Below are 67388 nucleotides of genomic sequence, written 5' to 3' on the forward strand. Positions count from 1 at the left end.
AGTTCTTTATAGATTTTGGATACTAGCCCTTTATCTGATATGTCATTTGCAAATATCTTCTCCCATTCTGTCGGTTGTCTTTTGGTTTTGTTGACTGTTTCCTTTGCTTTGCAAAAGCATTTATTTTGATGAAGTCCCAATAGTTCATTTTTGCCCTTGCTTCCCTTGCCTTTGGCAATGTTTCTAGGAAGAAGTTGCTGCGGCTGAGGTCAAAGAGGTTGCTGCCTGTGTTCTCCTTTAGGATGTTGATGGACTCCTGTCTCACATTGAGGTCTTTCAACCATTTTGAGTCTATTTGTGTGTGTGGTGTAAGGCAATGGTCCAGTTTCATTCTTCTGCATGTGGCTGTCCAATTTTCCCAACACCATTTGTTGAAGAGACTGTCTTTTTTCCGTTGGACATTCTTTCCTGCTTTGTCGAAGATTAGTTGACCATAGAGTTGAGGGTCCATTTCTGGGCTCTCTATTCTGTTCCATTGATCTATGTGTCTGTTTTTGTGCCAGTACCATACTGTCTTGATGATGACAGCTTTGTAATAAGCTGGAAGTCCGGAATTGTGATGCCGCCGGCTTTGCTTTTCTTTTTCAACATGCCTCTGGCTATTCGCGGTCTTTTCTGGTTCCATACAAATTTTAGGATTATTTATTCCATTTCTTTGAAAAAAGTGGATGGTATTTTGACGGGGATTGCATTGAATGTGTAGATTGCTCTAGGTAGCATTGACATCTTCACAATATTTGTTCTTCCAATCCATGAGCATGGAACGTTTTTCCATTTCTTTCTGTCTTCCTCAATTTCTTTCATAAGTATTTTATAGTTTTCTGAGTACAGATCCTTTGTCTCTTTGGTTAGATTTATTCTTAGGTATCTTATGGTTTTGGGTTCAATTGTAAATGGGATCAACTCCTTAATTTCTCTTTCTTCTGTCTTGTTGTTGGTGTATAGGAATGCCACTGATTTCTGTGCATTGATTTTATATCCTGCCACTTCACTGAATTCCTGTATGAGTTCTAGCAGTTTGGGGGTGGAGTCTTTTGGGTTTTCCACATAAAGTATCATATAATCTGCAAAGAGTGAGAGTTTGACTTCTTCTTTGCCGATTCAGATGCCTTTTATTTCTTTTTGTTGTCTGATTGCTGTGGCTAGGACTTGCAATACTATGTTGAGTAGCAATGGTGATAGTGGGCATCCCTGCAGTGTTCCTGACCTTAGGGGGAAAGCTCTCCGTTTTTCCCCATTGAGAATGATATTTGCTGTGGGTTTTTCATAGATGGCATTTATGATATTGAGGTATGTACCCTCTATGCCTATACTCTGAAGAGTTTTGATCCAGAAAGGATGCTGTACTTTGTCAAATGCTTTTTCTGCATCTATTGAGAGGATCATATGGTTCTTATTCTTTCTTTTATTGATGTATTTTATCACATTGATTGATCTGCAGATGTTGAACCAACCTTGCAGCCCAAGGATAAATCACACTTGGTTGTGGTGAAAAATCCTTTTGATGTACTGTTGGATCCTATTGGCTAGTATTTTGGTGAGAATTTTTGCATCCATGTTCATCAAGGATATTGGTCTGTAATTCTCCTTTTTGATGGGGTCTTTGTCTGGTTTTGGGATCAAGGTAATGGTGGCCTCATAAAACGAGTTTGGAAGTTGTCCTTCCATTTCTATTTTTTGGAACAGTTTCAGAAGAATAGGTATTAATTCTTCTTGAAATGTTTGGTAGAATTCCCCTGGGAAGCCATCTCGCCCTGGGCTTTTGTTTGTTGGGAGATTTTTGATGACTGCTTCAATTTCCTTAGTGGTTATAGGTCTGTTCAGGTTTTCTATTTCTTCCTGGTTCAGTTTTGGTAGTTGATACATCTCTAGGAATGCATCCATTCCCTCCAGATTATCTAATTTGCTGGCATAGAGTTGCTCATAATATGTTCTTATAACTGTTTGTATTTCTTTGGTGTTGGTTGTGATCTCTCCTCTTTCATTCATGATTTTATTTATTTGGGTCATTTCTCTTTTCTTTTTGATAAGTCTGGCCAGGGGTTTATCAATCTTGTTAATTCTTTCAAAGAACCAGCTCCTAGTTTAGAACACTACTGTTCTTTTGGTTTTTATTTCATTGATTTCTGCTCTGATTTTTTTTTTTTAAAGATTTTATTTATTTATTTGAGAGAGAGAATGAGATAGAGAATGAGATAGAGAGAGAGAGCACAAGGGGGGGAGTGGGAGAGGGAGAAGCAGACTCCCCGCTGAGCAGGGGAGCCCGATGTGGGACTCAATCCCAGGACTGTAGGATCATGACCTGAGCCGAAGGCAGTCGCCTAACCAACTGAGCCACCCAGGCGCCCTCTGCTCTGATCTTTATTATTTCTCTTCTCCTGCTGGGTTTAGGCTTTCTTTGCTGTTCTTTCTCCAGCTCCTTTAGGTGTAGCGTTAGGTTGTGTATTTGAAACCTTTCTTGTTTCTTGAGAAAGGCTTGTATTGCTATATACTTGCCTCTTAGGACCGCCTTTGCTGCATCCCAAAGATTTTGAACAGTTGTGTTTTCATTTTCATTGGTTTCCATGAATTTTTAAAATTCTTCTTTAATTTCCTGGTTGACCCATTCATTCTTTAGTAAGATGCTCTTTAGCCTCCATGTATTTGAGTTCTTTCTGACTTTCCGCTTGTAATTGAGTTCTAGTTTCAAAGCATTGTGGTCTGAAAATATGCAGGGAATGGTCCCAATCTTGTGGTACCAGTTGAGACCTGATTTGTGACCTAGGATGTGATCGATTCTGGAGAATGTTCCATGGGCACTAGAGAAGAATGTGTATTCCGTTGCTTTGGGATGGAATGTTCTGAATATGTCTGTGAAGTCTATCTGGTCCAGTGTGTCATTTAAAGTCTTTATTTCCTTGTTGATCTTTTGCTTAGACGATCTGTCCATTTCAGTGAGGGGGGTGTTAAAGTCCCCCACTATTATTGTATTGTTGTCGATGTGTTTCTTTGCTTTTGTTATTAATTGCCTTATATAATTGGCTGCTCCCATGTTAGGGGCATAGATATTTACAATTGTTAGATCTTCATGTTGGATAGACCCTTTAAGTAGGATATAGTGTCCTTCCTCATCTTTTATTACAGTCTTTGGTTTAAAATCTAATTTGTCTGCTATAAGGATTGCCACCCCAGCTTTCTTTTCGTGTCCATTAGCATGGTAAATTATTTTCCACCCCCTCACTCTCAATCTGGAGGTGTCTTTGGGTCTAAAATGAGTCTCTTGCAGACAGCATATTGATGGGTCTTGTTTTTTAATCCAGTCTGATAGCCTGTGTCTTTTGATTGGGGCACTTGGCCCATTTACATTCAGGGTAACTATTGAGACATATGAATTTAGTGCCATTGTATTGCCTGTAAGGTGACTGTTACTGTATATTGTCTGTGTTCCTTTCTGGTCTATGTTACTTTTAGGCTTTCTCTTTGCTTAGAGGACCCCTTTCAAGATTTCTTGTAGGGCTGGTTTCGTGTTTGCAAATTCCTTTAGTTTTTGTTTGTCCTGGAAGCTTTTTATCTCTCCTTCTATTTTCAATGACAGCCTAGCTGGATATAGTATTCTTGGCTGCATGCTGCATATTTTTCTCATTTAGTGCTCTGAATATATCCTGCCAGTCCTTTCTGGCCTGCCAGGTCTCTGTGGATAGGTCTGTTGCCAATCTAATGTTTCTACCATTGTAGGTTGCAGATCTCTTCTCCCGAGCTGCTTTTTCTCTTTCTTGCTGAAACTCGTAAGTACTATTAGATGTCGGGGTGTTGACCTATTTTTATTGGTTTTGAGGGGGGTTCTCTGTGCCTCCTGGATTTTGATGCCTGTTTCCTTCCCCAAATTCAGGAAGTTCTCTGCTATAATTTGCTCCAATATACCTTCTGCCCCTCTCTCTCTTTCTTCTTCTCCTGGGATCCCAATTACTGAATATTGTTTTGTCTTATGGTATCACTTATCTCTCAAATTCTACCCTCGTGATCCAGTAGTTGTTTATCTCTCTTTTTCTCAGCTTCTTTATTTTCCATCATTTGGTCTTCTCAATGACTAATTCTCTCTTCTGCCTCATTTATCCGAGCAGTTAGAGCCTCCATTTTTTATTGCACATCATTAATAGCCTTTTTTCTACTTGGTTAGATTTTAGTTCTTTTATTTCTCCAGAAAGGGTTTCTCTAATAACTTCCATGCTTTTTTCAAGCCCAGCTAGTATCTTTATAATCATCATTCTGAACTCTAGTTCCGACATCTTACTAACGTCCATATTGATTAGGTCCCTGGCAGTCAGTACTGCCTCTTGTTCTTTTTTTTGAGGTGAATTTTTTCCATCTTGTCATTTTGTCCCAGAGGAGAATAGATGAATGAGAGAGCAAAATGCTAACAGGGTAACAACGACCCCAGAAAAATATACGCTAAACAAATCAGAAGAGACCTGAAACCAGGAGAAAAGAAAGGGAAAGAAAGAAAAAAGAAAAGAATATGATCAGATATGATCAGACTGGTGAATAGATCAGTGCCACACACTAGATTTTGGGTGTATTTTGGTCTGTTAGAAAAAACTACCTCCCAAAGTTTAAATAAAGAAAAGCTTATATATGTCCAAAAATAAGGGCAAATACAATTAAGGGATGGAATATTACTGTAAAGATGAAAATTATAAAATATTTTATAAAAGGAATTGATAAGACAAGAAGTTGGTTGAAAAAAGAAAGAAGAGAAATTTTTTTTTAAAAAAAGGGGGAGAGAATGTGATCAGGCAGGAGACTAGAACAAAGCCATACACTAGAGATTTAGGGTATATTTTGATCTGTTAGAAGAAACTGTATCCCAAAATTTTCAAGCGAAAGCAACTTATATATACACCAAAAATAAGGTTAACTACTATGAAGGGATAGACTATGACTCTAAAAATGAAAAATAAAAAATATTTTTTAAAAAGGGACTGATAAGATGTTGGTTGAAAAAGGGAAAAAGAAAAAATTTTTAAAAAAGAAAAAGAAAATTAAAAAAATTAACTTTGAAAGACTAAAGAATCATGGGAAATAAGCCATGAATTCTATGTGCAGTATTCCCCTAGAGCTGGAGTTCTGCCATTCTCATTGATCGGTAAACTTGGTCTTGGCTGGCTGTTCTTGCTGATCTTCTGGGGGAGGGGCCTGTTGCCGTGGTTCCCAAATGTCTTTGCCGGAGGTGGAATTGCCCCACCCTTGCCCGGTCTGGGCTAAGTAATCTGCTCGGGTTTGCTCTTGGGAGCTTTTGTTCCCTGCAAGCTTTCCCTACCGCTTTGGAGGACAAGAGTGAAAATGGCGGCCTTTCAATCTCCGCCCTGGAGGAGCTGAGAACTCAGGGCCCCACTCCTCAGTGAGCCCCCAGAGAAAAGCAGTCAGTCACTCCCTTCTCCCTGGTCTCTGGCTGCACTCTATGCTCACCCGGCCTCTGAGCGTTTCTATCTCTGTCACCTGACCCCGTATGGAGTCTCCAAACCCAGCAGATCCCTGTGGTGTGCTCCCGCACTGCTCCTCCCAGGGGAGGAAGGGGAATCTCCCTGGATCTGCTGCTTTTTGGGTCCCTCCTGGAGGAGCAGTGGCCCAACTGTGCTGCGGATCACAGTTTATGGCAACCCTGAGCTGAGAGCACACTCCTCCACTCCATCTCTGCTGCCAGCTTTCCTGCTCCAATACCTGGGAGCTCTGCCGCACTCAGGCACCCCTGGTCTTTCTGTGACCCTGAGGGTCCTGAGACCACACTGTCCCAGCGAGGGTTCCACCCCCCACTTAGCCACTGGAGCCACATCCCTCATCGGAGCAGACTTCTAAAAGATCTGATTTTGTGCTCTGCTGCTCTATCACTTGCCAGTAGCAGCTGACGGAGGCTCCCTTCCCCCCACTGTCTATCTTCCCTAATACACCTCGGATTCACTTCTCCACACATCTTACCTTGAGTGGTAAACCAAGATTGCATTCTTGGGATAAGTTCCACATTGTCATAATGAGTTATGATTTTTCTATATTTTTGTAATTGATTTGCAAAAATTTCCTTATGAATGTTTGCATCTATGTTCATGGAGATATTGATCTACAGTCCTTTTTTTTTATTGTAATGTCTTTATCTGGTTTGGTAAGTGGTAATGTAGGCCTCATAGAATGAGTTTCCTTTTCATCAATTTTCTGCAAGAGTTTGTGGAGAATGGATGATAAAGAAATTCTGTGTTCTAAGATGGCCGACTGAGCCAAGGAGAGTCCCAGTCCTTGCCCAAGGGCTCTTCCGAGTTCTTCTCCCTGCCCCTGCTTCGCGAACAAGCTGAAAGTGCCAAGTATGTGGAAGTAGAAGTGTATAAATTGTCCCCTTTGTTTGTGCTCAGGGCTCAGACCTTTGGAGACCACTCTCCTCTGAGCATGCCAGCGTTAAATAAACCTCCTATCCTCCAAGACCTCTGAGTGCCACTTGGTTCTTCCATCTGGCAATCCAGTCCAGGTTCTGTAACATGGATATTATATCTTCTTTAAATATTTAATAGAATTTACCAGTGAAACCCTCTGGGTCTGAAGATTTCTTCTTGGGAAATTTTTAACTATAAATTTCAGGTTATATTTTTAGGACTATTCAGGTTATTATTTATTTGGGCAGGGGATTATTTATTTCTACTTGAGTGAGCTTTAGTAACCTGGATCTTCCAAGGAATAGATCCATTTCAGTGAACTTACCAAATCTATTGTCATAAAGTTGGTCATAATACTTCTTTTTTATTCTTTCGATACCTGTAGAATCTGAAGGAATGTCACTTCTCTCATTCCCAATATTGAAATTTTCCTCTTCTCTATTTTTTTCCTGATCAGTCTGGCTAGAGGTCATTAATTTTATTGATCTTTAAAAATTCAATTTTTAGGGGCACCTGGGTGGCTCAGTTGGTTGAGCATCTGACTCTTGATTTTGGTTCAGGTCATGATCTCAAGGTCATGGGATCTAGCTCTGTATCAGGTTCCATGCTCAGTGGGGAGTCTGATTGTCCCTCTTCCTCTCCCTCTCCCCTTCCCCCCACTTGGGCACACGCTGTCTCTCAAATAAATAAAATCTTTTTTAAAAATTCAACTCTTAGTTGTATTAATTTTCTCTTTTTCCCCATTTTTTATTTTATTGATCTTTCTAATCTTTATTATTTCCTTTATTCTCACTTTAGATTTAATTTACTCTTTTTTTTCTAGTTTCTTAAAGTCAAAGTTGAGGTCATTGATTTGAGATTTTTCTTCTTTTGCTAATATAGACATTTAGTGCTATAAATTTTCCTCTGAATACCACTATAGTGGCAGTCCACAAAGTTTTTTAAGTTGTATTATCATACATTTTCATTTAGTTCAAAATACTTTTTAATTTCCCTTTAGATTTCTTCTGTTACCTGTGGATTATTTAGAAGTAGGTTATTTAGTTTTCAAACATTTGAAGATTTTCCAGATATTTTCTGTTATTGATTTCTAATTCTATTGTTGTCAAAAAAACATACTTTATATGACTTGAATCCAATCAATATTTGTTTTTGGCCCATAGTATAATCTGTCTTGATAAATGTACCATGTGCCCTTGAAAATAATAGGTATTTTACTATTTTTGAATAGAGAGTTTTATAAATGTCATCCGGGTCAGGTTGGTTGATAGTGTTGCTCAGGTCTTCTCTTCTATCCTTACTTATTTTCAGTCTCCTTGTTTTATGAATTGTTGACAGAAGGTATTGAAATCTCTGACTGTAATTGTGGATTTATCTATTGCTCTTTGTGGTTATATCAGGTTTTTTTTCATGTTTTCTGAAATTCTAATATCAAATGTATACTTATTTATGACTATAATTTATGACTTAATTGTCCCTTCTTCATTATGAAATGAACTTTTAATAATTTTTATACTATTCTTTGATAAATCTATTTTGACTAATGTTAATATAGACATTTCAGCTTTATTTTACTTTATTTTTAATATATTTACATCTGTACATTTATAATGGTTTTATTCTAGGCAGCATACATTGGGTCTTTTTTTTTTTTTTTTTTTTTTGTCTGTTGTGACACACTTTCTTTGCTAATTTATATTTTTAGACTATTTATATTGTAATATATAGTAATTATTGACAAAATTGGGTTTTAAATCTAGCATCTTGCTATTTATTTTCATTGCTCTCTTGTTCTTTTTCTGCCTTCCTTTGGGTTAGTTATGCATTGTAGGGGATTCTATTTTAACTCATTTGTTAACTTACTAGCTATAACTCTTGTTATTTTTTTAGTGGTTGGTTTAGGGTTTATAGAGTACATTTTTTATGTAATACACTCTACCTTAAAGTGATATTATACTACTTTGTGTATAACATACGGATCTATAGCATTTCCTCCGAGACTTTCTGCTATTGTCATATATTTTATTTCTACATATATTATAAACTCTACACTATATTGTTATTATTACTTTAATCCATCAGTCATCTTTAAAGAGATTTAAATGTTAAGTTTTAGAATTTTCTATATTTACCAACATACTTACCATTTCTGATGCTCTTTAGGTAGATCCATACTTCCATCTGGTATCATTTTTACTCTCCTGAAAGGACTTCCTTTAACATTTCTTGTAGTATGAGTCTGCTAGCGATAAATTCTTTCAGCTTTTGTTGGCTGAAAATGGCATTATTTTGCCTATTAAAAAAGATATTTTGGGGCACCTGGGTGGCTCAGGCAGTTAAGCATCCAACTCTTGATTTCAGCTCAGGTAATGATCTCAGGGTTGTGAGATTGAGCCCTGAAGCAGGGTTTCTGCTCAGTGCAGAGTGTGCTTAAGATTCTCTCTCTCTCTTCCTCTGCCCCTCCCCTGCTCACATGCACACATACTCTAAGTATTTAAACTCTAAAATTTTAACAATAAATAAATAAATATTTTGCTGAATATAGGATTCTACATTGATAAGAGTTTTCTTTCAGTATTTTAAAGATGTTCATTCACCACCTTCTCATTTGCAATATTTCCTGCAAAAAAAAAAAAAAAAAATCTGCTGTTATCCTTACCTTTGTTTCTCTGTACATAATAAGTGTTTTTTCTCTGGTTGCTTTTAAAACTTTTTGTTTGCCACTGATTTTTATAATTTGATTATGATTGCCTTAGAGTTTTCTTTATATTTCTTGTGCTTGTGGTTTATTGACCTTCTTGAATCTATGAATTTATAGTTCTCAAAGTGGGACATTTTTTAGCCATTATTTCCTCAAAATTTTTTTGTCTCTTCCCCTACATCAGAGACTCCAATTACATATATACTAGGTTGCTTGAATGATGCTCTGTTCACTTTTTGAATTACTTTTTCTCTCCATGATCAGTTTGGATAGTTTCTATTGTTATGTCTTTGATTTTACTAATGTGTTCTTCTGCAGTGTCTAATCTGTCATTAATCCCATCAAGTCTGTTTTCCATTTCAGGCACTATGGTTTTCATCTCTAGAAGTTCCATTTGGGTCATTTTTATATCATCTGTGATTCTACTTACCATGTTTAATCTTTCCTCTAGCTTTTTGAGCACATAAAATACAATGATAATAACTATGTTAATGTCCTTGTCTAATAATGCTAACATTTGGGTCAGTCATGGGTTGGTTTCTACTTTTTAAGGTTTTCTCCTTCTTATGACTCATATCATCCTGCTTCTCTGTGTGACTGGTCATGTTTTATTGCATGCCAGACATTTGAAGTTTACCTTGTTGGAGTCTGCATGTTTTTTTTATTTCTATGAAAATTCCTGGAGTGAATTTAAGTTACTTGAAAATAGATTGATTCTTTTGAGTTTTTCTTTTAGTATTTGTTAGGTGGCACCAGAGCAGCATTTGGTCTGAGGATAATTATGCCCCACTATTAAGGGAAGACCCTTGTAAATATTCAAACTAATGTCCCATGAATTACTATATTTTTCCATCTGTCTGGTAGTAACAAGCACTGTCTCCAGCCCTCTGTGAGCTCCAAGTACTATTCTCTCTAATCCTTTTGGGTAACTCTCTCCCCAGATTCAGGATGCTTACACGTGTGCTAATCTGTACCCTGCTGACCACTGCAGGGGATTGCCCCTCTGCACATCTCTGAGTTCTCTCTTACATAGCTGTCTCCTGTCTGGTACTCTGCCCTGAAAACTCTGCCTTCATCTCCCTCAGTCAACTTTGTTTCCTCAATTCAAAGTGTTTCCCAGGATCCACCTACGTTTCTTCTCCCTGAGCTGTGCCTGAGAATTATCTTAAGACAGTAAACTAGACAACTGTATCATTCACTTTGTTAATTTCTCATTTCTCAGAGATCATTGCCCTTTGTGTCCTGATATCTAATGTCTGAAAAACTGTTGTGTGATACATCTTTTCCAGTTTTTTAGTTGTTTTGAACAGATGAGTAAATCCAGTTCCTGTTATTGTACCTGAGCCAGAAGTAGAAGTCTTTAAAATGTTGAGGAGAGGGCCCAGAGACTTAGTCCAAGGCCTAATTATCACTATTACTAAGGTATTCCTCTTCTGCGGTCTCTGCTGAATGCTCTCTATTGAGAAAATCTAGTTCTCTCCACTCTGGCTGGTCTAAACACAAACAACCCTGTGAGCTCTGGAAATTGCCCACCTTCCAGTGTTCTGATAGTGCTTATCCTGTTCTCATGGAGTTCACCCTATATTTGTGTGGTTGGGTATTGAGCAACAGACTTAAGGGCAAGTACATCCAGATTTCTGGAGCTCTTTCTCTACATATGCCTTCTTCTTTGGTGTTCTACCCTGCAAGTTCTTGCTTCCTCAGTCTCCTTCAAACACTGGTCTCTGTATCATCTCACTGTGACCTCTGGGCTGTGCTTGGGTTCTGCTCTCCTGCTCTGTGGTCTGGGAGAGTGTCTCCAGGCAGAAGGAAAAGGTGATGCTAGAATCCATCTCATTTGTCTCCTTTCTTCCAGAGACCACAGTCCTGTGCTGCCCATTAACAATGTCTAAAAACAATTGTTCCATCTGTCAGTGTTCTTGCTGTCTGCAGTGGAGGCAGCAAATCCAGTGCAAGTTTCCCCATCATGGTGGAAGCAGAAGTCTCCAATAGAAATTTTTTTTTTCATGACAAAATGAAAATCAGAAGATTGAAAATGTTGTGTGTATTTTTTTAATGAATATGCCCCACCCCCACCAAAATGCTGACCACTCCTTCACAGAGGGTTGGGCCCTTGTCTGAGAATCCCTTGCCTAGTGAAATCCATAGATTCAAAGCCTTTAATTCAACAATAGCTGTTCAGACATTTTATCAGCTTTATTATGTGGCAGGCACTGTGCTGGGTTCTGAATATACAGAGATCAGTAAGACACCATTGCTTGCCTCAAGGATCCCACTCTCAGAGTGATACCTAGTCAAATTATTATAATATAACCTGGTAAGGGCAGTGATAAAGATATGTGCAAAGCACTAATGAGGCGAGGATGGGGCGGGCAGTGGAGATGGGGGCACCAAGTTCAGCTTAGAGACCTAGAGACAGGTGGAAGGTTGCCGGGGATTGCTTCCGGAGGTGACATTTAAGCTGAGTCCTTAAAGATGGGAAGCAATTTGCCAGGAAAAGAGGACAGTTAGAGCAAAGACAGGGAGGCAGAAGCAACACAAAGTGTGCCTAAGAACAACAGGCCATGTGGGGTTCCTGAAGCAAAAATCTCCAGAGCTGGAGAGGCCAACAGAGGTCAGGACACCATGGGCCTGTCGTGCCACACTGGGGAGCCTGCCACTAAGGGCTGAGTCTTTTACATAACTCTGCATGGTGGCTGGCAGGGTGCATGCCCTCCTCAGCACGCAGTAGGTATTATTAGATGATGATCATGAAAGGCAAATCTGAGAAACCGCAAAAGTCTGAGCAGAGCCAAAATCCCTTATGTTCTGAGGCTCCAGAAAGTTATCTGACTCCTCTGCCCCTTTGCAAATTCAGCTGAGATGTGCTGCCATGGTGGTAAGTCATCAACCCTGAGGTGCTGCCTCCTTGGCAGTTGGCTAGCCCTCTAGGTTTGTACATATGGTAGAGGATAGTAAGGGGAGAGGATGGGGAGAGAGTAGGGGGAGAGAGCAGGGGAGACAGAGAAGAATGACAGAGCCGGGAGGCAGGAAGACAAACAGCCACAGGAAGATGGGTGCTCAGATTGAAGGATAGATCCAGAAGATGATTTCTGGGGTGGAGGGGAGGACATGCCCTCCTCCCAGCACACTCTGCCAATCCTTAACAACCAGGCCACAAAGCTGAGTGTCCAGGCCACCTTCCCTCCCCAAGGAGGGGCTGCAGGGAGTGGAGCACGGTGTTCCATGTGAACTTAGGTTGGGATTCAGACACATGTGGACAACCGGTGGGCTGGCCCCAGTGGAAGTCTATTTGCTTGAGGGCTGAGGAGCCTCCATCCTGAAGGAAAAGGGAACCGAACCTGATGAGCTTGTCCCATGAACAAAGACTGAATATATGCTACAGGCAGGGAATCTGAAAATAAAATCCCAATGAATAAATCACCAGGGGACAAGTAGTACCGGTCAGACATTCCTTTAACAAGTATAACTATGAGGAAGGGCCTGAGATACGCGTTCCTTCTTTGAAACAGAACACAAAGCAGCTTTCAGTCCTTGAGGTCTTCAGGTCATGAGTTGTGGCGAGAAATGTCATATGCATGGCTGCCAGGGGGAGGCGGCAGGCTGATGGACAGGATGGTCCACACAGATGCCCTGCAGTGATCCCAGGCAGGAGCAGTCACGTACTCACAAACATATGTGAGACATGCTCTGGGAACTCCACAAATAACTTGGGGACAATTTATAGTGGGGTGAGATCCCTCCACATGAGCTGGTAGAGGCAAAAACTGGGGAAATTTGGATCATGACGCTAATGGAGTCCCACTTACACGGCTGAGACCTGGAGGAGTTGAGTTCCACTAGGAAAGAACAAAGTATGGATTCGTCCACAGACCAGCTAGCAAGACAGCACCTGACTTCTCCCGGCAGAACCTTTGTTCTGGTCAAAGTTTCTCTCTTGAATCCTCCCACTTGTAGCAAGTTTTATGAGCCCTCAGTACCTCTTTTGCTCAGCTCGAGGGCAGGGGTTCTTCTTAATCCCTCCCCTCTGCACATGCCCACGTCATACCCATCAAATCTGTCAAGCAAACCCGACCCTGAAACACCGGACGTAGGCACACAGGTGCCTGTCTGAGCAAGAGGAAGGGGGAGGCAAAGGGAGGCGGCCAGACTCCTGTGCCAAAGGAGCTCAAAGAAAGCTGAGACAGAAGATATAAAGACACTAAACACAAATGGTTATTTTATTTTCTACCTTACAGTTTTCTGTATTTTCCAAATTATCTATAGAAAAAGGCAAGTACTACTTTTTTAAAACCAATGTGAAAAATACAAATAAACACAGCTTTTCACAGTCAAGATGAGTTTTATGTGCTTTCCTTTACGGTCACTCTGAGGTGCTTGAGCTTTATTATGTAATAAATAAGAGTCCTAGAAAGCCACCTGCTTGGTATTACAGAAGTGGTTCCACTGTGTAGGTAATGTGCCAAATTCGACCGATCTATACTGGGTGGTACCCCACTCAGGGACAAAGACCCTGTCACGGAAGGAGACAGACATTCACACTGTTTCCCACTCACCTCCACCAACTCTTGGCTCATCCAAAGAGAGTGATTGACAACCCCAAAGGCTGCTGGGCAACTATTTGAAAGAGGGGTCCACAGAGAGGCCTCCTCCACCTGTTACTCTTTTCTCTATCACTTCACATCCATAGGGGTCCCTAAGCCCCAAGAGAAGGGTCAAGTGCAAATCTGGTAAACCAAGAAGCCCTAGCAGTTGTCAACTTAATTAGCCTTCAGGAGAAATATATGGATATATGAGCACAGTGGAGTTGCTATAGAGACAGACCCAGGAGGCGCATTTAGAACAGGGCCTCATCACATCACCCGATAAAAATAAGACTCAGGCTTTTTAATAGAATGAATTACTTAAGTTTTATATTTAACAGGGACGATACCAGGGCTATTACTGGTTTTCAGAATATTTTAGGAATCTAGACTGCCTGCTCCGGCATATGTTTGCAGCCATCACCACATATGCTCTGGTGGCCAGGAATTAAGAACTGGAAGCCCACATGTCTCTCTCCCACCCCTTGAGATGGGAGAGGGTCCTTCTCACTTTGGGCTTGTCCTCCCTTAACTGGGTGAGAGATTTTCAAAGTGTTTAAGATAAAGGACCGGGGGAGAGCTATAGAGTGCTTTGCACAGGGCCATTTGCATATATTATTGCTAATTTCTATCACAGTCTTATGAAATAACGATCTCATTTTGCAGATGAAAATAATGAGGCTCAGAGAGGTTCAAAATTTTTGCAAGGTCACACAGTTCATAAATAGTGGAGTCGGGATTCAAATTCAGGTGTCCTCCATTCAAAAGCCCATTGCCTTATAAGACACCACCCACAATCTCTGCACACAAAAGAATCTGGGATGAGGTGAATCTAAATAGATTTACCATTTTTACTGATGTCTCGTATGGATCTTGTTATAGTTCAATCTCTCCTCTGAGGCAGTCCCAAAGTGGATGGGTCCCAAGAATCATCCCACAGTGATGATGATGAGCACCTCTCCAAGTATCCAAGGCAAGTGTTCATTTCAGACTGACTTCTTACCATCCAGCATGCTTCTGGGATGCCTCTTCCCTATGTCAGCACAACAAGCATAATTAATACAATATTCCAAACTGAACATAATTCAAAGGGCTTCTTCACTGCTCTTGCATACATGAAAACTTAAATATATGAAATCAAGTGAAGGTCATTTTTGTGTCTTTAGATTATTCATGATTCTCCTACTTTGCAGAGATTTTTTTGTACGATTTTCCAACAGAGACCTACACAGTAGACTCAATCTGTGCCCACAGGTGCCATTCATTGTTTTGGGAAACCAGGTTGCTGGTGATGGTAAGGCTGGACATAAGGCAGTGGAGGTGCCAGGGAGGGGCAAGATGGTTGGGAAGCGGCAGGGTGGGGGGAGGGCTGATGATGAGGGAATCCTAAGCAGAAGTACATGTGTCCCTCCCCATTCATTTTACCAGCAGAGGATAATGGCAGAAGAAGTCAGGGCTTCAGGGGATCTGAGAGAACATATCAAGGGCAAAACTAAGATGCATGGCCTCACAGAAATTCTAACCAAAGCATCAGTCCAAATGAACAGGGCAGAAAGGCAGAAGGCAGGTAGAAGTACAGACCAAAGGCTTGACCCAGACCAGGGCAGGAGGCTTGGAAGCAGAGGGGAGGGAATGATGTCTCAGAAGAGTCCCTAAGCAGAGGGACTCCTCCTAGGAGCCTTCTCCAGGCTGCCTGTAACCTCCAGCCTGTGTGGGGAAGTGAGTCATTTTGTGTTATTGAAATAATCCTATGATGAATGAGCTCAATAGATCTGTGGGCCAGCCTGGTCATCTATCTTCTACTATAGGCAATCATGTGGCGGGGCCGGGGAACGGGGGGCGGGGGTCCTGGGGTAAAAGCAAAGGCTTTGGATGGGTCACTTGTTAGCTATGGTAACTCAGACCAGTCACTTAAGTTTTCTACACCTTAGCTTTTGTCTCTATAAAATAGGAATACTATCAGTCAGATACTAAGGATGAGCCCAAGTAGGAAAATGGCCAGTGGGCTATGTCAAGGGCCAGCATGACTCCCCCCTCATTGGTTGGTGAATGCCATGGCCAGAACAGCAAGCAGAAGTCTGACCCTAGCCCTCTCTTCCTCGACAATCCTAAAGCTCCTTGGACCACCTCCGCACCCCCAACCACCAAATCTCTGTTCTCTCCTGTTAAAAGGGCTCAGTCTTGCAGTGTCCCCCAAGCTTACCTTCTCATGAGCTACCATGAGCTCTTTCCATGAAAAAGTCTCCAGGGTAGCTTAAAGGCCACAGTCATCACCTGCCACCAAGCTTTCCCTATCCCTGTCTTTACCCTTTGCCCTCTAAATAAGGAAGCCAGCAGCACTGCCAGGCCAAGAACTTTTGCCCAGTTTGGGTTCTGGGTGGCCTCTTGCCTCCCTCTTCCCCTGGGCCCCCAGCCAAATCCTCCCTCCCTCAGAGATGCTCCCTGCTCACTTCATTCCTGCCTCATAGCTGGAATGACAGTGGCTCCCAGAATCCCTGGGGTGGGGAGGGTGATGGGGGTCTGGGGAGGCAGCCAGGCCCAGGAGCAGGTTAATGTTACAGCCCTGGATAAGTGAGCTGGTCCAGTTGACGTCAGGGTGATGATGGGTGGAGGGGAGGGCCAGGCTGCTGAACTATAAAGATAGGTCAAATCAAATATAATCAACTCGAGACGGAGCAAGCGGACGAGCTAGACACCGTCCCCAAGCCATGGTCCCTACCAGCCACGGCTCAGCCTGGGTCCCTCTGCTCCCAACCCGAGTGCCCAAAGCAGGCTTTGGTTTCATGTCAGCAGCCTTCATCTGCCTTCCAAAAATAAGCCCCTGCCGCCATGCTGAGGGGAGAAAAACAAGAAGGGCGGTATTTTTAGGGCCATTAATTCTGACCACGTGCCTGAGAGGCAAGGTGGATGGCCCTGGGACAGAGGCTGTTCATCACTATGTCCCGGGGAGCAGGACGTCTTCAGGGCACGCTGTGGGCTCTCGTCTTCCTAGGCGTCCTAGTGGGCATGGTGGTGCCCTCACCTGCAGGCACCCGCACCAACAGCACGCTGCTGGACTCCAGGGGCTGGGGCACCCTGCTGTCAAGGTCTCGAGCTGGGCTAGCTGGAGAGATTGCTGGGGTGAATTGGGAGAGTGGCTATTTGGTGGGGATCAAGCGGCAGAGGAGGCTCTACTGCAACGTGGGCATCGGCTTTCACCTCCAGGTGCCCCCCAACGGCCGGATCAGCGGGACCCACGAGGAGAACCCCTACAGTGAGTGCCAGCTGCAGCAGTTGGGAAGCTGGGGGCTTGGGTTCAAGCAGGGCTAAAAGATGATGGGGACTTGCTCTGGTGCATGGGGTCCTATCATAAAGGGGAGAGAAGTGTTATTCCCTACTTGGATGCTCATAAGCATGGCCACCTCCCCCAGACTCACTTGGACCGTGCCTAGTTGCAGGTTTACTACGCTGAGGTCCAAGCATTCTGGTGTCCTTTGCCATCACCCCACAGAGCCCAGGTGGCACTAATTACTTCAGCATTACAGGCACGTCGGTGGCCATTTAAGACCACCGGAACCATCAGCCGGGAAGCCATAAGGCAAGGGTGGTGAGAGTAAGTGAAGGGACTAGGACCAGGTTAGACCCAAGCTGATTTTTACTTAGATTCGCTCTTTGAGAAGGAAAGGCAAGTGATTTGCAAAATTTCCTGTTGAAGCACATCTTTCTTTTTTATTCCAACCTGCCCTCTCTGTCCCCAGGCTCCTTGTCCTACAAGTTGATGGGGTGCTGCCTAGATAGACTCCCCCATCCAAGAGGGGACGGGGGCTGCAGGATCCAAGCAAGCCATCAGCTTCCGTGTGGCTGCAATGTTTGCAAGTTCAGATAAGCTGAGATTTGTTGAAACATGTGGAGTATCTACTTTATTAAAAAACTAATCAACATTCATTTTTCTACCCCAGGCAAAGACCTCATGTGGTTAAGTCAGTGAAAGCTAATCTGTAGCTATGCTGTAAGCTTTGGCTCTGGTGTCAGAACCCCCCCCCCCCCTTGCAGAACTGGATCTTTGACAGTATGGTGGCAGGACTGGCCGAGTACAAAGTGAGATCAGGGATAGAGGTGATAAGGGTCTGGCTTTCTAGGAGCAAGGGACGGGCTTAGATGCCCTTGTGGCGTCATCTCTAGATCGATGTCCCACTCTGCTCTGCACAAGCCTTGGGTAACGTGCCCCCCCATTTCTTTGTCAGGCCTGCTGGAGATTTCCACAGTGGAGCGGGGTGTGGTGAGTCTCTTTGGAGTGAAAAGTGCCCTCTTCGTTGCCATGAACAGTAAAGGGAGATTATACACAACGGTGAGTCCGCTGGGCCGGGGGAGCTCCAGGCTGTGTGAGGGCTTCCGCTTACACAGTTGAAAATACTATAAAAGCTTGAGTAGAGAAGTGCATATCTGTCTAGAGCAGGAAGTGCCCATGCCAGTAACAGGCCTGGAAGTTCACGCTTTGCTTGCTTCACAGTTAATTTGCTTCTGCTCTGGACCATGTTTTTCCTGACCCTTCCGTCCTTTGTAATTAAATAGGAATCATAGCTCAGGAGGCTACTGGTTCTGCAGGAGACCTGGACCCTGGCATAAAGTTGTCATCCAGGCTTACGGTCGGGTTTGATCCCCTGAACTGGAGAGGCCCAGAAAAGCAAGCCTGTCTTTCAGCTTGGGGTGCTGTTCCCTATGAACCTCCCCCACCCCAAGAGGTACCGCCTAGAGTGCAGCATACCTTCAACAGGGTGTTGAAATTTGACATTAAGGTTTTGAGTCCTCTGACCCCTGATCCCAGAGGCTGGAGAAGCATCCTCCTAATCTACCCTCTGGGCTGACACCCCACCTCGAGTGCCCTCCCCCTCACAGATCACCCCTGGGAGGGTGAATACGAGCCCTTTGGTTAACCTAGCCAACTTCTAAGCATATTTGCCAAAATCTCTGCTCTCTTTGACCCTCTCTGTCTTGGGGCTCTCCTCCTATGATTCAGCTTATTCCAAAATATGGGCTGGGAAAACATCCCTATGAAGTTGAAGAAACTGGGAGTTCTTTTGAGAGAAATAAGAAGGCTAAAAAGGTAGATCTCTGAGCAACTGTCAAGGAATACTAGAGTTATTTATGGGAAGGGCGTGGAGTGCTGTTCTACCTCTCCTTGGAGACAGAGTGAGCATCAGGAAGTAAGCAGAGAGATCTGGGATGGGGCCGGGCTCCGGGGAGGTTATCCCAAAGGGGGTGCTCAGGTGGCCTTTTCCCCCATAACCTTTAGTGCTGTTCCTAAGTCTGGGTTGGTTTGCATGGAGACAAGGCATGGATTAAAAGTGGGCGTCTGAAGTAAGAGGAATAGCTGGAGGGTAGGTGGTGCCAGGAGCCAGAACTCGGGCCCCAGTCTGTACACCAAGCATACAGTAAAGTTTGCAAAGTCTGTAAACCTGCGGAGCCCAGAGGCAGGTCCACACACAGCCCTGACTAGATATGAGAACTTGGAAACCCCGTTGTCCTCTCTGTAAAGGGAGGATGAGGATCACATGCACCTCCCAGGGGTTGCGGGGGGGGCGGGTAATGCTTGGAAAGCACTCCACAGGGTGCCCGACAAACACTAGGTGCTCAATATGAGTTGGCTATTATATTAGCTAAGGAGGCGAGGCACCCTGCCATGAGGTTCTGCACCCCTCTTTCCTAGAGGTGAGGCATGTAAGAGGATCTTCTGCATCCACGGCATCTTGGTAACCTGTTCAAAGTAAAGATTTCAGGGACCTGCATCAGAGATGCTTATTCAGCAGGGCTGGGATGCGGGCCTAAAACTCGGTTTGTTTTTTGTTTTTGAATCTTCTCTGGTGTTTCTGAGGCACAGGCAGGCGTGGAGACCACCAGGCTACATGGCCTTGGGAGGGTTGGGCAGTTGAAATCCAGCATGAGGCTTGGAATTCCTGGACAACCTTTTTCTCAGACACCAGTCTGCACAAAGGTGATGGAGAAGAGGGGAGGCCACCTGGGACCAGTGTAGGTTTGGGTGCAGCAGGGCTCCTTCCTGTGGAGTCAGTCATCCCAAAAAGCCCCTTCTGACCAGCCTGCACAGTAGCTGGGACCCCACTGATTGGAGAGCCAGGAACAGGGGTTGTTGGCTGTGACTCTGTCTGCAAGGGACCACTTAGCAGGTAGAGCTCCAGGAAGGAAGCCTAGATGACAGAAACCCTTCTATAGTATTGCTTTCTCCTTACCCAGAAGGATGTTCAACTCTGAGGCAGGGAAAGGGCATAAATACAGGAACATTGATCTATTTCCCACTTGAAATGTGTGGCCCTGGTAAGAGAACTTATATGAGACTCCAAAGTCAGAGCTTTAATCACCATCAGAGAAAGCACTGCAGGGGAGCCTGGGTGGCTTAGTCCGTTAAGTGTCCAACTCTCCATCTCAGCTCAGGTCTTGATCTCAGGGTCGTGGGTTCAAGCCCTGCATTGAAAAAAAGAGAAAAGGAAAGGAAAGAGAGAAAACATTTAGAAAGCAGTGCAAAGGGGTAAAGCATTGAGTAGCGAAAGGGAAGGAGCCACCCCTGAAGTGTGGGCTGACTCTTGATGTAGTAGACACCCCTGGTCCCGCCCCCAGGGCCCATTACTTCAAAAGAGGTCAAGTGGGCCCCATGAGAGGGAGGGTTCACTAAATGAACAAGTCCAGGGGAAGAGGGGGGTCTGTCCTGAGGAAAGACCTGTTCACTACGCACACTCCACCCTCCCTTTCCATACACTAGAAGCATTATGTCCAGGAGCACCTTGTCTGAGATGGGAGCTTGTCCTCCTTGGAGCCCAGGGCCAGGGTACCGAGAGCGGGGCTGGAGGAGGGTGGCTGGCTGAACTGTGCCCCAGGCTTGGACACTGATGCTTTGTGTGGCTGTGCACCAGATTCTGCTGAACCACCTCTACCCCCTCCTGCTGCCCCTCAGGGGCCTGTTATCACAGTCTAAAAAAACAATTGCCAACTGATCCCCGGAGCCAGGAAGACTCCCGCTGGGTGATGATTTCATTCACACTATTTCCCTTAAGCCCCTAGAGCTGCCTCATCTCCCTCCGGCTCAGCTGCTACAGCCTGGAGCTAAATGAAATTTCTCATGGAGGGGGAGGGGACCCATGCTGGGGCTGGGGACAGGGGACGGCTCATGGTCAGATAATAAGAACCCAGAAAAACCACCCAGGAAAAGTGGCCTCCTACATGTCTCACCTCCAGGAAAGAGGGGTGCAGAGCCTCATGGCAGGATGCCCCTCCCCGGCTTAGACAATATAAATAGCCACCCCATATTGAGCACCTACTGTTTGTCAGGCACCCTGTGGAGTGCTTTCAAAGCATTACCCCCAGCATCCCTGGGAGGTGCGTGTGATCTTTATCCTCCCTTTACAGACGGGACATGGGGTCTTTAAGTTAGCACAATCATAGCTGTGTGCAGACCTGCCTCAGGGTTCTGCAGGTAATACACAGAAAGCCCACAGGGGGAGCACCTGGGCTGTAGACTGGGACCCGAGTTCTAGCCTCTGCCTCACCTACCCTCCACTACTCTCTCATCTGGGGCAAAATCACTGACCTTCTCTGGGCCTGGACCTCTGCTTCCTGGGTGTAGCCAGAGGCAGAAATTAGTGAATTCCAATCTCCTTCATCGTTTTAACAGTAAAATTGAAAAAAATCAAGGATCTCCACCTGACAATGTTCTATGAGAATCCTTTGGCCAAGAAAAATGTATACTGACAAGCTAGTAGGAATTGAGTTATGCTTTGAGGTGATTTTAGTTTTACTCATAGTAACTGTGTCTACATCCTTTTCATCAATAGTAGTATGACAAGGTGCAAAACACAGTATTTGTTCCATCCATCAAGGCCTTTGAATATTCTCTCGGGCATTACTCTGGGAGAGGGGAGGACCAAGCCATGCCCTCACTCAGCAGCAAAGCTCAGAGAACAGATTCCTAAGGAGACATGTTAGCTCCGAGGGGAAGGACGGGGGTCGGGGGGTGGGGGGTGGGGGGTAGAACCGAGAGCCCTGCAGACAACTCTCCCCAACTCACTGCCTGCCTGCTACAAAAAGCTACACCCGAATGAGAAGAATGATATGCCTGCTGAAAACCTTTTCAAACACTCTAAATTGACAATGCAATTGTGTATTAGGAAAGGGAGTTGCAATAGACAGACCTCTTCAGAGCTGGAAGTTGTTATTTCTCCATTTCAGCTAAGGACAGAAAAAGAAGTAGTCCGCGGCTGCATAAGGAAGGGTCTTAGGAAAAAGAGCCCCCCCCCCCCGCTTTTTTTTCTCATGTCCCACCTCCTTAAATACCTCCTCCCCCCCGCCCTTCCTGTGCACACTCACAACCAGGAGTAATAGGGGCAGGTGGCCAAGGGCAGCCCTGGGAGGAAGAACTTTAAAGACAAGCATCCACCCCCAGCAGTCCGGGTGACTTAGCTCTGCCTGAAGACAAGAGGATGGATGTCTCGTCCACCCCAGGCTATAAGGGGCATTTCCGTCAGAGGTGACACGCTGAACCAGCCCTCTGCAAAACCCCCTTTCCAAAATGCCCTTCTCCATGGTAAGAGCTGATTGTTTTGGAGTTTGGTTCCACATAAGTCTGATTAGACCTACATGGAATTTAAGACGTTGTCACGCTGGGGCCTGAGGCCCGGCCGGCCCAGGAAATGTGATCTGGTGGAATTATTTTCATTTGTTCAAGTAATAATATATGGTAGCTGCTTTTATTAACACAGCGTTCACTTGGCACGAGTGCTTTTCTCACCAGATCCAAGCAGCCAGCACTCCGGGGCCATGAGAACTGGGCTCAGGATGCGGGAGACCTAGTTTAAGGGGCTGGGTCTGGATACCAGGTTGGGCATCAGTCTGGGCAGCGGGAAAATCCCATTGGCCTGAAGCATTGGCTGCTTCAAAGAGTTCAGGGAAACAGTCTTGGCCTCCAGCCACCTGAACCCTAAGGACGAGGTGGCGGCCTGCAGAAAGGGACGGGCAGGGAAAGAGGGGGCTCTGAAAGCAAACTTCATCCACTTGTCCTGTGTCACTTTAGATTTGTACACAGTTCTGGTGAAGGCCGGGAATATGAGCAAGGGTAGAGAAAAAGAAACAAATGGAAAGAAAGGAAAGTAGGAAAACATTTTTTAGAAGAGAGGGAATTGGAATAATCGAAATGGGACGGGCAGAGAACAAAGCACAGTGCCTACAACCACCACTGCGCAAATTTAAACAATGTTTCAGGAGCCCCAGAGGCTAGGAAATGCTGGATTCTTAAACTGGACACATTCTAGCATGGAGGATATGGGCAGATGCCCTGAGTTCTTGCCTGAATCACTCAGTTCGTCTCCCTTCCCTTCCTCTCCTCCCTCTCCCCCGCACACTGGCACCAGGGTTTGATTTCCTCTCTAGAGTTTGCAAACCACGCTCGAAACCTGTCCCGTAAGCACTGTCCAGATCAGAAGTGAATTCTTCTGGAAACTGATGGCAGGTTACTCTCCAGGGACGTATAAGTTAGACCAGAGGGGAAAACAGTGGGTGGTAGGGGCTGGACGGGACAAGGGGGGACCACCAGTTTCTGATATAAATGTTTCCTTGCTCCATTTCCTGGCCCGTCTTGTATCCTGAACTCCTTTCCTGCTTTAAATAATCTGCTTACATGATTAGGTAATATGTGAACACAGTATAAGGGGTGGGGAGAAAGGTGCAAAAGAATATGCCATGGAAATTTAGTCCCCTTCTCACTGTCGTCTTGAAGCTGCTAGTATCTGCCTCCCCAGAGAAAGATAGTACTGGTCCGTGTGTATTGCTCCAGGAAGAACCTGTGTCCCTGTGATTGTGCCCTCGCTGTTACCTTATAAAGTCACACAAATAAGAGCACACTACACACCGTTTTGAAGCTTGCCTCTTCACTTACCAATATGTCTTTGAAACCATTTCAAGTCCGTGCACATGGAGGTTCCGTATTTGTTCGTGACTTATTCAATTGTGTGAATCTGTTGGAACTGAATTACCTGCTTCCCTCCTAATAGACAATTCATTGTTTTTAGTCTTTTACTATTAAAGATAATGTTGCGGTGAGTAACTCTTGTACATGTGTGGGAGTGTGCCAGTAAGATAAATTCCTAGAAACAGAATTATTAGTCCTTTTTTATTCTAGTAGATATTGTCAAATTGCTCTGTATAGAGCTTATAACAATATATACACTCACAGATGTTAAATGAGAATTCCTAGTCTTCATGCCCTCACCAAAGAAAGAATATCATCAATGGGCGCCTGGGCGGCTCAGTTGGTTAAACACTGGGGCTCTTGATTTTGGCTTGGGTCATGGTCTCAGGGTCGTGAGATGGAGCCCTGAATTAGGCTCCAAGCTTAGCACACAGCCTGCTTGATATTCTTTCTCTCTCTCTCTGCCCCTCCCCCCAACTCACATGTTCTCTCTCTCTCTCTTAAAAAAAAAAATTATCAAACATCTGACTTCTTTTAATCAAACAATTAAAAATGTTATCTCACCATTATGACTTAGATTTCTCTTTTTAGGTACATTTTCTCATGTTCAAATGTTAATTGTATTTCCTTTTCTGTGAACTGTCTGTTCATAAACACTGTCCATTTCTCAGTTAAGGTTCTGAATATAATAACAAAATGTGCTCTCTGACACATATACATTGCAACTATTTTTTTTATTTTATTGTTTTTATTAATATTATTTTTTTAAGTAAGCTCACACCCAGCATGGAGCCCAACATGGGGCTTGAACTCATGACCCTGAGATCAAGACCTGAGCTAGACCCGGACACTCAACTGTCTGAACCACCCAGGTGCCCCAACATTGCAATTATTTTTTTTTATTTATGCAACTATTTTTAACTGAGTTTGCTATTTATATTTTTGTTTTAAGGCAATTTTTTTTCCAGGCAGAAGTCAAATTTATTGGTTTTGCTTTTTTTATGGTGTCTAGTTTTTGTGTCCTGCTCAAAAAGATCTTCCCAACTCAAGATTATTTAAACAATTTTTTTTCTGGACTTTTAAGACTCTCTTTTTCACATTTAAATCTTTGCTGCTTGTAGAATTTATTGTAATGTAAGGAATGAAATAAGAAATCAAACTCTATTACTATTATTATTATTATTAGATATTATCCAGTTGTTCCAACACCATGTTTTCTCTAGTGATTTGAAATGCTACTTTTATTTTATGTTAATTTCAGATCCATTTTTATTTTATAATGACATATATTTGGATCTACTTCTGGACTCTGTATTTTGTTCATCGATCTGCACCAGATCTTTTTTTTTTCCTAAGAAAGAGAGAGAGAACACATGATGCACATGTGTGCGTGGGTAGAGAGTCGGTGGCAGAGGGAAGGAGAGAGAGAGAACCCCAAGCGGGCTCCATGCTCAGCGTGGAGCCCCACGTGGGGCTCAATCCCAGGACCCTGAGATCATGACCTGAGCCAAAATCGACAGCCCAACGCTTAACCGACTGAGCCACCCAGGTGCCCTTGCACCAGACTTTTAATCGGTCTAGTTTTATTTCTCAGTTAAATTTACAATCAATCCTGAGTGTGCTTTCCCCTAGTGTTGTTGCTCCAGAGCTTTGCTCACTGACAGTCTTAGCTCCCGTGGCTGACTCTTCACCCCATGCACACGTGAAGAAACCATGGTCCAGAGAGACCCCAACGAGCAGTGCCAGAGCATCAGCCTCTCTGTATCCTAGTTCTGTGCTCTTCTCATACAAGTTCAAGGTCTCTGAGTCATTCAGTCAACAACTGCAGAGCTTAAAAGCGAACACGTCCCCAGCAGGTTTTGCAGGAATGGCGATCCAGGGTAAGACAGTCTCTCAGGGCTTTTAATGTAAAGTAGTTAATGATAGAAAATTATAGTATTGACACTATTTTTTATTTTACTATGTGCCAGATGTTATACCAACTATTTTCTGTATGTTATTTCAATTAATGCTCACTCCAATTCTATGACATAGTTATTCTTACTGCCCCCCACTTTACAGATGAGAGAACTGAGGTTAAATCAAAGGAGGGAAGGTTAAATCACTTGCCCAAGTTCACAGAGCTAAGTAAGAGGTGAATCATCATCGATGTAACCTCAAAGCTAGTGCACACATATGCTCTGTACCTACTTTGATTAGCTTATTCTCTCTACCTTTGGGATATTCCTTCCACAAATACTGAGCATTCATAAAAAGGCTAGCTTGTGAAAATGCAAGCTCCCTAGTGTGGCGCTAGGAAGCCAGCTGGTGTGGCTGGCTAAAGCTTTCACATTCATCTCAGGTAAATTAACACTTGTGCAAGTGTCTTACAAAAAATAAATGGGGGTGTAGGGCTGAGTGCGGAAAGGAGGAAGGGATAAAGGGCAAGAAGAGAGTGTGCTGTTCCCTCTTTACACTGCACTGCCCCTTGCTCACTCTCGGGCTGCACCGAAAGGGCAAGTTAAGGGGGGAGGAGGGCTACCCACCCGTCTTGCTGTTGTTCCTGTTAAGTCATCAACCATTCAGCATCACGTACCTGACAAGACACAACCCTTGTCTTGGGCAACTTGGAGTCTATTGGGAAAGAAGAAGGTGTCCCTGGGGATCACACACTCTTGTACATGCTGTGGGAGTCTGGGAGCCCAGTGAGCTAGCTCATCACCCTCCATTCCTAACAGGAAGAGGCTCTGGTCCATCCCCCGCATCCGGCCAGCCCAGGGTGCTCATAGTACGATTCCTTCAGAGAAGGTCAGACGACACCTCTGGCACAGCCAGCCAGCCATTGAGTGGGCTTTTTATAGCCAATGGCCTCAGTCAGCAGGAAGGAGTCAGAAATTACATCCCACCTCTCTCTTTTTGTCTCATTCTGTATTTCTTTTGATCCTGGATCCCAGATATCCTGGCTCTCACCTTGCTCTCTCTTCCTCTAGACCCCACAGAGCCGCTCCCTGTCCAAAGCACAGAAACCTCCCCAGCCTCCCTCAGCAGTGGCCCCAAAAGCCTGGGGAGGAAGGGCCCTCTTTTCTAGGAATAAAGGAGGACATGGGTGAGGTAGCGGGAATGAACTTGTTGATGTGTGACAGGAAGTTCAGTATTCATTTTCTGAACAGATGGTCCACACGCGCTTCTCTACCAAATTAGCACTGAAGGGGCTGATTTATCACTGGCCCCAGACTCCACGGCACCACCTGCCACAGAGGGAACCAGGTTCTCTTCCCCATAAAAATGGCTGCTCCTCACCATCTCTGTTCCTGAACTTCCCTGGAGAGCTGTGAATGTCTAGGAGGCACCGGGCATCTTCTGAGCTCAAAGTCAAAACCAAGAATAAACCTCTTTAAGGGGTAGAAAACCTAGAGCATAAGCTGGGAAAGACAGAGTGAGGGGACACCCATGAAAAGAAGAAAGGGTTAACATAGTCAACAGACAGCATTGGAAAGGACTTAGAGAGTCATCTGTCTCCAACCTTCTGCTAACTGCTCCTCATCTGCACCCCCAGCACACAGCTTGCATGAAAGGGAACAAAGGCTGAAAGGGAGGAGCCTGCCCAAGGTCACACAACTAGGACGCAGAGAAGCCACTAAGTGGAGCCGGGCTCCCAATCCTGCTCCACTAGACCACCTCTCACAGTGGACTTGAGAAAACAGCCTATTGTATCCTTTTCTGAAGGGAATAAATTATCAGCTAGGTGCTTAGTGGAGAGCGCCCTGAACTGAAAGTCAGGAGACCCACGCCATGTGACACAGACCATCTATCCATGTCCCTGAACCTTGATTTCATCCTAAAGGAGGGAATGTGAGAAGGGTCCAACAGGGCTCAGAAGTCTCTTCTTTTCTGACCTTCCATGACTCGGTTCACCTAGAATGGCTCAGATTCCCTGCTGGTTGTCTTACAGAGGGGAGGTGAGGTGCACCCAGTAGGGGGCCTGCTACACCTCATTTATAATTGAGCCTCTGTTGTTTGTCCATTTCTTTGACAGCCCAGCTTCCAAGAGGAATGCAAGTTCAGAGAAACCCTTCTGCCCAACAATTACAATGCCTATGAGTCAGACCTGTACCGAGGGACCTACATCGCACTGAGCAAATACGGACGGGTAAAGCGGGGCAGCAAGGTGTCCCCAATCATGACTGTCACTCACTTCCTTCCCAGGATATAAGGACCCTGAAAGGAGGCTTGCAGATTGAAAGCAACATCTTCTGTATTGGAATTTTGCACAAATGAACAATTCCCCTTGCCCCCCATGACTCCTGAGTCAGGCTTCTCCTGTGCTTGGGGAGAAGGCACACCAGACCCTATGGTATGTAACTAACCCAAGAGAGGGGTTGCAACCAACATCCTAGAATGGCAATGGATACATGCTCTGACCTCAACTGAGGAAAGAAGGTACATGTGGCATATGACCATGTGCACAGGGAAAGGTCAGGGTGGCGGTATGTGTGTGTTCTGATGTATACCTATACATCCTTGTGTAGGTGGTCTGAGCGAAGGCATTGCAGAGCATCAGGTTTCTTTCTCCGGTATCACTGCAGCAGGAATCTGCCTGCAAGAGTATCATTTGTCAGACCAGCAGGATTGATGTGTACTCCCATTCTGCCTCTTTCCAATCATCCTTCCGTTCAGAGGCGACTTGAGTGCACGCATGGCTTGCACAGGCAGTGGGAGCAGCTGTCTTCTAAGCATAGAGGGCAGGGTGGGAGGCAGTAGGGTTTATCTGCAAACCAGAAAGAAAGTGCGCAGGCTCCAAACTTCCTGCCTATGGGGGCTCCGGGGACATTGGGCTGCCCTGTCAGGGGAGTTGGGGGAGAAGGGATCCTCTTCTTGAAGAAATGGGGTACAGCTGTGTCTCGGGCAGTTGGGGAAGGCCTGCTGGAAGCAGCCGAAGGGACTGGATGTTCTATGGAGTGCCATTCAGCCTGGAGGATTCAGTGCTGTGTGCGACTCCAAGAACAAGCCGGGCCAGGCTCCCTGCCCATAACTTTTCCTCACTTTGAACTGGGTCTTATTTTAACCTCAGATGACAAGGATCCTAATAATGGCAACCTCTTTGGCAAGGGGTGAGGGGGTGCAAAATAGGGCTGAAGGAAGTAGAGAGGCTTTGGACTGCAGATGATAATTCCTCTCCTGCTACGTCCGGGAAACTCACCCAAGTCCTCATCTGATACTCTCACTTCCTTCTTGGTCATCCTCATCTCACATACACACTGTTGCCTGGATGCAGTAGAATGGGCACCATGACCTCCAGACTTTGCCCCCTCTGGCCCCCCTACAGTAAGAGAAGAGTGATAATCCTGTGAAATCAAGCAGCCAAGCTGAAACAGCTCTTTGCTGTACAATGCCTTCTTGCCTCCTGTCCTTTGAGAGTATTTAAAGCAGAGGTTCCCCCAAGTGACTATAAATGTTGTCTGCTTGGAGCCTTCAGATTCCTGAACCATTGGAATGTTCCTAAATCTGAAACCAGAGAGAGCCATATCAGAGTGCAAATATTTTCGGCATACGTGAACCATCAAGTTACAAAATGACCTGACACCCTCTGCTACTCTCAGGGGCCCGTGCCTGCAAGACAACCCCTCATCTGCTGCAAATACCTTCCTTCATCTTCGACATACCTCTCTATTTGCAGATGCAGCCATCTATAGATAGATCTGAGCTGAGCTACTGTGAGCTGCACATGGAGGTTGGCTACCCAACAGAGGCATCATACTGGCTACCTCTCTGTCGGGCACACATCAGGGAGGACATGTGCTGGATGAGGAGGGAAGTCCACACCAACGTGAGCAAAGATTGCGCAGACAGTAAGAACTCAGGAGCAAGAGTGGACATGACCAAGCCTTGGAAGAAACTGGAAGGAGCTGGGGTCTTGGGTCAAGTGGAAGGGGGAGAAAATTGGTCCATCTTGACCATTTGGAATATTTGAAGTACAGGTCTGCTTGGAGGCAGAGGACAAGGCTGATTATCTTGTCCAGAGTAATTTACTGGTCTCTTTGACAGGGTACATCAGAAACTGATGCACTCAGAACCTGAGGCACGTATCCGTACCCAATGGAAGGTGCCAGGAGTGCAGAAAGGCTGGGAGGATGGACGGACAGTGATCTGGTAGGGAGGAAAGTTCTAGGTCCCAAAGCATTAGTTCCTTTCTTCCTCAATCTGAGCCAACTTGGCATGAGAGGGGACACATTTCTAAAGAGAATCTCAAGGCCTCAGACTGCTAGACCTTTCCTGCACCTCTCTGGAGGCTCATAAAAGTGCTCAAACACTGACAAGGGGTCCGCCCAAATGTCCACTTCCATATCTCATGCTAAGAGTGAAAAGGAGAAGCTAGGACATGCCTAGGACCAGGCAGGCTTGCTATGCAGTCACTACGCCAAGGCACCAGTACACCCATTGCCTATGACTGGAATCAGTTCCTAGCAGCAGGGCATCTTTTCTAACTGGTACCAGGACCTATGCTGTACCAGTTGCTGAACGTTCTGAATATATTACTGGATGTGGTGATGCATTGTTGACTCTAAAATGCTTCCTATCCAGAGGAGTTCTCTCCCAAGAGCTTTCTCTCTGACCTCTAAGTGGCTTAGGCTTATGACAAGTCACTCTCCAACCACAGAAGTGGGTTAAGGGGCAGGAACAGAAGACGATCAGCTCCTGCTGCTGCTGCTGTGTCTGTGCACAGGGGATCAGAGTTGTCTCCTGTCTGATCACCATGTCTACTGAGTTCTGGACTGAGCTCTCAGCCCTGTTGAGGCTGCAGCAGACATTGCATAGGCAGGGGAAAGAACAATCCTCCGCTTCCTGCTGCCATGTGCTACGAACAGCTTGGGTCCTCTCTCCTGCAGATCCTGAGCTGTGACCCTGGTTTATAGATTTTTGTAGTCATTGGCTTCTCTCCTATCCTGAACCTTCTCTGGAGCCATGTAAACTTGGGCCTCCAAGAACCCAGATGCTGCCTTATTCCTTCTTCAAGAGCAAACGATAAAAATGAGAGCAACATATGAGCACATCCTTGGAGATGAACTTCTCAGCTGGGGAGAGGTGAGCTCAGAAACCACAGGGGACCTCCAGGCCCCCTGTAGAACCTGCACTCTCCTAAGGACAATGGGTGGACCTCAGAGGAAACCAGAAAACCCCAACTGCCCCCATTGAAGCTTTTGATTGTGTTCACTCCATCATTTGCTGCCTTCTAACACCTTCCTTTCCCACTTGCCTGCACTATTGAACCTCCTTTGGAAGGCAGAGTATAATGTTGTAATTGATACCTTACCATTATCTTTCATAGCCTTCCCCCTGTCCCACAACACGACCAGGGCACGCACTCCAAGCCCCTGGCCAGGGCCATTCTATGGCTCAGGAAAGAGAGTATTTTCTCCTGTCTTCTGATCCAGGCTACAAACCTCTCTCCTTTTTTAGACATATAGGATCTTCCCAGGCCGGTGACCCAGGCCGAAATTCTCTCCTGACCTAGTCCTATGCTGGGAAGCTTGGAATTCTTCTCATGATGGCGCTGGACCCCTTTCTTGTCCTAGACGTCAGAGCCTCCAAGTTATCATTCTGTAGAATCCTAAGAGAGAAAGATGTATAAAAGTCCACAAGCTGTAGTTCTCCTTCCTCCCAGCATTGTAGGTTTACTGCCCTTTCCCATTATGTGCCACGGCCACTGGTGCAAACATATCTGCCAAAAGTGGTTGCTGGCCCCTAAGACATGGGGATATTTTCTCTCCTGTCTATCCACTTCTGCTGCTTTTCATGTGGAAAGAAGCTAGAAAGCTCCTATAACTTTCTGTCCCCAAAGGCTCTGGGTCAGATGTCACTGAGGAAGGACTCTCTGCCCCTTGCCACTTTCGCGTCTAGGAAGTGGGTCTCTCAAATCTGCCTCTCACCCCTCCACTAGGCCTAGAATGTCTACTCATTCTGCTACCTCCCAGAATGTTTGAGACAAAGCCAGAAGAGTAGATAGAAATACTCCATTCTGTGCTTACACCTGAGTTCATGTTTCCTCTTCCCAGAATGGGAGGAGGGAGTGATTATGCCCAAAACAGATCCTGAATCTAGTCCATCATGCCGAAAGCCAACACAGAACCATGTTTGTATACCTCATTGAACTACCAAAATTCCAGCACTCAGACAGCTGTGTCCTCACGTGGTTTCCCCTTTCTATAAATCAATAAGTACCTCAGGCTGGGTCCCAGTGCAGAGCTGTCCTGAAGTTTGGGTCAAGTGAGTAGAAAAACTCAGAATTTATTCAGTCATGTGCTTGTAAAATGTGATGCTTCTATTTTTTAATATGTATGTGCTATGCACAAACCATATCATGTTCCAGCAAAAAGTAAAAGGTCTTTTTATACGTTCCTCTAAACTGTTTGACTCCACCCCTCCTATTAAAACTCACAACAAATCTCTGGGTTGTGGCTGATTTTCACCTTGATTCTTTCTCATATGTCAAAGAGGAAGGTGAAGGGAAACAGAAAGCATTGATTCATGGTGCTATCCATATTATAGATTCATGGTGCTGTGGATTATTAAGGCAGGGAGAAATCATATGAGTCACTTCGTCCAACCACCATATTTTATAAATGGAGAATTCAGCCCCAAAGAGGAAGGAAGCACCATAGACCATAGTGAGGCAGCAGCCCTCTTCTTCTTCTGCCTTAGTTAAAGCAAGATATCCACATTTCCGTGACTGTACCATTTACTTATTCACTTATTCACCCATCAAGAAATAGTTATTGAGCACCCTATCTCTGTGCTGCGTTAGGTGGAGTTTTGGGATATGTGAGTGAATGAGATAGACGCACACAACTTGCGTTAAACTTGCATTTTACAAACTTGCATTTAAAAAAATAAACTCTCACAAACTTGCATTAAAAAAAAAAAATCACCCAAGAGTATGTTAAAAGGTAGATTCCCTAGCCACACTTGCAGAGATACTGAGCCAGAGGCCTGAATGGGGCTTGGGAGTCTACCTTTGTAACACACAACCCAAGTGATTCTGACATTGAGAAGCCCTAGTCTAGTAGAATGACTGGAATTATAGAATATTTGAGTTAAGAGAGACTGTATAAATTATAAAAAATCTTTTCATAGGTTAAAAGAAAAAGACCAGGAGCTTAAGTTTCTCACCCAGGATCACAAAGCCAGAAGAGAACCCATGACTCCCAAGCTTATTCTCTCATGTTCCAGGTACCCCTTCCTGCACCGCCCCCATCATCACACCTGTAATCTCCTGACCATGTTCCTCATCATGCCACTCCCTCCCATATCCCTCTTCTATTCCTCATGTAGTCTCTGGAAGAGACTAAAATGTGCCTTCAGTTGAGCAATGCTGGGTTCTGAATAAATCCATGTGCTCTTGGAAGAGCTGCCTGGTCCTGTGGCCTCTGCGCATCATTCTTATATTTATCCACACAATTAATATTTCTAAAGTCCTACTATGTGCCTTGGAATATCACTGAGACAAATTATATGTGGGCTTATATACTGGCAAGGAAGACAGACGTTAAAGAAATAATCACAGCAAAATGTGATGAGTGGCATGAGAGACAAAGTCCAGGTGTACTATGGGGGCACAGAACAGGGTCCTGAGCTCATCTGGGTGGACAAGGGCCATCCCAGAGAAAGGTGAGCTTTGAGGGGTATCAGCCAGATTTGGGGTGGGGGGGGAGGGAGGGCACAGCAGGTGTTTGGAGGTGCAGGTGGGAGCCCAGAGGAAGAACAAGACACCTTGGAGGACCTGAACCAGGGCCAGTGTGTCAGGTATACAGACAGAGGGAGGGAGTGAGATGGGGCTCAATCCAGGACATTCATTAGGAACTGTATCATGGAGCACCTGGCAAGTATAATAAGGTGCTTGAATATTTTTTAATTTTTTGTATATAATTCACCCTTTTCAAATGTACAATTCAATGATTTTTAAGTTACCAAGTTATACAACCATCACCATACACCAGCTTTAGAACATTTTCATTACTCCAATTAGATTCTCTGTGCACATTTACTCTTAATCTCCACTTCACCATTTCCACCGCAGGCAACCATTAATCTACTTTCTGTCTCCATAGTTTTGCCTTTTCTGGGTATTTCATGTAAAGAAATCACACAATATGTGGTTTCTTGTATTTGGCTTCTTTCACTAAGGAGCTTGAATTTTCATTTAAAAAAAGGTGAGGTCTGCCTTTGCTGATTTTAAGAAGTAACAGGACCAGAAAGGGGTTAGAAAGATGGTTGCAACTGTCATGTGTAGAGTGGCGTGGAAGAGGCAAACCCTCTACAGGGAGGATGGCTGGAGGCTGTTGGAGTGCTCCAGGCTGAGGACATGGTGACAGAATAGAGTGGTGACAGCAGATGAAAAGAAGGCTGGTCATTTCACACAGCAGTCCTAACCCCAGGGAACTCTTCATAGGCTGAACCTCATTCTTCTAAAACATGGGAACCAGCCTCCACCATTTTCCGAGGTGAATCTCAAGAGATTTAATATTGTCTGTTTGATGAGCACTCTCATTCCTAGATGGACCAGCCAAGAAGTTCCTCTGCTGGTATCTGTGTCCATCATCAAGGCCTTGAGGTCCAGGGCAATGGTTCTGAACATAGGCAAAGGGATGTTACAACCTCATTTTACAAATAATGCTTGACCAGGATGGCTGTTTCCTCTCCTTTCCTCAGGTTTTAAGAGAGAGTGCCAAAAATGCCAAGAAAAGCTAATACCAACTATTGAACTTTTGTTGTGAAAACAATATTCCGGGAGTACTCTGGACTTTTCCACACCCAGTCAAAACTTCTATACCATATTCTCCTCCTGTTTCATACAACAGGAAATGATGCTCAGAGTCAAAACTTCTAGATCTGCAAAATCCTCAGTTGACAAATGTATTTATTAAGAAATAAATGCATATTTTAAAAAGATTTCAACATAAAACTGTGGGCACTCCTCTGAAAGAGTTTAAAGTTCGGTTTAAAAAAATCAGCCAACCAAAATATTCTACTCCTTGAGCATTCTTTCTAAGGTTGCCCTGAGAGGGAGAAGAGAGCCTATTCACGGTGGCCCTTTGGAAAGCTGAAGAGTCACTTGACTGGCCAGTTGTACTGTTTATTATAAGTATCAGTGATTAATCATTACTTATTTCTATAAGGAGCACTAGAGCCCTCCCATCTGGTTTGGTGGACCACTCTCCATCTAACAGGCCAGTATATGTCGCCACCATGAGACAAGGCTACTTGTGGTTGCAGGGGACCACAGGGGTGTTCTCCCTCTTGGAGAGGTGCACAGAGTGCCTATCTCAGTCAGTTCAGGCTGCCTTCACAGATACCACAGACTGGGGTATTAAACAACAGATACTTACCTTCTCACCATTCTGGAGTCTAGAAGTCCAAGATTAAGGATCAGCAAGGTCAGTTCTGCTGAGGCCTCTTCTTCTAGCCTGTAGACAGTCACCTTCTTTTTGTGTCCTCATGTGGCCTTTCCTCTGTGTGTGGACATGGAGAGAGAGAGCTCTCTGGTGTCTCTTCCTCTCTTTATAAGGACACCACTCCTATAGGATTCTGGTCTGCCCTTATGACCTCATTTAACTCGAATCACCTCCCTAAAAGGCTCTATCTCCAATTACACTCACATTAGGGATTAGGGCTCCCACACGTGAATTTTGGGGGTATGCAGCCTATGATGGTGCCCCACTGCCATCTGGGGAAGTCTGGCCTCAGACATGATGTCATTCTAACAACATTCCAGGAAGGAAATTGTCAGTCCATTTACCAGACTCCCAGGGGGCCTGTTATAATCACAAGTAGCTTTCTTGTGGGGGCCCTATTCTTTTGAGTAGGTGAGCTAGGCAGTTACCGCTAAGGTAATGGTTCATAACGGGATAATTTTGATATGTAGGGGGGACATGTAGGGGACGCTTGACAATATGAGGAGACAGTTTTGATTGTCACAACGGGGGGTACAGAGTGTAGAACTACTGACATTTCATGGGTAGTGGCCAGGGATGCTGCTGAACATCGGGCAATATACAGAACAGCCTCCTAACACAAAGAATGATCCAGTCCCAAATATCAATAGTGCTGAGGTTGAGAAACCTGCTCTGAAGTGTAGCACACCTCTCATTTGTCCTGATATTCTTAAATTAACCCTCATCAAAGACCCAGGTTAGGAAGGAAAGCCTGGAAGAGAAGCTTCGGATGCCATTATCAACCCTTACACCAAGACCCAATCTCCCAGAAGTCCTTGTAAGAATGTGATCAGGGGAGCATCCAGGTGGCTCAGTCGGTTAAGTGTCTGACTCTTGATTTTGGTTCAGGTCGTGATCACAGGGTCATGGGATTGAGCCCCATGTTGGACTCCATGCTCAACGTGGAGTCTGCTTGAGATTCTCTCCTTCTCCATCTGTCCCCTCCCCCGGCACATGTGTTCTCTCTCTCTCTCCCTCTCAAACAAATAAATAAAATCTTTAGAAGGAGGAGAAGGAGAATGTGATCAGGGCAGTGGGTTTTCACGACTTGTCCAGAGAGTAGGGTTGGCAGATAGACACTGAGAAACCTTACACTTAGGGACCGGTTTGCATTTCTGTGTCAGCAGAGTGGCATGAGGGGCAGGTCACTAGGATCAAGGGGAAGAAACTCAACAGGCCCTTACTCTTCTTTCTCACCATTGTCCTGCATCCTCTCACACCTGGACCAGGGCTCTACCTCCAGGCCCCAGCCTCATGACAGCCAAGCAGAACTTTTCTTCAGAACTTTAGCCATAAATTGTTTTTATGTATGTGATCCTAATTTCTTCATTTTTTTCAAAGATCACAGCTGATTTTCATTTCCTCAAGGTTATACAATTAAAACCACATTCATGGTAAAAAAAAATGTAGAAAACTCAGGAAATTAAAAAATTACTTCATCACTCATAATCTCACTCCCCAAAGACCACTGCTGTTAAGATTTTGTTGTATTCCCCTCCAGCCTTTCGTATGTAAACAAATGTAGTATGTGGGACACACACATTATGGGACGCTGCTGCAAACAATTTTATTTCTGTCTCTTCCTGACCCTTTAAGTTTGCTCCATGGAGATAGCATCCTTGGAGAAAACTCAGGTACTCGCAAGGCTTTTCTGACCACTTGGGGCTAATACAAAGCCATAGGCATTTCAAGTTCCAAAAGCAATTTTTTTTTCAAGTTTTCTTTTTCATTTAAGTTGCAAAACAGAGCCACAATTCAGAAATTATAACACCAGAATAATCTGCACTTTGGTCTTCATTCAAAGGTAAGACTTCTTCCCCCAGCCCCAGCTGGGGCTGCTGCAGGTATGCAAGAAGGTATGGTCGTGGCCAGTTTCTTCTCACTTCCTTCGGCACCTCCTCTCAGAGACTTGCTAGCATTGTTAATGACCCTTTTGGCATGCAGAAGGGAGGCCAGGAGGAGGAATGGCAAGATGAGCAGCAACATTCTCACCTGAGTGGCCCTATTATAAATTGGCTTTGTGTTCTCTGGGCCTGGTAAATACCTAAAACTCTCTCTCTCTCAAACTCTTTCTCAAGATTATTCACTCTCAATACCTATCTCTTTCTCTCATTAGGGGCTGCTTTAGATCTTTCAGGGATCATCCATCTCTGGAAAATTCTTGCCTATAACATTCATGACCCAGGGAGTTCATCTTTTGCGGGGAGGAATGGGGAATTTGCCTACGTCCTTTTCATCCCCTTAGAAGGCAAGCAATCCACCTGCAGCATCTTTCTGCCATAATCCATTACCTATCTAGGAGGCTGTATTAAACAAGCTCTGAGTCATCCCCTCTCCCATATGTGACCCACACCCAGTCCTTGGGAAATACATAGACAGAGACAATCCTGGCCCCTATAAACTCCAGAGCAGAAGCAACCTGCCCTTCACCCTTACCACAAGAGCAGCATTGAACCCTCCTTTCTCCTGCCTTGGAGATTTTCCAGGCAGAATCATACAGCATCCATTGTGTCCCTCAACCTTGGGGACACATGTCCAGCCTTCTGTGGGATCTCACCAACTGGCTAAGGCAATCCAGGCCCTCCCAAAGAGTCCTCTAAAAAGTCTCCTCCTAAAAATCCACTTCTCAAAACCTTATTTTCTGACCCTTGATATGGATGAATCCCACGAATTCTTGAGCCTATGGCCCTCCAATATTCTTTGGCCCTTCTCCATTCTTCTTCATCCAACTCTGCCTCAACCTTCTCCAGGGTCAGCTGTGGGTTCCTTCTGATCTCCAGCAGGAAAATAACACATCTCAAAGTTTTTACGGTCTTCTATTCATTTGTAATTGGGAACAACCAGCAAAACAACAATTATAAGTAAATTTAAAAATAAGTAACCCATAACTCTTTTTTTTTTTAAAGATTTTATTTATTTGACAGAGAGAGACACGGCGAGAGAGGGAACACAAGCAGGGGGAGTGGGAGAGGGAGAAGCAGGCTTCCCGCGGAGCTGGGAGCCCGATGCGGAGCTCGATCCCAGGATCCTGGGATCATGACCTGAGCCGAAGGCAGGCGCTTAACGACTGAGCCACCCAGGCGCCCCGTAACCCATAACTCTTGATTAAAAATATTTTAAATCCATAGACAACAATTAGGAGGGTGGAGGGAGAGAGGTAGCAAAATTTGGAGGAAAATAATAGGAAATAACACTAATTATGTTTTACCTCCTTACCGATCTAAATGTATGTTTCCCTTTATAGAATGTGTTATGTGTTTCTTGACATGTTAATAAAACTTTGGGAAACTAAAGATATAATTATTTCATAAAGAAGAACAAAAAATATTCAGCAGAAAAAGCCATTTCTTTATGTTTTCCAAATTGTTGAAAAAGTTGGAAAGTTAAAACTTCCAAAAATTTCTTCTTTTTCTGGTTTTCCTCCCACAGTTCACATTGTTGTTTACTTTTTTGGCTAAGCACATTTCCATTATCATATACTTTGGTTCCTTTGTCTCTCGGGGTCTCTTACGCAGAACACCTGTCTCCCAGAAGGAAGTCAAGGCAACCATTATTAGACCCTTTGGTACTGCCCCCTTGTGGTTGCTTTCTTAATAATGATTATTTCATCTCTAGATATCATCCCTTAGATGTTTAAGAAAGATCCACTGAGTGCCAGTTGTGAGATGAGACTTGGATGCTAATTTTAGAAATGAATGGATCATAGTTTTGCCTAGAAAGAGCTCATAGTCCTTAATGGAGGACAATGACCTGCCCAGTTAATGCTGTTCTAAGTCAGAATACTTAGGTGAAGTCACGGAGGCAGAAGTGACTCACCAGAGTGGACCAGCATGGGAAGATGTGTGGAGGAGGGGCCACTGGGGCTGGGGCTGCATGGATGAAAGGCACATGGAGAAAAAGAAGGGATATTCTAGGCTAAGAAGAGCCTGGGCACAGGCCCCTGTCAAGATATAAAACACAAGCTAAGTTCAGCCTAGTGTGGGGTTAGAATATGGAGTTGGGAGGCAGATGGGGGCTGGGGTCAGATCTTGGATGTGCCATTCAAGAGCTGCATGATCTTAGGTGAGTTATTGAAGTCTCAGTTTCCTCCTCTATGGCGATGGGGACAATAACAGTGCCTATCTCATACAGTCCTTGTCAAAATTAAATAGAATCATGTACATATAACACTTTGTACAGTGCTTAGCCTATGTCAGGGTTCAGTAAATGTTAGCTGTTAGAGGCAAGTAGTTAGGGTGCTTTGGAGTGTGGGTGGCATGGAAGGGTGTGGAGGGGAATGTAAGTTGGAACCAGATCTTGATTGCCAAGCCAAGGAGCTCAAAATTATCTTGTAGACAGTGGTTGTACCGCTGCAGGTTTTTACAAGGGAAGTGGTGTGATGAGATCCTATTTTAAGAGGAGACTTCTGGGACAAGGATAAAAGATTGGAAGCAAGGAAGTTACTAGTTCATTTATTAAACAAATACTTATTTAAAACCTACTCACTTTAAATAACCATGCTGGTACTTGTGAAGATCAGTAAACTGGAGACGGTGGGCTCCTATCTATTGGGAGCTTTCATTTCAGGGGAGTCTAGACCGTCTGCTAAGTCAGCACAGCAATGTTACACATCGTGGGGAGGGGGGCTGGCAAGGAAACACACACGGCGCTAAAATGGAGAAGAACCTTGGGGACCTGGGTCACTTAAGTGTTCTGTGCCTCAGTTTCTTCATCCCTTAAATGTCATCAATAATCATGCTCTGCTTACTGCGAAGTCCGTGTAGATTCACATGAGGTGATGTGCTGGAGGGAGTTTCAGGAAGTGTAAATCACTACAGAAGGATGATGGGCTCGTTCTTACCCTGCTGATTACAGGTTCTTTGTGAGATCTTTGAGACCTACGCCCCGGGATCCCCTGCAGTTGCTTCATCTATTCTTCTTTAGCCATTCCACACGCAAGATAGGTCTGGTTCTCCTCTCCTGTGTCCTTGCTCCTGCTTCTTAGGATCATATGGAGAGACAAAGGCAGGCAAGGGGAGGAAAGGAAGGATGGGAGGGAGGAAATATTCCTGTTAAGTGCCAGATCTGTTATATCAGTGGTTACCAATGGGAGCACCTGGACAACCTGGGAGGGTGTTTTGTTGTCCCAATGATTGGGGATGCTCCCGGCATTTGTGGGACAGTCCCCCATTGTAAAGAATTGTCCCGCACTCTGCTCAACTGTAAAATGTCATACAAGAGAAACACCTGTTCATAAATCTGAGCCTGGAATCAAACTCTGTTTTACATAAAGCAGAAAGTGTTTTCCCATCAGTTCATACACAACGAACTCTCCAGCAAAGGAGTGAGTTGCTCAGCGGGGAGTCTGCTTCTCCCTCTGCCTGCCACTCCCCCTGCTTGTGCTTTCGCTCTCTCTCTCTCTCTGACAAATAAATAAAATCTAAAAAACAATTTTTTAAATAAGATAGTAAACATGGTGTTATAAAATATTTGCTATGAAATGTGCTGCTTTGTGTGACAGATTAAAGAGCTGCTGTGCTGGTTCATTTAACAAGAGCAGGTAAAGATAAAGCTCCTGGAATCTCCTGGTGTCCTGTCACTAGGGCAGATTGAGAACTGTCTCTATTTACCCCTTGCCTCCCTGGCCTTGTGGCTTCCTTGTAAGGTCTGTCGGGGCAGCTACTCTGTCTGGTCTGATTTTAGCAGGCTTGAGCACCCTACAGCAAGGACCAGGGTGGGGATGTCCTCACAGTTGCCCATAAAAATTCACACTGTGTCCAAAACCCCACACTAAGCCATTATACTCCTAGGATGTGATTGGGGGCAGGAAAAGCCCCCAAATTACAAAGAATGAACAGTGCCCTTCTGATGGTATTACCAGCATAGGGCTGTCGCAGTCAGTGACCTGAGCTGAGTCGCCTGGGCTAAATTTGAGTCCCCAAGGGACCATCCCCCATCTGGATCCCTCTGGGAATCTGTCCTTCACCCTGGGAGTTCCAAGTAGCAGAAAGATGCTGTATTTATAGAGCATCCTTCTCAGAAGAGCTCCAGCCTCTTTTGGGACATTAGCTCATTGCAGCAGGGGTAGAGGGAGGAGAGAGCGAGCTGGACGCCGTATTCTTCTCTCCCGTTAAGGCAGAGGAATGAGCCCCACTTTAGAGGCTCCCTGAGCCCCTGTCCAATGAGACCTTAACTGGGTCAAGTAAACCTCCCCCTGGTGGCCAGCACCGCTCTCCTGGCCCCTGTGGCCTGGATGTTGAGCAGGAAGAAGCTGGAGCTTCACCTTGATTTTTCCTGTCCCGAGCAACCCTGACATGAGCGAGCTGCGTATTTACAAACAGAAGCACAGATGCCAGTTAAAATTGGATTTCAGATAAACAATGAAGAATGTTATAGTATAAGTATGCCCTCCAGAGCTCTTTTCTGGACACGGCAGGATCTCTGGCTGGATTATTTCTTTAATTGTGGTAAAATAGACGTAACATAGAATTTACTATTTTAACCAGTTTTAACTCTACATTTTAGTTGCATGAAGTACACTCATGTTGTGCAGCCACCACCACCATCCATCCCCAGATTGTCATCTTCTGCATCTTCTCAAATGGAAACTCTGTACCCACTGAACACTAACTCCTCATCCCTCCCTCCCCCACAGCCCCTGGTAGCCAGTAGTCTATACTTAATGTCTCCATGAACTTGTCTCTTCCAGTACATCTCATATAGGTGGAATCATACCATACTTGTCCTTTGCGTCTGGCATATTTCATTCAGCATAATGTCATCAAGGTTCATCTGCATGGTGGCACCAGACTGCATTCTTAAGCCTCTCCCTCCCTCCCTCCAAGCTTCCTCTTCCCGCAACTTATCCGCATCCCGGATCGATGCATCCTCTCACACTCCCACTGGGGGTGAGGATGCAGACTTAGCTTGACACCGTACTTTAAGTTGTATAAGGTTTATTTTCAGATACCCAGTTTCCCTCACTGTGCATCTTTTCACCCTACTCTGAATGTAGAGTTCCCATATTTGGCAAATAGAAGCATAGATGTCAGTTAACATTGACATTGACTTTCAGATAAACAATGAATAATATTATAATATAAGCATGCCACCGTGCAATATTTGGGTCATACTTATACTTAAAATTAATTTGTTCTTTATCTGCAATTCAAGTTTAGCTGAGCATCTTGTATCTTACCTTGCAACCCAGTCCTCACACGCCTCCACGTCCGTGGGAAACCCCTTGCCTCCCTACTCTTCCTTCCCCATATCAGTCATCTATACTTACAGATGCAGGCAGTATGAATCTAAGTGAAAGGAACATGACATTTGTACTTGGAAGACCTCATCAGAATCTCAGGTCCACTCCCAGCTGGTAGAAAATCAGTTGGTCTTACTGAGTTCATTTACCTCGTCTGAAATGAAGACAGTAACCCCAGCTGCACAGTGTGGGTTTAAGAATACAGCATATGTGAATTTCCTTACACATGTTATTTATTTCTTTGCTCTAACTGTGGGGTTATCTGCAAGGAAGCAAGGATGTGTTTGAAATCTCTCCCATGCCATCATTGTCTGACTGCATCCACATGAGACACCCAGAACAAGAGCCACCTAGCTGGATCCAGTCAACCCCAGAACTGTGAGATGTATTAATAAAATGACTGTGCTTTTTAAGCCATTAAGTTTGAGGATCATTTTTTTTTCTTTGTGCAGCAGTAGTTACTAAAATAAGTGGGAACAACAAATACAAAGGTCCTATGGCATCAAAGTGACTATAGGGGGAATAACACAAGGTGATGTGCCTAATTTTGGCCTTTTTAGATATAAAGAGCCAGTCCCCTCAAGTCCTATACCCAACCCAATATCTCTCCCCTTCTCTACATCCTTCCCTTAAACCTGCTCCTCCTCTTGAATAGTCTCTTCTGGCTAGTGATGGCACCGCCCCCTGATTGCTGAAGCCAGTAATCTGTGATTCCTCTCATTCCTCTCATTGTAATAAGAGTCACCATGGCAGAGCACCCACTGTGTGTCAGGCATTGTGCATGCATGGCAGATCACCCACTGTGTGTTGGGCACTGTGCCTGCATGGCAGAGCACCCACTGTGTGTCAGGCATTGTCCATGCATGGCAGAGCACCCACTGTGTGTTGGACATTGTGCATATTTAATTTTTATAACATCTCTCTAAGGTGGGCACTAAGACCATTCCCCGTTGACTGATGAGTGTTCTGGGGGACAGATGTGGGGGAACTGGCCTATGCTCACACAGGTAAAGGAGCAGAACCAGAATGCAAACCCAGGAATGTCTGACTCAAAGCCCAGGCTCTTACCTAGTGTGCCCTACTGCTTTGTCAAACTGGTATTGGAGTGTTGGGGATGGTGGCAATTATTATCCAGCTTGTCTTTCAGCCGTCTCTGTTCTCCCCCTGCAATTCACCTTCATGTTGCCACTAGAATGATTTCTTTGCTCATATCTGTAGACAAGGATCTAGACTCCCTTTGCAAGCCCTTCACTTCCTAACCTTCGCAAACTTTCCATACCCTGCCCCATTCACCTCTTCCAGTGTCACAAGGAACTCACTGTCGCCCATGCCTGCTCTTTCTGAGTCTCTACCTATTGCAAGAGCTGATCCTCCTCCTAGAATGCATTTTCCCATCCAATGCAATTTTCATGACCCAGTTCAAGCATCACCCCCAGTGGAAGCCTTCTCTCCTCAAGGCCCCTAGTTCACTCCCCTCATTCCCTGCACACATTTCTCATGCTGCACCATTCTTATGTCAGACCTTGCCAACTTCCCCCACTTCCTGGTTGCTCCTTGATGGCAGAGAGAGACTCATGAGTCATCTCTGTATCCCAACCTCAACCTGTCCCTGCTGGGGGTCTTAGTGTTTACTAAAAAAGTTGCACTGAAAGAATAAATGAACACATGAGTATGCTTTGAGTATACCCTAGTGTACTCCAACCCCATCCAGGCTAGAAAAGTCATTAGAGAAGCAGTGGTATTGTCAAGTGCCCAGAATGAGCCCTTTCTTCATTGTTGAGAGAGTAAAACAATCATGTACGAGGCAGATGAATGGCATGTGTTATTAACCAAGCTCTGGGTTCTGGACCATGGGTAAGAGGGCCACCAGGTTTTCTAGTCCAGGCAGCAAACAGCCAGTAGTTCTGAGGCCCCTTTGGCTTCCTGCCATGATGGCACTCAGCGGAGAGATCCCTTCCCCCATTTCCTCCCTCTCTCACAGGGGCTGTGAGTAATTGGAAAGGAAGCTTATGGGGAAAGCCCTACACAGCCTATGAAATGCTAGCAAATGGCCGTGTATGGCTGGCCAGCCCACAAGATAAACATCAGGCCAAGTGCGTGATTCCTGTCACCTTTAGTCCCGTGCTCTGATTTATCGTAAGCATCTCTCTTTCAGCCAACAGTTCTAGGAATCAGGCGAACACTGAATCCTCGGGGTGAAAGGAACCTACAGAGGCCAACAAGCCTATATCTTCCCTTGAGACTGAGCATGCCCCAAGTACTTGCTCGGTTCTTAAATGTCTTCAGGACATTACTCATAGCTAAGGACAGCTCGTTCTGGAAGTTTGTCAAGTGAAGGACTTTACCCACAACCAGTATCTTTTCACATTCAGCTCCATCTCCACCAGGTCATTTTCTGACTGTGTGTTACTCTGTGCTCAACATGGTGCTCAGGCCCCAAGGGAGGTCACCAGGACAGGTAATGCACTGCCCGCTGCCCCTAGGAGAAGTGGGGAGTGCAGGGGCTGAGACACAGCCTCTAGAAATGGTCCACCTGGAGCCAAATTCTGGCTTCACCACTTCCTACCTACAGGATCTTGGGCAACTCACTTAACCTCTCTGAGACTCAGTTTCCCTATCTGTAAAATGAATGTGATCATTAGTACCTTCTTCATAGGTCTGTTCTATGAATTAAACTAGTAAATACACCCAAAGTGCTTAGCACAGCCTGGTACGGAGTAACAAGTCCATACATGTCAGCTACAGTTACAGCACTTTGAAGGACTCAGACATGCACCACAAGTCATTACTAATAGAAGTGGCATAATGATGTCCTTTCAGATATGTTCTACATTATGGCATGCTTTTTACACTTTACCTCATTCACTAAAACAACAAATAGAATAAGAGGTGATCGAGGCAATTATTTGCTGCTGGAATTAAGTGCTTGGAGCTGAGAGTAACCTTAGAATCAATCTAATACAGATGCATTGTTTTGCAGGGAAGAAAAAAGATGTTGAAGTAACTTGCCCACACCACACCTCTCAGCAAGGAGCAAAAGAAGGAACTAGATCCTTGGTCTCCTAACTTTCCCACGTGATGTCCATTCTCCTACATCATTAGCATATATACACAACCACAGTCGAGATGAAAAGATGAGGAAATTCCATTGGGAGAAATCTGTCTGCTTGTTCTTTTCTTGGTGGGGGTAGAAACACAGGATGAGGTGGTCCAGGACTGGGGAGACAAGGTAAGTCAGATGGAAAACCAGCAAAGTTCACAAGTCTGGTTTTGGTACCGCTCTATTCGAATTGATTTTTGCTGAAATTAATTCTTAAAATTAAAAAAAATGTCAAGGCTGAAATGCTTAGAGAGAGTGCTTGGAGAGTTCTCATCTGGGTGTAAGTGTTTAATGAACGTGAAAAATTAATTAACCAGGAGGGAGTATTCAGTGTTGTGGTTGATTCTTTCTTTTTTCTTTTCTTTTAAAATTTTTTCTTTATTTTTAAATTTTATTTTATTATGTTTTGTTAATCACCATACATTACATCATTAGTTTTAGATGTAGTGTTCCATGATTCATTGTTTGTGCATAACACCCAGTGCTCCATGCAGAATGTACCATCTTTAATACCCATCACCAGGCTAACTCATCCTCCCACCCCTTTCCCCTCTAGAACCCTCAGTCTGTTTTTCAGAGTCCATCGTCTCTCATGGTTCGTCTCCCCCTCCGACTTCCGCCCCCTTCATTCTTCCCCTCCTGCTATCTTCTTCTTCTTTTTTTTTTCTTAACATATATTGCATTATTTGTTTCAAAGGTACAGATCTGTGATTCAACAGTCTTGTACAATTCACAGCGCTCACCATAGCACATACCCTCCCCAATGTCTATCACCCAGCCACCCCATCCCTCCCACCCCACCCCCCACTCCAGGAACCCTCAGTTTGTTTCCTGAGATTAAGAATTCCTCCTATCAGTGAGGTCATATGATACATGTCTTTCTCTGATTGACTTATTTCGCTCAACATAACACCCTCCAGTTCCATCCACGTCGTTGCAAATGGCAAGATCTCATTCCTTTTGATGGCTGCATAATATTCCATTGTATATATATATACCATATCTTCTTTATGCATTCATCTGTCGATGGACATCTTGAGCCATGGATATTTTTAATCCCTAGGGCAATGCCTACCCCTCTGAACCTGTGGTTGCTGAAAGCTGGGCACCTGCTCCGGTGGCCATCTTAGATGTGGCCTTTGAAAATTCATTTTTTTCATACCAAGGATCCATCTCCAGGAGACCTCTATGGACATGTAAATACCTTTCCACATATAGCAATAATACTACTAGTTACTTTCTATGTACCAGATATTTTGCCTTTATTATCACATTGAATTCTTACAATAACTATACAAAATTGAGATCATGATTCCTGCCTTGCTGATGAGGAAACTGAAGCTTAGTTAGTTTAAGAAACTTCCTGGATTATTTCTGACTTTAGAACCTCCACTGAGCCACTAACTACTAGCTAGTTCCAGTGAACATACAGGACTACTGACGACTCTGGGGGCAATAGGGATAAAAATGAGGTCCTCTGATCCCACAGAACCTGGACATGAGCTTGTTAAGAGGTAAGTTAAATCCAATACATAGTGACACAAAATCTTGATTCAGATTTTCTTAAACACAAATTCAATTATTGTCTTGTAACAGGAGTCCACAGGGAGTGTGGTTTTCAAGCAGGTTTGCAGGAGGGGTACTTTTTATTGGAGGAGGGGAGCCCAGAGTAATTTCTGACCCACCCTGGATCACATCACGTAAGTTGCTGCATATGCTGGTTATTCCTAGGAGGTGCTGGTTCTCATTGTCTTCAGCCCGTGACCTGAATGACTGTTGGGCACATGTTGCTAGTCTGAATTTTCATCACCTGGCTCACCTTCCAAAACTCAGAGAAGATTCATCCCAGAGATGACCCCCCGAACCTCCCCCCTCCCCCAATCAACCTGGGTCCCTCCGACCACTCACAGACTCCATAATCTCTCAGGGCTTGTAGATGTAAAAGCGATAATGAGTGAGCATACAGAAACCCAAATAGAGATAACAGATAAAAGCTGAATTTGTTACAAAGGAATTTACCATAGGTGTCTTTTCAGTATGCCAGAATTACCCTGTTGCATCTGACCCATGTGCATTCAGCCCTGTATCCTGTTTTCTTCAGCAGCTCCAAAAGATGGTTTCTCAGAACAGTGGAGAAGGAAGGGACTTGGAGAACATCCAGAACATCCCTCATTTTTCAGGTGGGCGCAGAGGGGAAATGACTTGTCGACATTTTCAGAGCTGATTAGTGTCACAGCAAGAAGTAGAACCCAGGCCAGGATATATTATTCCTTTAGGTGTTAGCCTCAAATGTCAGGAACCTCAAATATGCCCATATGGTAATTCATGAATTAATTTATCTAAATTTCTTTCCCAACCTTAACCAGAATATCAGTCTATATTAACGTTTTGCAATAATAAGTTCTATAACTTTATCATCTGCATAAAACATGATGGCACTTACTTATTTTACAATTTTCTAGAATTTTTATAACTTTTGAGAAGGGAGTTTACATTTTTAATATGTTGAGGTTTGCTGTGTAGAGTCCATGTTTGCCCCAATTACACTGAATTATTTTGCAGGCTTTGATCTTATCATAGCCCTGCCTTTTTCTTCATGTTCATTTTTTTAAGTCTTTAAACTTAGGGCAAGATTTCAGGTGACTTCAAGGAATCATGGAATTTTATTTTATTTATTTATTTATTTTTAAGATTTTATTTATTTGACAGAGAGAGACACAGCGAGAGAGGGAACACAAGCAGGGGGAGTGGCAGAGGGAGAAGCAGACTTCCCACGGAGCAGGGAGCCTGATGTGGGGCTCGATCCCAGGACCCTGGGATCATGACCTGAGCCGAAGGCAGACGCTTAACTGACTGAGCCACCCAGGTGCCCCGGATCATGGAATTTTAAAGCTGGAAAGGACTTTCAGAATTTGAACCAACTGTTCTCTAGGATTGGTTAAGTGTCCTTCCTCACAAACTTTAAAAAATAAAGTTTACTTAGTGTGCTTATAACACATCTTTTGGTACAAAAATTATTTTGGATGCACTTTTCATGAAGATAGCTACTACTTAGGGTGACACTGGTTTGCACTAAGTTGTCTTCTGGAAATGGTCCCCTTATATCTCCCCATTTGTGTTGTCTTCCTGGTTGAGGCTGATCGCCATTAGAGGATGGGTCATATTTCTATTAATTCTCATTCTATAGTAACTAAATCCCCTCCACAGTATGACACTGGTCTGAGCAGACAGAAGGCATGTAATGAATGTTTACTAAATGAATGGACTAAATGAATGGATGCAGTCTAATGAGTGAGACTTGCCTTTCTTTATGGTAAGGAGAGGACAAGTCATCAATAACATGTGAATTCCAGAAATAGCAACAAGGATACCATTCCGGTAAAGAATAGAAAAGACTTGTTTCCGGCTAGCATCCGCCAAAGTTGGTCCAGGAAGGAGGACAGCAATGATGATAATTTCTCAGAAAATGTTTTTGTCCAGGCACAGAAACAATTGTCCTGGGAAGCGGAACCATGCAAAGGTACAGAGGCCAGGTGGCCTGCTGACCACTCTTGCTTTCCCTTACCCCAAATTTCTGCTTCTCTTCCCACCACTACTTGTCAGCAGTGTACCTCAGGGTATGGTTCAGATTCCAAGAATGTTTGGAACTCCGGAAGGGCCTAAATCATGAGGATAGAAGCAAAGAGAGACAATATCTGGAGGCCTTGAATGTCATACTGAGAAGCTTGACTAGTTATAAATTCTCTATTTCCGTGCTATTGAGGAGAGGCTGATAATGGGTCATATGGCAAAGTAGAAACTTGAGGAATCTTGTGTGCACAAATTTGGGAATGCTTTAAGAAAATCCTAGCACACATCCACTGATGTGAAGAGGTTTTCTACAGAAATGAACATGATGGAGGCTGAATACATGAGGTCAACAAAGAGAACCAGTTCATTTAATTTAGTGAGGTCTGAGTGAAAGAGAATAATTTTGTTAGAGTTTGGTTAACATGGGCTGTTGGGTTTAGTTTTGATTGTTCAAGAAGTTGTCTTCTGTGCATAAGCCATCCATTTAACCATTTTCTGAGAGTTTTGGTCATCCTGGTCATCTTAAGGAGAATAGTCAAGTGTAAATATCAGATAACCATCTGGACTGACTCTTAAGAAAGCCTCAAATGTTGAACTAAACTATGGTAGACCACACTTCGCTGCAACCTTTGGCACTTGGGATGGAATTTATTGTACCAGTTAAGATGGAAAATGTTGAATGCTTGCAATTTATTTGCATTTATAAAATTATGACTGGTGCTAATTTTTTCCTCCCCTCCACTTGTAGAGGGCTTGAGAAGATTAAGGGTAGTATTTAGCTTGACGCTGCATGGAGGGGAAAGTAGTGGAAGGGAAGGAGGGTGCCAGCACTGCTTTAAGTTCAAAAGAGGAAATTTAAGTTCATTATGAGAATTATAGGGAATATTGGGGGCAGCACCAGAACACTGCCTCAGAGGGTCACACATGGAAACCAGATGTATTTTTTATAAGGTCTGAAAAGGAGTGTTGTCCCCATAGAGTTACTTAGAAGTGACCACAAATTATATATCCCCTCTGGGCCTCAGTTTTGTCATCTGTAAAAGGAAGGGACCGGCAGAGATTGTTTATCTTCTGCCAAGGTGTACATATATCACCTGGCAGTTGTAGACTAGAACCGCCTGGCCTGTACCCCAGACAAATGATTCAGAAGGGATTCTGGATGCAGAATCCAGAAATGACTCATGTGGAACCTAAGCATTAGCATCCTGTAAAAGCCCCACATGATCTCAAGTGCTGTCCCGTTAATAACCACAGACCCAGATGACCTCTGTGGTCTCACAGAGCAATACCTTACAGATTTTAGCGCTCTGACCAATGGATAGCTGACTGCGTCTGCAATTATTCCTTCTAGTTTGTAAGGAACTCTGAAGGGATAGTGTAGAAATGTTTTAGAACTGAGGATGGACGAGGATGTTCTTTTTAAAAAATTTGGAGGGCCTCAATTTAAACTTGGGCCATCTGGTACATAAGTTCTTTTTATATATGGGGGATGTACACATGAATATGCTTCTTGTGAGTTTGGGGAGTGGCATGGGCAGAAAAGCATACTCAGTTTAAAAAAGGTTTGGTAATTCACTTGTTAGCCAAGCAAACAGGGAACCTTCAGGAATAATTCTCTAGTCCATCCAATCATGTATCCACCCAACAATCTTTACTGGATGCCTGCTTCTTACAAAAGTACTGTGCCAGGTCACAGTTGTTTTTTTTTAAGATTTTATTTATTTATTGAGAGAGAGAGACATACAGACAGAGCACGAGCGGGATTGAAGAGCAGAGGGAGAGGGAGAAGCAGACTCTCCGCTGAGCAAGGAGACTGATGCGGGGCTCGATCCCAGGACCCTGAGATCATGACCTGAGCCGAAGGCAGACGCTTAACCAACTGAACCACCCAGGCAGCCAGCCACTGTTTGTTTGTTTTTTTTTAATTTCAAGTTTTTATTTAAATTCTAGTTAGTTAACACATATAGTAAAATTGGTTTCCGGTATAGAATTTAGTGATTCATCACTTACATATAACACCAGTGCTACACCAGTGCTCATCACAACAAGTGCCCTCCTTGATGCTCAACACCCATTACTCCATCCCCCTACCCATCTCCCTTCCAGCAACCCTCAGTTTGTTCTCTATAGTTAAGAGTCTCCCTTAAAAAAAAAAAAAAAAAGGACACCTGGGATCGAGCCCCACATCAGGCTCCCTGCTCAGTGAAGAGCCTGCTTCTCCCTCTGCCTGCTGCTTCCCCTGCTTGTGCTCTCTCACTCTCTCTCTGACAAATAAATAAATAAAATCTTTTAAAAAAAAGAGCCTCTTATACTTTGCTTTCCTCTCTTTTTTTTCCCATCCCTTATGTTCATCTGTTTTGTTTCTTAAATTCCACATATGAATGAAATCATAATGCCCATGTCAGTACAGAAGGGGGACCCATGCTCTCTTCACTGGGACAACAATGACAATATCAGAGCAGGAGAAAAGCTACCCTGGCAATCCTTGAGGGTTTGGATTCAACTTTGTACTTCCCCCTACTGTGCCCAGCTCAGAGCTGGACCCTTTAAAAAAAAAGATTTATTTATTTATTTGAGGGGGGAAGGGGAAGAGGGAGAGTGAGAAAGAGTCCTAGGTATACTCGTGCCGAGCACTGAGCCTGGACCCTGACATGGGGCTCAACCTCACAACCTGGAGATTATGACAGTGAGATCACTACCTGAGCCAAAACCACGAGTTGGACACTTAACAGACTGCACCACCCAGGGTGCCCCAGAGCTAGACCTCTGTGAAGACACAGCATATGAGCTTTGATTGATGAAAAAGTGAGCAGATTGATAAATATTTTAGGCTCCTGATTCCAGAGAAAGAATCAACATGGGGCACCTGGCTGGCTCTGTCAGTGGAGCATGTGACTCTAATCTTAGAGTTGTGAGTTCAGGCCTCACGTTGAGTGTAGAGATTGTTTAAAAAACCCTCCTACACTGTTGGTGGGAATGCAAGGTGGTGCAGCCACTCTGGAAAACAGTATGGAGGTTCCTCAAAAAGTTGAAAATAGAGCTACCATATGATCCAGCAATTGCACTACTGGGTATTTACCCCAAAGATACAAATGTAGTGATCCGAAGGGGTAGGTGCACCCCAATGTTTATAGCAGCAATGTCCACAATAGCCAAACTGTGGAAAGAGCCAAGATGTCCATCAACAGATGAATGGATAAAGAAGATGTACACACACACACACACACACATACACACAATGGAATATTATGCAGCCATCAAAAGGAATGAAATCTTGCCATTTACAACGACGTGGATGGAACTAGAGGGTATTATGCTAAGCGAAATAAGTCAACCAGAGAAGCACATATATCATATGACCTCACTGATATGAGGAATTCTTAATCTCAGGAAACAAACTGAGGGTTGCTGGAGTGGTGGGGGGTGGGGTTTTTCTTTGGGATCAAGAATTTTCCTGAATTCTAATGCTTCATTGGTCAAACTGGGCTCTGTTACTGGTAAGGACAATTAGGATCACTATGGCAGCTTTCAAAGTGTGGTTGGGGTCTCCAAGGGTCCCTCAGATCCTTCTAGGGGGGTCCATGAGGCCAAAACTGTTTTCACAACAGCATTGCCTTTTTCTGTCTCAGTCCCTCACAGTGGAGTTTTAGACTCCGTGCTATAGGATAACTTGATGGGCTGAATGCAGAAGCAGATATCCAGCTGTCTTTTATTAAGCCAGGCATTAAAAAGAGAGTTGCAAAAATGTGAAATAACACTGCTCAATTTATGAAATTTTTTTTTAGTTTTGGAAAATATAGTTATTTTCATTAAAATATGCTAATTAGGTTAACATATAATGGGCTTATTATCTTTAATTCAAAATGGTTTTTAAATTCCTCAGTTTTAGTGTCAAAAACAATAAATATCATTAAATAAACCCACATAGATAAAAACTTCTTGGGTTCCTCAATAACTTTTTTTTTTTAAGATTTTATTTATTTATTTGACAGAGAGAGACACAGCGAAAGAGGGAACACAAGCAGGGGGAGCAGGAGAGGGAGAAGCAGGCTTCCCGCGGAGCAGGGAGCCCGATGTGGGGCTCGATCCCAGGACCCTGGGATCATGACCTGAGCTAAAGGCAGACGCTTAACGACTGAGCCACCCAGGCACCCCCTCAATAACTTTTTAAGAGCAGAAAGGAGTCTTGAGACCAAAAAGTTTAAGAACCAGCATTCGCTGAGGCTGGAATGGGGTCAGCGTCCCCTGAAGCTCCAGGGCTACACAAAGGAGGATGCAAATCAGAACAAATTCAGAAAGAAGTAAGGCGGAAATAATTGCTCGGCAGGTAACCAACAGAATCCACTACAGCACACAAGATTTTTAACTAAATTGACAAGACCAATGGCTCCCCCAAGATCATACACTAGCTCTGTTGGAGTCCAAACATAAAACCAGGACTTCTGACAACCAGTTGGAATTAGCTGGACCTCTGAATGTGATGCTTTCTGCTAAGCCACGTTGCTTTCTTGCAATAGGGCAGTAAGAGGTTGAGAAATCCTGGTGAGTTTAGAGCAAGTTGGGCATGCTCATAAAATGCCCTGTATAAATGGTGCTGCCTTTCCAGAGAGCAATTTGGCAATATGCATCAGGAGCTTTGAAAGTGTTTATACCCTTTAACCCAGTAGGAATCTACACAAAGGAAATGATCAGAAATGTGAATGGAGTCTACGTGCAAGGATAGTCATCAAAATGTTATCTTTAATAATGGAAACAACCTGAATGTCCAACAAAATGGGAATACTTAAGTAAATTCTGATAAAGCTGCTGGCTGTTTGTAGTGGTTTTGAGGTGGGAATACTCATAAACATGAATGTTTTACAAGCATGTGTTACTTTGGTGATCATAAAAATAATACAGATAAAAAATAACTGATTTTGAAAAACTTTTAATGACATGGGGAAACACAATATACTATTAAAGAAAAAGCATGGCACAATACTAAATATATAATATAATAGCATTTGTATATGTGTGGAAAACTGCAGGAAGGAAGCATTCCATAATGTTAACATTTGTCATAATCTCTAGAGTATGAGATTATCAATGATTTTGCTATTTTTTCCTGAATCTTCAAAGCTCTAGACAGGAGCATTTTCTTCTTTTGTAAGCATGGGAGAAATTAAGGTTGTTATACAAATAGATTGGTGCGGGGGCGCCTGGGTGGTTCAGTTGTCAAGTGACTTCAGCTCAGGTCATGATCCCAGGGTCCTGGGATCGAGCCCCGCATCGGGCTCCCTGCTCCACAGGAAGCCTGCTTCTCCCTCTCCCACCCCCCTGCTTGATTTTGTAAAAATCTTTAAAAAAAAACGAAAAAAAAATCTTTAAAAAAAACAAAGAAACAAACAAATAGATTGGTGCCGGAAGAGGAAATGAGAATGTAGCAAAGTCGAACATCAATGCTTACCAGGCAAGGGCAAGGGAAGGAGCAGTCTGTGGCCCGCCTATGGCAGACCCTCTTGGTTGCCTTGCTATAGAACCCAGTTTTGCTTGGGCCAGCAATGTACCCACTCCAGGCAAAATACTTGCTCAGCCTTTCTGTAGCCAGAAGTGGTCATGTGACCTGCCTCCTGCCAATAAGACATGAGCAGAATTCTACCCAGGGTTCTGTTTCCCTCTTCTTCCTGCCTTGAAAATGTACAGGATGCCTGGAGGTTGAGCAGCCATCTGTCAAGGCAAAGAATCACAGTCATGTCAGACGTGCTGTTGAGCTGCTGAACCATCCCAGCAAACACCTACCTATGGATGTCCAATTATACGACGAGAATACCCCGCTCTGTGTTGGAGCCGTTGTGGCTGGTTTTTCTTGTAGCCAAATGCATTCCGGAAACACCACCATGCAGGAATGTTGAAATGATTAAGCGAGACCATGTATATGAAAGTTTTATACATTGTAAAATATTATCATATCCCAGAAATAATGACCACCATTGACAACAATTGGTGAAAAAAACAGGAAAAAAAAATTCTCAGGACAGTTATTTGGGCATCTTGTGAGTCACGTATCTGAGTGACTGGGTAGATTAACTCCACTTTAAACGTAGCTGTCAGGGGTGCCTGGGTGGCTCAGTCGGTTAAGCATCTGCCTTTGGCTCGGGTCCTGATCCCAGGGTCCTGGGATCGAGCCCCATGTTGGGCTCTCTGCTCTTCGGGGAGCCTGCTTCTCCCTCTGTCTGCTGCTCCCCCTGCTGTGCTCTCTCTCTCTCTGTCAAATAAGTAAATAAAATTTTTAAAAAAGGAAAAAATGAAAAAATAAAAGTAGCTGTTTCATATAAACACACATAGTCCATGTGCACTCCCCTGGGTTGAATCTAAACATCTTGCTAACCATGTCTGTAGAAAAGACACTTCTTTCAGGACAGTTTCTCCATCTAAAATGACTAGATAACCACTAAAACCCCATTAGCCCTCAGGTATTTGGTTTTAGTTCTGTTCCCAAATCCCTTGTACATGTAGCCTTGGGCCCGCAGGGTCAAAGGAAGCTGCTGCACGGCACGATGAGCACAAATTCTAGATCCTTCAGGACAGTCCCAAATTTAAATATTCGGTGCCACTCTCCCATTAACTATGTTATACAGTTCAGACAGTTCAGACAATGTGTCTTGATTTCCTGCTTCAAATACTGTCACCATAAACATAGGACATTTCTACAAGATACCATCTGTGCATAACTAAAATATTAAGTGTACTATGGGACTGTTAAAAATGCTCTTATTAAAAACAATGATGGGGATTAAGGAGGGCACTTGTGATGAGCACCAGGTGATGGACAGAAGTGTTGAATCACTGTATTGTACACCTGAAACTAATATTACACTGTATGTTAACTAACTGGAATTTAAACAAAAACTTTTAAAAAAAATGCTCTTATTAAAAACAAATCCCTTCCCAACCCCATCCCCTGCTTTCATTCTCTTTAGTATTCTGAGATAAGCTAATATTTTTAAAAAACAGTTCCTAAAAACTAATGAAGAAGGAGCTCAGGCTTTCAATTCTACCTGAGTTGATTGGCTCCCAGCTCTTGGACCCCCTGGGCCTTGCCTTATTCCACATCCTGTCTGAGACCATCTCAGGAGAGGCTCAAGAGCTGGAATGACTCCATGGCACTTTCCCATCCATGTCCCACCTCTCAGCTCCTGGGTGTCTCCCTGGGAACAATGTCACCCTACAGTGCACTCTTAGGATCTCCCAGCTAAATATCCTGCCATCTCCACAGCCAAGTCTAAGGACAACAGCAAGAATCTATATAAATAAAACTAACTTCTGCTTCTTGTTTCCACATTGTGTAAAAATGCCTGAAAAGGTTTTTTTAACCAAATTTAGGATGTTTGGGGATGGTGTGACTTAAAATACCATACATGGGGGGGCGTCTGTGTGGTTCAGTCGGTTAAGCATCTGCCTTTGGTTCAGGTCATAATCTCCTGGAATCAAGCCCCACGTTGGGCTCCCTGCTCAGCGGGGAGCCTGCTTCTCCCTCTCCCTCTGCGTCTCCTCCCACTTGTTCTCCCCCCCCCCATCTCTCTCTTTCTCAAATAAATAAATAAAAATCTTTAAAAAAAAAAAATACCATACATGGGACTTTTCCTATTGTCCTTGAATTGTTACTAACATCCTAAGCTAAAATCAAAAGGCTCCAAGAATCCTCACAGTTGAAAGAAAGCTGCCAATGCGTTGGTGCCAAATGAACCCAAGCCTTCACCACAAGGCTTCTAAAAGGCAAGCAAAGCAGCCCTGACTCCAGTTGTCATTATCCCTTCACCTCCTCACCTGTCAACATAGCACAAAGTCAACTGGGGAGGAAGGTGTATTGGCCACCTCAACCCAACTGCTGCCCCACTTTCCTGTACCTCACTGACCTATGAGCTCCTTCCATGGAGCTTCAGTTGCTGGGTCTTCCTCTGCTCTATGTGCACCTTGCCTTCTCTGAAGGACTGGGATGCAACCTCCTACCCAAAGAAAATACCATTGGTTGGGCCAAAGGGAAACCTGATTTATCATTGGAAGGTCGACACTCAGGACGGAGGTGAAGCTGACCGTCATTCCAACAACCACAATTATTCCATGGAGGCCACCATGCCACTGAGTATTCTAGCAACAAACAGACCCAGAGCAAACTAGAGGAAGGTCAGGGACACCGGCCACTATCTACATGCAGCAGAACATACAAGAAGACCTCTGCTCCAGGAGCAAAGTGGGCACTGAGGAAGGAGGGGGCAGACTCTCCTGCATCCCCAGTCCCAGCCACTGAAGCTGCAAATCTGAGCCTTTCCTTCTGGTGGGAACAAAGGCAGTGTTTGTGACTGGCTATGAGATTAAAGTTTTACACTGCTATTTCTTATTTGTCTTTACATCTCCAAGGGGGTTCTCCCCACTGCTACCAACAAGCCCCTCCAGTCAGCAAACCAGCCCATCAAACAGAAACCTCTTGGATTCCCTGAGAACTGAGACAAGTTGGCATGTCCCAAAGAAATTTTACTAAGTTTTCAGATGAAATAGAAAAGAAGTAATGACAAAAAATTAAAATGGCATAAGGAAAGTGACTTTTCCAAAAGAAGAGTGTCTGGATTTTGAATCTCAGGGAAAGCAGTTAGAGCTTAACTTGTCCTAACCCCATGGTCCTGAAGTGATTTCTGCCCCCGCTGCTCCCAGGGCCCATGTCTTGAGGTAACTGGACCTACCTCTCCTTCCCTCCCAGCTTCTCAACACGTTCAAGGCCTGGCTGGTTCTCAAGACCCCGTGACCCTTGCCCCTGCCAGACTTCATGGACAGGGGAGAGGAGAGGCCTACCCGTCACCACTCAGCAGGCTGAGTCCCAAAGCAGTGGAGATTGACACCACCTACAGCCAATGAGCGACTGGACCCAGCTCCTTGGCCTGCCCACCCCTGAAGGGCGGGGCCAACTGAGCATAACCTGTTGGGCAGAGGATTGAGTTCTTACATAAACTTCTGTGGAACAGGATACACACACAGCCCTTCATAATCCTTCTAGAAGATACTGTGTGGAGATCAACATGTAGTTTCTCACCAAATCTACCTACCAGTTTTTCCAGAACGATTTTTTGGAGGGTTGAGTGTCAGATGAAGTTTGACTTGTGTTTAGGGGTTATCTTTTTTATCTTTTATCTTAGTTCACCAGAAGGTGAACTAAGACTGATGGAGTTCTCGGCAAATTCTTCTTTTTTGTTGTTTTAATAGGGAGTGTCCGCGAGAGAGTGGAGAGGGGCAGAGGGAGAGGGAGGGAGGGAGAGAATCCCAAGCCGACTCCACACCCAGTGCGGAGCCCTACGCCAGGCTCCATTCCACCACCCGGGATGAGGACCAGAGCCTAAATCAAGAGTCAGTCACTTAACCAGCTAAGTCACCCACGTGCCCCCTCAGCAAATTCTTATTTTTGATCTTTTCCTGACTCTAGAGCATTCATTCATTGTAAAGAAAGGCAAATAATTGTGTTCTGCTGAGTGCCCTCTCCTCATGTGCACATCAGGGACTTCATGATGTAGTAACCAAAACGTAAGCACAAAGAATTACAGAAGGGACATTATTTAACATAAACTTTCAAAACAAAGATGCCAGCTAGACTCAAGTTGTTAGTTATTTACTGAATTACCTCAGGCTTTTGTTTCATACATTTATGGCCAGCTCTCTTAGGTTCCATTGCCCAGGCTGTCTTTGACCTGGTTATTGCCATGGAAAGTCCCAGTGCAGTGTGAAATCCAGACAGACCTGGGTTTGAATCCCTACTCTGCATTTACTAACTGTGTTTGACCTTGAGCTATTCATATTCCTCTCTGAGCCTCAGCTTTCTCATCTGAAATATGGGTAATGATTTAAATGATTAAATGAAGTATATAACAGTCTTGCCTGGTTACTAGTGCAGAGTACAAAACTCTCCCCCTCACCCATCACCCACACACAAAGATGTTAGTTACTTCTCTTAGAACAGTATTTTCAAATTGTGATTCTGCATCAGAATCCCTTTGATGCTTTTTAAAAATGCAGATTTGTTGACACCCCACCAGAATCAGACTCTCTGGTTGTAGAGCTTGGGAATTTGCATCTTTTAAGAAATTCGCCAGTTGATTTTTATATTCACTAAAGACTGAGAACAATGCCCTTGAGAGAAGTTCTCTAAACTCCCTCTCTTTTTCTATGGAATAGCACTCTCTCTTTTTCACTTAGGAGGAGTAGGAAGAATATGTTCATCAAATTCAGGGTATCCCTTGACATAGAATGCCATGAAATTAAACAAGATTGCTCTTCTATATCATGCACCATCCCAATATAATATCAATTGGAAACAAACTTTGTTTTCACTAGTTTTGTTAATGAGAGACCTGTGCTAATAAAGTCAAGGTCACACGTTGACATCCTTGTGAACACATTTTCTTTCCTCTTATTTCAAAGCAACTGGCTGTAGCCTTAAATATGCCTTAAATATGCCACCAAAGCTATTGCCTAAGTGCAAGCCCATCCCCACTGCTGAATGAATTAAAACTCAAACTCTATACAATGTGTTTCAAGAGCTTTAAGAATGATTACAGTGTTAGAAATCAAACTTTATTTCCAAAGAATTATGTACAAAGTTACTCATCAAATCCTTATTTATAATCCAAAAAATAATGTATTATGCAGCCATCCAAAAAAATTACATTTTCAAGAATATTTACTGGCTTGTCAGGATTTATCATTAAGTGGTTAAAAAAACTGAAACACACACACACACAAAACTGTTTATAGAGTTGTTTTGGTCATCTATTTTTAAATAACAAACCACTCTAAAACTTAGTGGCTTAAAACAATAATCATTTATTACTTGTCACAATTCTGTATATCAAGAATTTGAGTAGGGATTAGCAGGGTGGTTCTTCTGTTCCAGGCATCATCAGATGGGGTTATTTATTTAGTTGCATTTAGCTGGTGGCTGTGCTGGCCTAGAAGGCCCAAGAAGGCTTCACTCACATGTCTGGCACCCCGGTGTTCCTCCAAATGGCTCTTCTCGATCTCTCTCTTTTTCTGTCTCTCTCTGTCTCTCTCTCCACGTGGCTAGATGGTGGTCTCTTTACATGACAGCTGGCTTCCAAGCAGAAGCCGTCTAAACACACAAAAACAGAAGCTGCATATCTCTTGAGGTGAAGCCTTGGAAGTTATACAATGTCACTTCAGCCATAACCTGTTGACCAGAACAAGTCATATAGATCCAGCCCATATTCATGGGAAGAAGATATAGGCTCTATCTCTCAATAAGAGGGATGGCAAAGAATTTAACCCATGTTTAATCCACCACAACAGTGTTAACTCAACTTTAAAAACATGTTCATATGCATTGAAAAAAGACCAGAAGTTAAAATAACCCCAATATAAAACATTTAACCAAATCTCAGAAGGGAAAGGAGAGTTAAATAACAAAACCTATATAGATATTTCAGAGCTATCCTCAGCCTCGTCCCCAAACCCAGGGCACAGGTTTGGATAAAATAGTTTAGCATTAGTTGAAGGAAAAAAGAAATGGCATGGGAATTAGACAAACATACTATAGAAGTTGAAAGAAAAGAAGACAGAAAAAAAGGGAAGAAGGAAGGAGGGTGGTAGGAAGAAAGGAAGAAAGGAAGAACAGAAGGAATGGAGGAGGAAAAAAAGAGAGAGAGAAGGAAAATAAAAGCAGAGAAATAATTATAGCATGCAAAAAACAGACAAAAATCCCACTTGGGAAGAAAATACAACCCAAGGAAAGGAAGGAAATCCTTCACAAGTGTTTCACACTAAAAAACAACCTAAAGAAAACATGAACTCAATAAAAACAAGAATTCAAAGATGAGATTATTTTTTAAAAATAGAATAAGACAAAAAAAGAAGAGAGATTGTAGAGCTAAGAAAACAGAGAAACAAAGCAAGATCATTATAAAAGTAATAAATAGGTAAGAAACAGAACAGATAGACTACATATGAGAATATTTGTTACTGGAAAGGCTTGAGCTGGTGTCAGTGAATAAAGAAAACAGAAATAAGAACGAACAGCAATTAGAAAATAAGATATGTGGAGGAAGGTGAAAGACAACTCAACATAAGATTTTTGTTGTCCCTGAGGTAGAGAAGGCAAGAAATGAAGTTGAAGTAATAAAGATATAATGCAAGAATTTTCCTTGAAATGGAGGAAGAATCAAACCTATAGACTGAAAGAACACATTGATTCCAGGAAAAACTGACACACAAACTTCAACACCAAGATATGTCCTGTTCACTTATTAAACTTTAAGAATTCTCACACAACCTGAAGATGATATGAAATGTTAAATTGATAGAGCCTTAGGCTCTAGGCTCTAGGACTTAGGAAGTCCTTCTGAATCAAAATCCAGGCATAAAAAATCAATTCACCTACAAGGAACAAAAGTTGAGCTGACCTCAGACTTCCAAGAGCAATATTTAATGACAGAAACTAGTGGCTCCATCTTTACAACGTTTTGAGGAAAATAAAATGGTTTCCAAAATTCTAACCTCCAAGAAGTCACTTCACATAAAGACCAACACCCAGAATTTCTCCAACCTGACAAAACCTAGGTAGACAGTACCCAGGAACTTGGGGGGGTGACTATTTTAATATAATTGTATATATTAAAATATTAATCCAAGTAACAATTCAGGAAAGGAGAAACAGCTGAAAAAGTACCGGTGGTGAGCACCAAAATCATTAGATATGAATGAAGATTAAACAATCATAGAAATGATGATGATTACACAACAAATCTAGACAATCTGAATTTTGACAAATTTTTGATAAGTTTTGACAATGTAAAATTAATGATATACTTAACAAAATTAGGGAGTGATAAGGAGAGAGCAGACATGTGAGAAATACTAATTATTTTTTATTATTTAATTTATTTTCTAACATTTACCCAATCAAAATTGACTAATTTAAATCCGTACCCCACCACATGTGCCCTCCTCAATACCCATCACCTGGTTACCCCATCTCCCCACCCCCCTACCCCCTGCAACGCTCAGTTTGGCTCCCAGAGTCCAGAATCTCTCATGGCTTGTCTCCCTCTCTGATCTCTTCCCATTCAGTTTTCCCTCCCTTGCCCCCATGGTCCTCTGCTCCATTCCTTATGTGGCACATATGAGTGAAACCATATGATAATTGGCTTTCTCCGCTTGAACTTATGTCATAAGCCCCTCCAGTTCCATCCATGTTTTTTTTTTTGTTTTGTTTTGTTTTGTTTTTAATATTATTTTTCTTTTAATAGCCCAACTTTACTTCATGATCCAACAAAGTAAAGTGCTTATTATGTTATTCTAGTCTCCCATTTTTATTGGATAACATATTCTTTTTTTATTCTTATGTTAATCCCCATACATTACATCATTAGTTTTAGATGAAGTGTTCCATGATTCATTGTTTGTGCACAACACCCAGTGCTCCATGCAGAATGTGCCCTCCTCAATACCCACCACCAGACTAACCCATCCTCCCACCCCCTCCCCTCTAGAACCCTGTTTGTTTTTCAGAGTCCATCGTCTCTCATGGTTCGTCTACCCCTCTGATTTCCCCCCCTTCATTCTTCCCCTCCCCCTACCTTCTTCTTCTTCTTCTTTTTTTTTTTTCTTAACATATATTGTATTATTTGTTTCAGAGGTACAGATCTGAGATTCAACAGTCTTGCACAATTCACAGCGCTTACCAGAGCACATACCCTCCCCAGTGTCTATCACCCAGTCACCCCATCCCTCCCACCCCACCCCCCACTCCAACAACACTCAGTTTGTTTCCTGCGATTAAGAATTCCTCATATCAGTGAGATCATATGATACATGTCTTTCTCTGTTTGACTTATTTCACTCAACATAATACCCTCCAGTTCCATCCACATCGTTGCAAATGGCAAGATCTCATTCCTTTTGATGGCTGCATAATATTCCATTGTATATATATACCACATCTTCTTTATCCATTCATCTGTCGATGGACATCTTGGCTCTTTCCACATTTTGGCTATTGTGGACATTGCTACTATAAACATCGGGGTGCACGTACCCCTTCGGGTCCCTACTTTTGTATCTTTGGGGTAAATACTGTAGTGCAATTGCTGGATCATATGGTAGCTCTATTTTCAACTTTTTGAGGAACCTCCATACAGTTTTCCAGAATGGCTGCACCACCTTGCATTCCCACCAACAGTGTAGGAGGGTTCCCCTTTCTCCGCATCCCCGCCAACATCTGTTGTTTCCTGACTTGTTAATTTTAGCCATTCTGACTGGTGTGAGGTGGTATCTCATTGAGGTTTTGATTTGGATTTCCCTGATGCCAAGTGATATTGAGCACTTTTTCATGTGTCTGTTGGCCATTTGGATGTCCTCTTTGCAGAAATGTCTGTTCATGTCTTCTGCCCATTTCTTGATTGGATTAGTTGTTCTTTGGGTGTTGAGTTTGATGAGTTCTTTATAGATTTTGGATACTAGCCCTTTATCTGATATGTCATTTGCAAATATCTTCTCCCATTCTGTCGGTTGTCTTTTGGTTTTGTTAACTGTTTCCTTTGCTTTGCAAAAGCTTTTTATCTTGATGAAGTCCCAATAGTTCATTTTTGCCCTTGCTTCCCTTGCCTTTGGCGATGTTTCTAGGAAGAAGTTGCTTCAGCTGAGGTCAAAGAGGTTGCTGCCTGTGTTCTCCTTTAGGATTTTGATGGACTCCTGTCTCACATTGAGGTCTTTCAACCATTTGGAGTCTATTTTTGTGTGTGGTGTAAGGAAATGGTCCAGTTTCATTCTTCTGCATGTGGCTATCCGATTTTCCCAACACCATTTGTTGAAGAGACTGTCTTTGTTCCATTGGACATTCTTTCCTGCTTTGTCAAAGATGAGTTGACCATAGAGTTGAGGGTCCATTTCTGGGCTCTCTATTCTGTTCCATTGATCTATGTGTCTGTTTTTGTGCCAGTACCATGCTGTCTTGATGATGACAGCTTTGTAATAGAGCTTGAAGTCCGGAATTGTGATGCCACCAGCTTTGCTTTTCTTTTTCAACATGCCTCTGGCTATTCGGGGTCTTTTCTGGTTCCATACAAATTTTAGGATGATTTGTTCCATTTCTTTGAAAAAAGTGGATGGGGGCGCCTGGGTGGCTCAGTTGGTTAAGCGGCTGCCTTCGGCTCAGGTCATGATCCCAGGGTCCTGGGATCGAGTCCCACATCGGGCTCACTGCTCGGCGGGAAGCCTGCTTCTTCCTCTCCCACTCCCCCTGCTTGTGTTCCTGCTCTCGCTGTCTCTGTCTCTGTCAAAAAAATAAATAAATAAAATCTTAAAAAAAAAAAAAGAAAAGAAAAAAGTGGATGGTATTTTGATGGGGATTGCATTGAATGTGTAGATTGCTCTAGGTAGCATTGACATCTTCACAATATTTGTTCTTCCAATCCATGAGCATGGAACGTTTTTCCATTTCTTTGTGTCTTCCTCAATTTCTTTCATGAGTATTTTATAGTTTTCTGAGTACAGATCCTTTGTCTCTTTGGTTAGATTTATTCCTAGGAATCTTATGGTTTTGGGAGCAATTGTAAATGGGATCGACTCCTTAATTTCTCTTTCTTCTGTCTTGTTGTTGGTGTATAGGAATGCCACTGACTTCTGTGCATTGATTTTATATCCTGCCACTTGACTGAATTCCTGTATGAGTTCTAGCAGTTTTGGGGTGGAGTCTTTTGGGTTTTCCACATAAAGTATCATATCATCTGCAAAGAGTGAGAGTTTGACTTCTTTGCCAATTTGGATGCCTTTGATTTCTTTTTGTTCTCTGATTGCTGTGGCTAGGACTTCCAATACTATGTTGAATAGCAGTAGTGATAGTGGACATCCCTGCCGCATTCCTGACCTTAGGGGGAAAGCTCTCAGTTTTTCCCCATTGAGAATAATATTTGCTGTAGGTTTTTCATAGATGGCTTTTATGATATTGAGGTATGTACCCTCTATCCCTATACTCTGAAGAGTTTTGATCAAGAAAGGATGCTGTACTTTGTCGAAAGCTTTTTCTGCATCTATTGAGAGGATCATATGATTCTTGTTCTTTCTTTTGTTAATGTATTGTATCACATTGATTGATTTGCGGATGTTGAACCAAACTTGCAGCCCAGGAATAAATCCCACTTGGTCATGGTGAATAATCCTTTTAATGTACTGTTGGATCCTATTGGCTAGTATTTTGGGGAGAATTTTTGCATCCATGTTCATCAGGGATATTGGTCTGTAATTCTCCTTTTTGATGGGGTCTTTGTCTGGTTTGGGGATCAAGGTAATGCTGGCCTCATAAAATGAGTTTGGAAGTTTTCCTTCTGTTTCTATTTTTTGGAACAGTTTCAGAAGAATAGGTATTAATTCTTCTTGAAATGTTTGGTAGAATTCCCCTTGGAAGCCATCTGGCCCTGGGCTTTTGTTTTTTGGGAGATTTTTGATGACTGCTTCAATTTCCTTAGTGGTTATAGGTCTGTTCAGGTTTTCTATTTCATCCTGGTTCAGTTTTGGTAGTTGATACATCTCTAGGAATGCATCCATCTCTTCCAGGTTATCTAATTTGCTGCCATAGAGTTGCTCATAATATGTTCTTATAATTGTTTGTATTTCTTTGGTGTTGGTTGTGATCTCTCCTCTTTCATTCATGATTTTGTTGATTTGGGTCATTTCTCTTCTCTTTTTGATGAGTCTGGCCAGGGGTTTATCAATCTTGTTAATTCTTTCAAAGAACCAGCTCCTAGTTTCGTTGATCTGTTCTACTGTTCTTTTGGTTTCCAGTTCATTGATTTCTGCTCTGCTCTTTATTATTTCTCTTCTCCTGCTGGGTTTAGGCTTTCTTTGCTGTTCTTTCTCTAGCTCCTTTAGGTGTAGGGTTAGGTTGTGTACTTGAGACCTTTCTTGTTTCTTGAGAAAGGCTTGTATTGCTATACACTTTCCTCTTAGGACTGCCTTTGCTGCATCCCAAAGATTTTGAACAGTTGTGTTTTCATTTTCATTGGTTTCCATGTATTTTTTTAATTCTTCTTTAATTTCCTGGTTGACCCATTCATTCTTCAGTAGGATGCTCTTTAGCCTCCATGTACTTGAGTTTTTTCCAACTTTCCTCTTGTGATTGAGTTCTAGTTTCAAAGCATTGTGGTCTGAAAATAGGCAGGGAATGATCCCAATCTTTTGGTACCGGTTGAGACCTGATTTATGACCTAGGATGTGATCTATTCTGGAGAATGTTCCATGGGCACTAGAGAAGAATGTGTATTCCGTTGCTTTGGAGTGGAATGTTCTGAATATGTCTGTGAAGCCCATTTGGTCCAGTGTGTCATTTAAAGTCTTTATTTCCTTGTTGATCTTTTGCTTAGACGATCTGTCCATTTCAGTGAGGGGGGTGTTAAAGTCCCCCACTATTATTGTATTGTTGTCGATGTGTTTCTTTGCTTTAGTTATTAATTGGTTTATATAATTGGCTGCTCCCATGTTAGGGGCATAGATATTTACAATTGTTAGATCTTCTTGTTGGATAGATCCTTTAAGTATGATATAGTGTCCTTCCTCGTCTCTTATTACAGTCTTTGGTTTAAAATCTAATTTGTCTGATATAAGGATTGCCACCCCAGCTTTCTTTTGGTGTCCATTAGCATGATAAATGGTTTTCCACCCCCTCACTTTCAATCTGGGGGTGTTTTTGGTTCGAAATGAGTCTCTTGCAGACAGCATATCGATGGATCTTGTTTTTTAATCCCGTCTGTTAGCCTGTGTCTTTTGATTGGGGCATTTAGCCCATTTACATTCAGGGTAACTATTGAAAGATAGGAATTTAGTGCCATTGTATTGCCTGTAAGGTGACTGTTACCGTATATTGTCTGTGTTCCTTTCTGGTCTATGTTGCTTTTAGGGTCTCTCTTTGCTTAGAGGACCCCTTTCAAGATTTCTTGTAGGGCTGGTTTTGTGTTTGCAAATTCCTTTAGCTTTTGTTTGTCCTGGAAGCTTTTTATCTCTCCTTCAATTTTCAATGACAGCCTAGCTGGATAGAGTATTCTTGGCTGCCTATTTTTCTCATTTAGTGCTCTGAATATATCCTGCCCGTCCTTTCTGGCCTGCCAGGTCTCTGTGGATAGGTCTGTTGCCAATCTAATGTTTCTACCATTGTAGGTTACATATCTCTTCTCCCGAGCTGCTTTCAGGATTTTCTCTTTGTCTATGAGACTCGTAAGTTTTACTATTAGATGTCGGGGAGTTGACCTATTTTTATTGATTTTGAGAGGGGTTCTCTGTGCTTCCTGGATTTTCATGCCTGTTTCTTTCCCCAAATTAGGGAAGTTCTCTGCTATAATTTGCTCCATTATACCTT

At 43.6% G+C, this 67388-nt stretch overlaps 1 protein-coding gene across 1 annotated transcript; it reads left to right on the forward strand.

The window, feature by feature from the left end:
• Nucleotides 1-16358: 16358 nt before the first annotated feature.
• FGF6 (fibroblast growth factor 6) lies at nucleotides 16359-33177 on the forward strand. The gene is made up of 3 exons (XM_035028436.1): nucleotides 16359-16932; nucleotides 17903-18006; nucleotides 27644-33177. The coding sequence occupies exons 1-3, from the start codon at nucleotides 16587-16589 to the stop codon at nucleotides 27818-27820; spliced, it is 627 nt and encodes a 208-aa protein (XP_034884327.1). The 5' UTR covers nucleotides 16359-16586; the 3' UTR covers nucleotides 27821-33177.
• Nucleotides 33178-67388: the final 34211 nt, after the last annotated feature.

The sequence above is a fragment of the Mirounga leonina genome, unplaced genomic scaffold (genome assembly GCF_011800145.1).
Source record: "Mirounga leonina isolate KUSES-001 unplaced genomic scaffold, KU_Mleo_1.0 Mir_201, whole genome shotgun sequence".
Classification (NCBI taxonomy): domain Eukaryota; kingdom Metazoa; phylum Chordata; class Mammalia; order Carnivora; family Phocidae; genus Mirounga; species Mirounga leonina.

Excerpts from the sequence above, each read along its gene's own strand:
- FGF6 (XM_035028436.1), top strand. The coding sequence starts at position 16,587 with ATGGCCCTGGGACAGAGGCTGTTCATCACTATGTCCCGGGGAGCAGGA. Across the intron at positions 16,933-17,902 it reads CCACGAGGAGAACCCCTACA|GCCTGCTGGAGATTTCCACA; the intron begins GTGAGTGCCAGC and ends TTTCTTTGTCAG. Across the intron at positions 18,007-27,643 it reads AAGGGAGATTATACACAACG|CCCAGCTTCCAAGAGGAATG; the intron begins GTGAGTCCGCTG and ends TTTCTTTGACAG.